This window comes from Lutra lutra, chromosome 1 (assembly GCF_902655055.1).
Source record: "Lutra lutra chromosome 1, mLutLut1.2, whole genome shotgun sequence".
Taxonomy (NCBI): domain Eukaryota; kingdom Metazoa; phylum Chordata; class Mammalia; order Carnivora; family Mustelidae; genus Lutra; species Lutra lutra.
This window is the reverse complement of record NC_062278.1, coordinates 212,345,685-212,417,773: the sequence shown is the minus strand read 5'-3', so window position 1 is coordinate 212,417,773 and position 72,089 is coordinate 212,345,685. Positions and strand designations below refer to the sequence as shown.

General features: G+C 39.5%; 1 protein-coding gene and 1 pseudogene across 1 annotated transcript; one reads left to right on the top strand and one right to left on the bottom strand.

Moving 5' to 3' along the window:
• The first annotated feature begins 20,116 nt into the window (after positions 1–20,116).
• LOC125106762 (olfactory receptor-like protein OLF4) lies at positions 20,117–21,071 on the top strand (annotated as a pseudogene).
• Positions 21,072–32,038: 10,967 nt separating this feature from the next.
• On the bottom strand, positions 32,039–32,908 carry LOC125106703 (olfactory receptor-like protein OLF4). The gene is made up of 2 exons (XM_047741200.1): positions 32,557–32,908; positions 32,039–32,271 (listed from the first exon to the last, which is right to left on the bottom strand). The coding sequence occupies exons 1-2, from the start codon at positions 32,906–32,908 to the stop codon at positions 32,039–32,041; spliced, it is 585 nt and encodes a 194-aa protein (XP_047597156.1).
• Positions 32,909–72,089: the final 39,181 nt, after the last annotated feature.

The following is a 72,089-nucleotide window of genomic DNA, read 5'->3' as shown; positions in this document are numbered from 1 at the left end:
AGAACAGCGCCCAATTACTCCCGTCACCCTGCCTCCGGCCGCACTCCGAGCTGACCGAGCCTGCGACCGGTTCAAGGTAACCCCAAGCTTAGAGCTTACTCCTTGGCTCTGTCTCTGTAGCTGGCTTCCCTGTTCTAATACCTGCAAGCTCTGCCACACTCAGACACCTCCGATCCTTCTGTGACCCTGCAGGACCTGAGGCCACACTGACCCCGTGTAGGTTTCACCCCGGTTAAGCCTCTGGAGCGATGTCCCTCAGCGGAACAGACTTTTAAAAGTCCTGATTGTGTGCTCGGTTGCTCTGCGGCTAGCCGGGAGCCGGCCCCTCCCCCGCGATCTATCTTCCCGTCACTTTGGATTCACTTCTCTGCCTGTCCTACCTTTCAGAAATCGGTTGATTTTCTGTTTCTAGAATTGCTGTTCTTCTTCTCTTCAATCTCCTGTTGGATTTGTAGGTGTTTGCAATCTTTAGATAAGCTATCTAGCTGATATCCCACTACCTGAAGTAGTCTCAGCCTGCTACTTCTCCACCATCTTGACTCCTCCTCTGCATTCTCAGGAATCTAAAATATAGTTGATGGTTTCAAATAAGGAAGTGAACCGTTGGTTCCACACCAAATTCCCTTACTCGACCATTCTCTTACATCGTACACAAAGATAAACCCAAAATGGATAAAAGACCTCAACGTGAGACAGGAATCCATCAGAATCCTTCAGGAGAATTTAGGTAGTAATCTTTTCGATATCGGCCACAGCAACTTCTTTCAAGATATGTCTCCAAAAGCAAAGGAAACAAAAGCGAAATAAACTTTTGGGACTTCATCAAAATCAAAAGCTTCTGCATAGCAAAGGAAACAGTCAAGAAAACAAAGAGGCAACCCACAGAATGGGAGAAGATATTTGCAAATGATAGTACAGACAAAAGATTGATATCCAGGATCTATAAAGAACTCCTCAAACTCAACACACACAAAACAGATAATCATATCAAAAACTGGGCACAAGATATGAACAGACACTTCTCCAATGAAGACATACAAATGGCTATCAGACACATGAAAAAATGTTCATCATCACTAGCCATCAGGGAGATTCAAATTAAAACCACATTGAGATAGCACTTTACACCAGTTAGAATGGCCAAAATGAGCAGGACAGGAAACAACATGTGTTGGAGGGGATGTGGAGAAAGGGGAACCCTCTTCCACTGTTGGTGGGAATGCAAGTTGGTGCAGCCTCTTTGGAGAACAGTGTGGAGATTCCTCAGGAAATTAAAAATAGAGCTTCTCTATGACCCTGCCATTGCACTACTGGGTATTTACCCCAAAGATACAGATGGAGTGAAAAGAAGGGCCATCTGTACCCCAATGTTTATAGCAGCAATGGCCACGGTCGCCAAACTGTGGAAAGAACCAAGATGCCCTTCAACCGTCGAATGGATAAGGAAGATGTGGTCCATATACACTATGAAGTATTATGCCTCCATCAGAAAGGTGACCACCCCACTTTTGTAGCAACATGGACGGGACTGGAAGAGATTATGCTGAGTGAAATAAGTCAAGCAGAGAGAGTCAATTATCATATGGTTTCACTTATTTGTGGAGCATCACAAATAGCATGGAGGACAAGGGGAGATGGAGAGGAGAAGGGAGTTGAGGGAAATTGGAAGGGGAGGTGAAACGTGAGAGACTATGGACTCTGAAAAACAATCTGAGAGTTTTGAAGCGGCGGGGGTTTGGAGGTTGGGGGAACCAGGTGCTGGGTATTAGAGAGGGCACAGATTGCATTGAGTTCTTGGTGTGGTGCAAAAACAATGAATACTGTTACACTGAAAAGAAATTTAAAAAAAAAAGAAAATGTGAGAAAATGTACTTCAGACCAGCATTTTCCCAACTTCAAACTGCATAGGAATCACGTAGGATTCTAACTTCAATGCATATTCCACTTTAGCAGGTGCTGGTAGGTCCAGTACAGCATTTCTAACAAACTCCTGAGAGATGTTGATGTTGCAGGTCATGGTCTGTAGAACACTCTGAGTAGCAAGGCTGTTATTTTGTGATAAAGTGTGGCTGTTTTTAGGTCTTCTTTCCGGGGTCACAAAAAGATCATGTTTGCATAATATTTTGTATGATTAGTGCATACAGTCATTGTAGGGGATGTGAGAAATTCTGTGTTTGTTTCTTTATGAAAGGACCCTTGAGCAGCACAAAAAATACTTTTGGAAAAGACTTTCTAGTAGGCAAAATAAAAGCCTCTTTAAGTTGTCTACATTATAATACCTGGAAACTTTCAATATGCTATTTCTTATAGGACAGAGGAGACTAAGGAAGCAAATAGACTAAGGCTGCTAATTAGCTGACATTAAATTAATTTGGCCAAGGTTATGCAGGTGAAACTGAAGTGATCACCATGGTCCTCTGAATATGAGTGAGGAAAGCAAAACTGTTGTGTCAGAGATAAATCTGAAGATGCCACGTCTCTGGCTTTGAGATGGAGAGAGGGCATTGAGCCAAAGGATGCTTCTTACCACTAGAAACTGCAATAGGAAAGAAGATTTTCTCCTGGAGAATGTAGGAAGAACCTTCTTCAGCGGAGAGGCCAAAGCTGAGGAAGGTTGCTCCCTCTACAAAACAACTCTACTGTTTTTGGATTCACACATGTAGTAAGGGATTTTTTTTATTATTTTTTTTATTTTCAGCATAACAGTATTCCTTGTTTTTGCACCACACCCAGTGCTCCATGCAATCCGTGCCCTCTCTAATATCCACACCTGATTCCCCCAACCTCCCACCCCCGACACTTCAAACCCCTCAGATTGTGTTTCAGAGTTCATAGAATTTCATGGTTCACCTCCCCTTCCAATTTCCCCCAACTCCCTTTTTCTCACTAACTCCACTTGTCCTTCATGCTATTTGTTATGCTCCACAAATAAGTGAAACCATATGATAATTGACTCTCTCTGCTTGACTTATTTCACTCAGCACAATCTCTTCCAGTCCCGTCCATGTTGCTACAAAAGTGGGGTGGTCATCCTTTCTGATGGAGGCATAATACTCCATAGTGTACATGGACCACATCTTACTTATCCATTCGTCCATTGGAGCGCATTTTGGTTTTTTCCACAGTTTGGCGACTGTGCTGCTATAAACATTGGGGTACAGATGGCCCTTCTTTTCACTCCATCTGTATCTTTGGGGTAAATACCCAGTAGTGCAATGGCAGGGTCATAGGGAAGCTCTATTTTTAATTTCTTAAGGAATCTCCACACTGTTCTCCAAAGTGGCTGCACCAACTTGCATTCCCACCAACAGTGGAAGAGGGTTCCCCTTTCTCCACATCCCCTCCAACACATGTTGTTTCCTGTCCTGCTCATTTTGGCCATTCTAACTGGTGTAAAGTGCTATCTCAATGTGGTTTTAATTTGAATCTCCCTGATGGCTAGTGATGATGAACATTTTTTCATGTGTCTGATAACCATTTGTATGTCTTCATTGGAGAAGTGTCTGTTCATATCTTGTGCCCAGTTTTTGATATGATTATCTGTTTTGTGTGTGTTGAGTTTGAGGAGTTCTTTATAGATCCTGGATATCAATCTTTTGTCTGTACTGTCATTTGCAAATATCTTCTCCCATTCCTTGGGTTGCCTCTTTGTTTTCTTAACTGTTTCCTTTGCTGTGCAGAAGCTTTTGATTTTGATGAAGTCCCAAAAGTTTATTTTGGCTTTTGTTTCCTTTGCCTTTGGAGACATATCTTGAAAGAAGTTGCTGTGGCTGATATCAAAGAGATTACTGCCTATATTCTCCTCTAGGATTCTGATGGGTTCCTGTCTCACATTGAGGTCTTTTATCCATTTTGAGTTTATCTTTGTGTACGGTGTAAGAGAATGGTCGAGTTTCATTCTTCTACATATAGCTGCCCAGTTTTCCCAGCACCATTTATTAAAGAGACTGTCTTTTTTCCACTGTTTAATTTTTCCTGTTTTGTCAAAGATTAACTGACCATAGAGTTGAGGGTCCATATCTGGGCTCTCTACTCTGTTCCACTGGTCTATGTGTCTGTTTTTATGCCAGTACCATGCTGTCTTGATGATCACAGCTTTGTAGGAAAGCTTAAAATCAGGTAACGTGATGCTCCCAGTTTTATTTTTGTTTTTCAACATTTCCTTAGTGATTCGGGGTCTCTTCTGGTTCCATACAAATTTTTGGATTACTTGCTCCAGCTCTTTGAAGAATACCAGTGGAATTTTGATCAGAATGGCATTAAAAGTATAGATTGCTCTAGGCAGTAGAGACATTGTAACAATGTTTATTCTTCCAATCCAAGAGCATGGAATGGTCTTCCATCTTTTTGTGTCTTCCTCAATTTCTTTCATGAGTGTTCTGTAGTTCCTCAAGTACTGATCCTTTAACTCTTTGGTTAGGTTGAATCCCAGGTATCTTATTGTTCTTGGTGCTATAGTAAATGGAATCGATTCTCTAATTTCCCTTACTGTATTTTCATTGTTAGTGTATAAGAAAGCCACTGATTTCTGTACATTGACTTTGTATCCTGCCACGTTGCTGAATTGCTGTATGAGTTCTAGTAGTTTGGGGGTGGAGTCTTTTGGGTTTTCCATATAAAGAATCATGTCATCTGTGAAGAGAGAGAGTTTGACTTCTTCATTGCCAATTTGGATACATTTTATTTCTCTTTGTTGTCTGATTGCTGTTGCTAGGACTTCTAATACTATGTTGATCAAGAGTGGTGACAGTGGGCATCCTTGTCGTGTTCCTGATCGCAACGGGAAGGCTGCAAGCTTTTTCCCATTGAGGATGATATTTGCTGTGGGTCCTTCCTAGATAGATTTGGTGAAGTTCAGGAATGTTCCCTCTATCCCTATACCTTGAAGCGTTTTAATCAGGAACGGATGCTGGATTTTGTCAAATGCTTTTTCTGCATCAATTGAGAGGACCATGTGGTTCTTCTCTCTTCTCTTATTAATTTGTTCTATCACATTGATTGATTTGCGAATGTTGAACTATCCTTGTAGCCCAGGAATGAATCCCACCTGGTCATGTTGCATAATCCTTTGAATGTGCTGTTGGATCCTGTTAGCTAGGATCTTGTTGAGAATCTTAGCATCCATATTCATCAGTGATATTGGTCTGAAATTCTCCTTTTTGGTAGGGTCTTTGCCTGGTTGGGGGTTCAGGGTAATGCTGGCTTCATAGAAAGAGCCTGGAAGTTTTCCTTCTGCTTCAATTTTTTTGAAACAGTTTCAGGAGAATAGGTGTTATTTCTTCTTTGAAAGTTTGTTATAACTCCCCCAGGGAATCCGTCAGGTCCTGGGCTCTTGTTTTTTGGGAGGTTTTTGATCACTGCTTCAATCGTGTTACTAGATATCAGTCTATTTAAGTTGTCGATTTCTTCCTGGTTCAAGTTTGGGAGTTTATAGTTTTCCAGGAATGCATCCATTTCATCTAGGTTACTTATCATTCTTCCTCTCTTGTCTGGGTACAGAGCTTCATACTCCATCATCTATCAACCAGACATGTATTTTGATTTCCATATGAAGACCTTCCTCATGGAGGCTCAATCTAGATGAGTTTTACTGCCCATTAGGAACTGAATTTGGGAGAGGAGTCAAGATGGCGGAGAAGTAGCAGGCTGAGACTATTTCGGGTAGCGGGAGATCAGCTAAATAGCTTATCTAAAGATTGCAAACACCTACAAATCCAACGGGAGATTGAAGAGAAGAAGAACAGCAATTCTAGAAACAGAAAATCAACCACTTTCTGCAAGGTAGGACTGGCGGAAAAGTGAATCTAAAGCGACGGGAAGATAGACTGCGGGGGGAGGGGCCAGCTCCCGGCGAGCGGCAGAGCAACGGAGCAAAATAAGGACTTTTAAAAGTCTGTTCCGCTGAGGGACATCACTCGAGAGGCTTAACTGGGTGAAGCCCATGCGGGGTCAGCGCGGCCTCAGGTCCCGCAGGGTCGCAGAAGGATCGGGGGTGTCTGAGTGTCGCAGAGCTTACCAGTGTTAGAACGGGGGAGCTGGCTGCAGAGACAGAGCCGAGGAGTGACTCTCAGCACGGGGTTGCCTTGAACCGGTTGCAGGCTCGGTCAGCTCAGAGCGCGGGTGGAGGCCAGGGTGACGGGAGTAATTGGGCGCTGTTCTCTGAGGGCGCACTGAGGAGTGGGGTCCCGGGCTCTCGGCTCCTCCGGGCCAGAGACCGGGAGGCCGCCATCTTCATTCCTGTCCTCTGGAACTCTACTGAAAGCAGTCAGGGAACAAAAGCTCCCGAAAGCAAACCCTGAGGGGATTACTCAGCGCAGCCCCGGGTAAGGGCAGTGCAACTCCGCCTGGGGCAAAGACGCTTGAGAATCACTACAACAGGCCCCTCCCCCAGAAGATCAACGGGAAACCCAGCCAGGACCAAGTTCACCTACCTAGGAGTACAGTTTCAATACCAAGGAGAGCGGCGGAATTCCAGAGGAGGAGAAAGTAAAGCACGGAACTCATGGCTTTCTCCCCATGATTTTTAAGCCTGGCACTTAATTTAATTTTTTTTCTTTTTCAATTTTTTTTTCTTTTTCTCTTCTTCTGCTAAATTTTTTTAACTTTTACCGTTTTCTTTTTTAACGTTTTTAAAATAGTTTATCTAATATATATATATATTTTTCCTCTTTTTATATTTTTTCTTTATCAGCTTTCTTTTTTTAAATAGTTTCTTTTTTTTTTTTCTTTTTGAAACCCTTTTTATCCCCTTTCTCCCCCCTCACAATGTGGGATCTCTTCTGATTTGGCTAAAGCATATTTTCCTGGGGTTGTTGCCACCCTTTTAGTATTTTACTTGCTCCTTCATAAACTCTTATCTGGACAAAATGACAAGGCGGAAAAATTCACAACAAAAAAAAGAACAAGAGGCAGTACCAAAGGCTAGGGACCTAATCAATACAGACATTGGTAATATGTCAGATATAGAGTTCAGAATGACAATTCTCAAGGTTCTAGCTGGGCTTGAAAAAGGCATGGAAGATATTAAAGCAACCCTCTCAGGAGATATAAAAGCCCTTTCTGGAGAAATAAAAGAACTAAAATCTAACCAAGTTGAAATCAAAAAAGCTATTAATGAGGTGCAATCAAAAATGGAGGCTCTCACTGCTAGGATAAATGAGGCAGAAGAAAGAATTAGTGATATAGAAGACCAAATGACAGAGAATAAAGAAGCTGAGCAAAAGAGGGACAAACAGTTACTGGACCACGAGGGGAGAATTCGAGAGATAAGTGACACCATAAGACGAAACAACATTAGAATAATTGGGATTCCAGAAGAAAGGAAACATAGAGAGGAGCAGAAGGTATATTGGAGAGAATTATTGGAGAGAATTTCCCCAATATGGCAAAGGGAACAAGCATCAAAATTCAAGAGGTTCAGAGAACCCCCCTCAAAATCAATAAGAATAGGTCCACACCCTGTCACCTAATAGTAAAATTTACAAGTCTTAGTGACAAAGAAAAGATCCTGAAAGCAGCCCGGGAAAAGAAGTCTGTAACATACAATGGTAAAAATATTAGATTGGCAGCAGACTTATCCACAGAGACCTGGCAGGCTGGGAAGAGCTGGCATGATATATTCAGAGTACTAAATGAGAAAAACATGCAGCCAAGAATACTATATCGAGCTAGGCTATCATTGAAAATAGAAGGAGAGATTAAAAGCTTCCAGGACAAACAAAAACTGAAAGAATTTGCAAACACCAAACCAGCTCTACAGGAAATATTGAAAGGGGTCCTCTAAGCAAAGAGAGACCCTAAAAGTAGTAGATCAGAAAGAAACAGAGACAATATACAATAACAGTCACCTTACAGGCAATACAATGGCACTAAATTCATATCTCTCAATACTTACCCTGAATGTTAATGGGCTAAATGCCCCAATCAAAAGACACAGGGTATCAGAATGGATAAAAAAACAAAACCCATCTATATGTTGCCTACAAGAAACTCATCTTAAACCGGAAGACACCTCCAGATTTAAAGTGAGGGGGTGGAAAAGAATTTACCGTGCTAATGGACATCAGAAGAAAGCAGGAGTGGCAATCCTTATATCAGATCAATTAGATTTTAAGCCAAAGACTATAATAAGAGATGAGGAAGGACACTATATCATACTCAAAGGAACTGTCCAACAAGAAGATCTAACAATTTTAAATATCTATGCCCCTAACGTGGGAGCAGCCAACTATATAAACCAATTAATAACAAAATCAAAGAAACACATCGACAAGAATACAATAATAGTAGGGGATTTTAACACTCCTCTCACTGAATTGGACAGATCATCCAAGCAAAAGATCAACAAGGAAATCAAGGCCTTAAATGACACACTGGACCAGATGGACATCACAGATATATTCAGAACATTTCATCCCAAAGCAACAGAATACACATTCTTCTCTAGTGCACATGGAACATTCTCCAGAATAGATCACATTCTTGGTCCTAAATCAAGTCTCAACTGGTATCAAAAGATTGGGATCATTCCCTGCATATTTTCAGACCACAATGCTCTAAAGCTAGAACTCAATCACAAGAGGAAATTTGGAAAGAAGCCAAATACATGGAGACTAAACAGCATCCTTCTAAAGAATGAATGGGTCAACCAAGAAATTAAAGAAGAATTGAAAAAATTTATGGAAACAAATGATAATGAAAACACAACGGTTCAGAATCTGTGGGAAACAACAAAGGCAGTCCTGAGAGGAAAATATATAGCGGTACAAGCCTTTCTCAAGAAACAAGAAAGGTCTCAGGTACACAACCTAACCCTACACCTAAAGGAGCTGGAGAAAGAACAAGAAAGAAACCCTAAACCCAGCAGGAGAAGAGAAATCATAAAGATCAGAGCTGAAATCAATGAAATAGAAACCAAAAAAACAATAGAACAAATCAACGAAACTAGGAGCTGGTTCTTTGAAAGAATTAATAAGATTGATAAACCCCTGGCCAGACTTATCAAAAAGAAAAGAGAAAGGACCCAAATAAATAAAATCATGAATGAAAGAGGAGAGATCACAACGAACACCAAAGAAATACAGACAATTATAAGAACATACTATGAGCAACTCTACGCCAACAAATTTGACAATCTGGAAGAAATGGATGCATTCCTAGAGACATATAAACTACCACAACTGAACCAGGAAGAAATAGAAAGCCTGAACAGACCCATAACCAGTAAGGAGATTGAAACAGTCATCAAAAATCTCCAAACAAACAAAAGCCCAGGGCCAGATGGCTTCCCGGGGGAATTCTACCAAACATTTAAAGAAGAACTAATTCCTATTCTCCTGAAACTGTTCCAAAAAATAGAAATAGAAGGAAAACTTCCAAACTCATTTTATGAGGCCAGCATCACCTTGATCCCAAAACCAGACAAGGATCCCAACAAAAAAGAGAACTACAGACCAATATCCTTGATGAACACAGATGCAAAAATTCTCGCCAAAATACTAGCCAATAGGATTCAAAAGTACATTAAAAGGATTATTCACCACGACCAAGTGGGATTTATTCCAGGGCTGCAAGGTTGGTTCAACATCCGCAAATCAATCAATGTGATACAACACATCAATAAAAGAAAGAACAAGAACCATATGATACTCTCCATAGATGCTGAAAAAGCATTTGACAAAGTACAGCATCCCTTCCTGATCAAAACTCTTCAAAGTGTAGGGGTAGACGGCACATACCTCAATATTATCAAAGCCATCTATGAAAAACCCACCGCAAATATCATTCTCAATGGAGAAAAACTGAAAGCTTTTCCGCTAAGGTCAGGAACACGACAGGGATGTCCGTTATCACCACTGCTATTCAACATAGTACTAGAAGTCCTAGCCTCAGCAATCAGACAACAAAAGGAAATTAAAGACATCCAAATCGGCAAAGAAGAAGTCAAACTATCACTTTTGCAGATGATATGATACTCTATGTGGAAAACCCAAAAGACTCCACTCCAAAACTGCTAGAACTTGTACAGGAATTCAGTAAAGTGTCAGGATATAAAATCAATGCACAGAAATCAGTTGCACTTCTCTACACCAACAACAAGACAGAAGAAAGAGAAATTAAGGAGTCCATCCCATTTACAATTGCACCCAAAACTATAAGATACCTAGGAATAAACCTAACCAAAGAGACTAAGAATCTATACTCAGAAAACTATAAAGTACTCATGAAAGAAATTGAGGAAGACACAAAGAAATGGAAAAATGTTCCATGCTCCTGGATTGGAAGAATAAATATTGTGAAAATGTCTATGCTACCTAAAGCAATCTACACATTTAATGCAATTCCTATCAAAGTACCATCCATTTTTTTTTTCAAAGAAATGGAACAAATAATCCTAAAATTTATATGGAACCTGAAAAGACCTCGATTAGCCAAAGGAATATTGAAGAAGAAAGCCAAAGTTGGTGGCATCACAATTCCGGACTTCAAGCTCTATTACAAAGCTGTCATCATCAAGACAGCATGGTACTGGCACAAACACAGACACATAGATCAATGGAACAGAATAGAGAGCCCAGAAATGGACCCTCAACTCTATGGTCAACTCATCTTCAACAAAGCAGGAAAGAATGTCCAATGGAAAGAAGACAGCCTCTTCAATAAATGGTGTTGGGAAAATTGGACAGCCACATGCAGAAAAATGAAATTGGATCATTTCCTTACACCACACACGAAAATAGACTCAAAATGGATGAAGGATCTCAATGTGAGAAAGGAATCCATCAAAATCCTTGAGGAGAACACAGGCAGCAACCTCTTCGACGTCAGCCGCAGCAACATCTTCCTAGGAACATCACCAAAGGCAAGGGAAGCAAGGGCAAAAATGAACTATTGGGATTTTATGAAGATCAAAAGCTTTTGCACAGCAAAGGAAACAGTGAACAAAACCAAAAGACAACTGACAGAATGGGAGAAGATATTTGCAAATGACATATCAGATAAAGGGCTAGTGTCCAAAATCTATAAAGAACTTAGCAAACTCAACACCCAAAGAACAAATAATGGGCAATCAAGAAATGGGCAGAGGACATGAACAGACATTTCTGCAAAGAAGACATCCAGGTGGCCAACAGACACATGAAAAAGTGCTCCATATCACTCGGCATCAGGGAAATACAAATCAAAACCACCATGAGATATCACCTCACACCAGTCAGAATGGCTAAAATTAACAAGTCAGGAAATGACAGATGCTGGCGAGGATGCGGAGAAAGGGGAACCCTCCTACACTGTTGGTGGGAATGCAAGCTGGTGCAACCACTCTGGAAAACAGCATGGAGGTTCCTCAAAATGTTGAAAATAGAACTACCCTATGACCCTGCAATTGCACTGCTGGGTATTTACCCTAAAGATACAAATGTAGTGATCCGAAGGGGCACGTGCACCCGAATGTTTATAGCAGCAATGTCTACAATAGCCAAACTATGGAAAGAACCTAGATGTCCATCAACAGACGAATGGATAAAGAAGATGTGGTATATATACACAATGGAATACTATGCAGCCATCAAAAGAAATGAAATCTTGCCATTTGCGACGACGTGGATGGAACTAGAGGGTATCATGCTTAGCGAAATAAGTCAATCAGAGAAAGACAACTATCATATGATCTCCCTGATATGAGGGAGAGGAGATGCAACATGGGGGGTTGAGGGGGTAGGAGAAGAGTAAATGAAACAAGATGGGATTGGGAGGGAGACAAACCATAAGTGACTCTTAATCTCACAAAACAAACTGAGGGTTGATGGGGGGTGGGGTTATGTATATTAGGGAGGGTATGTGCTATGGTGAGTGCTGTGAAGTGTGTAAACCTGGATATTCGCAGACCTGTACCCCTGCGGATAAAAATATATGTTTATAAAGCTGTAAAAAAAAAAAAGAAAAAAGGAACTGAATTTGGTCTGAGAATGAAAGTCAACAGCATTTAACTGAGGTCATCTGAGAGCCAATCCAGCTAGCCCAGAGCTGAGAGTTTACTGTGGCTGTCTGCTGGCTTGATTTAGAAAATTATTGGTTGATTCACTTATGTATTTATAATGCTAAAAATAGAAGTGAACATGGAGCTCAGAAATGCAAGTTTCAACCTTAACAAGTAAATCATAATAAGGGAAATCCAATCATGTGGGGGATGGGAAGCATAAAAGTGGAACATGAAACCACGGATCTTTGTAATTAACCAGAGTAGAAAGTCAAGTGTTAGTTGTGGAGGGATAGACAGTGAAGTGAGGACATACATGTCTTTTCACGTGTAATATATAACATAGTAAACTACATTTCCATACTGAAGAGAAAATCCAGACTAAAGAATCTCCCTGGTTCATCTATGCAAGAGCAGTACATGAAACATACATATCACAGTACCTCCTCTCTCTTGAGTGTTCAAATGAAATTTTTACATGTATTATGTGAAAAAAAGGTGTGCTGATGAACTTCCTTTACAATTCCCTCATTACCTGTGAGCCTGAATATCCTAACTTAGTTAGCCAAACACTTTCTCCATTGAAAATTGTGGGAGTCCTTGATGTTTGCATAATGGAGTCGGAGTGGTTTTATTCCTGTTTTTATTGCATTCTTTTAAGCACAGTATTGCTTTATATCACCAATTTAGCTACTTTCCATTTCATTTTTATGTATGTGTAGATGTATTTGTGCAGAATGTGCGAGAGTGTATGACTTTCATGTGATAAAGTCTGTGAGTTACTCATAATATATTCCCTCCACTGATTTCTAATTGTTTGTTTGTTTTGTTGGAATAATTGATCTGTCATCTTAATATTCTTTTTTGTTGATACCTGTGTTTCCAAAGACTGAAAGTGAATATCCTTCTGCATACTTATTGTTCACAAATCACCCTTTATATCTGTATTCCAAATAGTGTTCACGTCTCTGTATACCTTATTGTTCCTTGTGGCCTTTTATTATTGGCTCTATTTCTAAAATAGAAATTCCATCACTTGAAAGGGATTCTTCTTTATGTTTGACCAAGAAGAACCTTTACTTTCCATAAGCATGCTTGTCCCATATCTCTTTATATGAGATGAAACTAAAACTTTAGATATTGCTTCTCTCCACGTGGATGGAACTAGAGGGTATCATGCTTAGCGAAATAAGTCAATCGGAGAAAGACAACTATCATATGATCTCCCTGATATGAGGGAGAGGAGATGCAACATGGGGGGTTGAGGGGGTAGGAGAAGAGTAAATGAAACAAGATGGGATTGGGAGGGAGACAAACCATAAGTGACTCTTAATCTCACAAAACAAACTGAGGGTTGATGGGGGGAGGAGGTTGGGAGAGGGGGGTGGGGTTATGGATATTGGGGAGGGTATGTGCTATGGTGAGTGCTGTGAAGTGTGTAAACCTGGCGATTCGCAGACCTGTACCCCTGGGGATAAAAATATATGTTTATAAAAGACTTTTTCAAATTATTTTATGCCCTAGTCATTGGAAATCTAATTTAAATTTGAACCCATGTCAATTTCATTAAATTAATATTCTTTTAAATCTTTTTGCTCAGAAGTTGGTTTTGGGTCTTCCTTCAATTTCATTTCAGACAGTTGTTTTTAGACATCTGCTTAACGTAAGTGCAGCTTCACTGTTCTTCTTTCTTTCAAAAGTATTCATTTCTTTTAAAATTCTTCTATGTTATGGACACATACACATTCACACTTTAAATCTGAATGTATGAAAAGACATCTAATATATTTTAAGTACTCTTAATGTTCTAGCACAATCTTTTTTTCTAGCTCTTCTCCCCTTGCCTTCAGACTCAAGAGAATCTTATATAAAACCCTCTAGTCAACCAATGTAAACATGACTCATATTTCAATGCCAGCATGACATTTCATGGTGTGACTGTGTTATTTACACTTTTGATGATCTTTTTTTAATTTTTCTTCATTAAATTATTATTTAATGAGAAATATTATTTAATATATATGCCACAAAATACTTTTTTTCATTTTTTTAAAAAGGGTTTTATTTATTTGGGGAAGAGGGAGAAAGAGTGCTTTGAGTACAAGCAAAGGGAGCAGTAGAGGCAGATGGAGAAGCAGGCTCCTCACTGAGCAGGGAGCCCGATGCAGGGCTTGATCCCAGGACTCTGGGATCATTACCTGAACTGAAGGCAGGCACTTAATCTGAGCCACCCAGGCGTTCCCAGACTCTCTTGATTTCAAAGTAAAATGAGTGAAGATGTCAGGACAGATGGAAGGTGGAATGGATTCTTCAGAGACTCATTTCTTCACCTGGGATTCTGGGCACTTGACGTGGCTACGTTCCAGGGACTGGGTATAGTGTTGTTTTTTTTTTTTAATTTTTTATTTTTTCAGCATAACAGTATTCATTATTTTTGCACCACACCCAGTGCTCCATGCAATCCGTGCCCTCTCCAATACCCACCACCTGGTTCCCCCAACCTCCCACCCCCTGCCCCTTCAAAACCCTCAGATTGTTTTTCAGAGTCCATGGTTTTAGGTAGTTAAAATTATCTTTCTTAACCAAAAGTGATTTTGTGCCCTAGGGGCATTGAGCAATATTCAAAGTCATTTTGGGTTGTCACACTGGGAAAGGGTGTTTCATGGCCAGGGTCCCTCTAAACACCCTATAATACATAGGACACAGCACACCACAGAGAAGCATCTAGCCCTGAATACACATAGTGCAGAGACTGAGAAATCCTGAGTTAAATCATATCCATATTTTTAAAAAGTAATATTACTCAGCCATCAGAAAGGGTGAATATCCAGCTTTTGAATCAATGTTGTTGGAACTGGAAGAGATTATGCTAAGTGAAATAAGTCAAGCAGAGAAAGCCAATTATTTTATCATTTCCTTTATTTGTGGAACATAAGGAATAGCATGGAGGACATTAAGAGAAAGAAGGGAAAAAATGAAGGGGTGGGGGAATCAGAGGGAGAGATGAACCATGAAAGACTATGGACTCGGGAAACAAACTGAAGGTTTTAGAGGGGAGTGGGGTGGGGGAATGGGTTAGCCCAGTGATGGGTGTTAAGGAGGGCATGTATTGCATGGAGCACTGGGTGTTATACATGAACAATGAATCATGGAGCACTACATCAAAAACTAATGCTGTACTATGGTGACTAACATAACATAATAAAAAAATAAAAATAATTTTAAAAATTGAGGGTTTTTTATATTTCTTTTCAGCATAACAGAATTCATTGTTTATGCACCACACCCAGTGCTCCATGTCATATGTACCCTCCACAATACCCACCACCTGGCTCCCCCAACCTCCCACTCCCCACCCCTTCAAAACCCTCAGATTGTTTTTCAGAGTCCATAGTCTCTCATGGTTCACCTCCTCTTCCAATGAGTTTTTAAGTAATCTCTACACTCAACATGGGGCTTAAACTTACAACTCCAAGTTCAAGAGTCTCATGCTCTACTGAATGAGCCAGCCAGCCACCCCAAAGAATGTCTGTGTTTTTAATATTTCTAACTGTCTTCAGAGCTTCTCCAAAACATTGTAACACTTCACAATTGTGACAGCAAAGTTAGAGATTACCCGTTTGCTACTTGATTAAAAATACTAACCTAATCAATGTGACAGCTCCTTGAGTGTTTTTTCAGGTGATGAATGTGAAAGAGATTTCTGTTGATTTTTTAAAACATTACTGAGCCCCAGTAAAGATTCATATATTTGATCACCATGTTCATTTATCTATTATTATTGTATGTTCACATATGGTATGCCTATTTACAATTAGCAGCATTTCAAATAATTATTGTAAATCTGTTTCTCTATTGACTTTTATTTAGATATTGTTGGCCATAAAATAGATTGAAATTTTATTTAGTTAAATATAATATCTTTTTACCCCTGAAATTTTTGCCTAAATTATGATTTTCCCACCTGTGGATTTCATTTCATTCTAGGTGTGTATCAAAAATGGAATGGTTATTCTTATACCAAAGGTTTACTCCTTCTGGTTTTTGTAAGATTTGTGAGATAAGGAACCACTGAAATTCCTTCCATGGAGAAAGCTGTTTGTGCCAACTTCCATTCAACAAACCAATCTTTTCCAACTAAATCCAAATGCAGCTCTGTTGTGTATTAAATGTCCATATATAATGAGAACTAATTCCTTGTTCATTCAACATATACTAAAAGAGCATATGCTATGTTCCAAAAATTTCTAAGAGCTTACATGTAACACACAATTATTTCAATGTCATGGGGAGTTTTTTTTTTTTAATTTTTTATTTTTTCAGCATAACAATATTCATTATTTTTGCACCACACCCAGTGCTCCATGCAATCCGTGCCCTCTACAATATCCACCACCTGGTGCCCCCAACCTCCCACCCCCCACCCCTTCAAAATTCTCAGATCGTTTTTCAGAGTCCATAGTCTCTCATGGTTCACCTCCCCTTCCAATTTCCCTCAACTCCCTTCTCCTCTCCATCTCCCCTTGTCCTCCATGCTATTTGTTATGCTCCACAAATAAGTGAAACCATATGATAATTGACTCTCTCTGCTTGACTTATTTCACTCAGCATAATCTCTTCCAGTCTCATGGGGAGTTTTTATATTCATCCATGTTGATTTTGTAGAATTACTGCTCCTGTAGATCCTGTTTCAGTTAGTTCTCAAAACTCCCTTCAATGTTGTTGAACACAGTTGTGCAGAAACTGCTCTCCTGCTCTCTTTAGCCTGGTTTTACTTCCTTTGTCATTCTCTGGATTTCATTATGTCCCATCTTCTTCAATTTGTTTCTATATAAGTGCATATACATCCACACCCATAAAGAAAAACATGAACAACACAGGTGATGTCCCTGCTCCTTTGGTTCTTACCTCACAGTGACAGACAAGAGCACAGTGAGATAAATGTGAGTCTGATTTAATGTCCTCAGATAAGTCACACAAAGAGTATTCAGAGTAAGAGGATAGATTGCCTCCGAGTGTGTAGGATTTCACAGTCTTGCATGCTGGACAAGAGCCATTGTGTTCATGAGACTTGTCAAGAAAGTGATTGTACCCAAAAGCTAAGAATAACAAATAAAAACAAAAAGATATCAAAAAAGAAAAGTGATAAAAGGTTCACCTCATCCTCTATGGAACCAAACAAAAAAGCATGGGTCAAATAAATATGGATGAGGCACAGGAAGAAAAATGAAAAAGTCTTCAGTCTGATCTCTGGTAATAAAAATGCCCAAATTTTGTGAAATGTTGGTTTATTTTTCTCTTGTTACGTTCAGTCAATAATGTGATTCACACCATAAAGATGTCACTACTTTGTGTTGTGAACAAAACTTATTTTGCTCTTATTATTTTTGCTGATTAAAAATGGTATGTAGGGGCACCTGGGTGGCTCAGTGGGTTAAGCCTCTGCCTTCAGCTCAGGTCATGATCTCAGGGTCCTGGGATTGAGCCCAACATTGGGCTCTTTGCTCAGTGGGGAGTCTGCTTCCCCCTCCCTCTTTCTGCATGCCTCTCTGCCTACTTGTGATCTCTCTCTCTGTCATATAAATTTAAAAAAATCTTTTTTTAAAAAATGGTATGTAAGCAAGACTGGGTGCTGCTAGCACCAAGGAAGCTTTCCTTCCTTGTAGTCCATCAGAAAAACCGAGCTTATTAGATCATTTTACTCGGTATGTCCATCTCATTTCTCCTTCCCTCTGTCTGTCTCTCCCTATCTATTTATTGAACACAATTTTTTGCTGCTTTTTTTTAAAAATTTTTTATTTAAATTCAGTGTAATTAAAATATAGTGTATTATTAGTTTCAGAGGTAGAATTTAGTGATTCATCAGTCGCATATAATGCCCAGTATTCATTCCATCAAGTGCCCCCAATGACCATCACCCAATTAACCCATCGCCCCCCACTGACCTCCCCTCCAGCAACCGTCAGTTTCTGTCCTATTATAAAGGCTCTTATGGTTTCCCTCCATCTCTGTTTGTATCTTTTTATTTTATTTTTTCCTTCCCTTCCCCTATATTTATCCATTCTGTTTCTTAAATTCCACTTATGAATGAAATCATATAGTATTTGTCTTTCTCTGACATATTTTGTTTAGCATAATACATGCTACCTCCCTCCAGGTCTTTGCAAATGGCAAGACTTTAATGGCCAAGTAATATTACATTGTGTATATATACTACACCTTTATACCTTTAGCCCACCCAGGTGCCCCTACTACATCTTTATCCATTCATCTGTGGATGGACTTCTGGGCTCTTTCATATGTTACCTATTGTGGACATGACTTCTATAAGCATTTAGGCACATGTGCCTAAATCACTGTTTGTATCCATTGCATAAATACCAAGCAGTGCAATTGCCACATGGTATGGTGGCTCTATTTTGAATTTTTTCAGAATCCTCCATACTGTTTTCCAGAATGTCTGCACCAGTCTGCATTTCCACAGACAGTGTGAGAGGGTTCCTTTTTCTCTGCATCTGGGCTAACATCTGTAGTCTATCAAGTTGTTAATTTTAGCCTTTGTGAACAGTGTGAGGTGGTATCTCACTGTGGTTTTGATTTGTATTTGCATGATGATGAATGATATAAACATTTTTTCATGTATCTTGTAGCTGTTTACAGTTGTACCAAAAACCATAAGTTATCTAGGAAGAAACCTAACCAAAGAGGTAAAATATCTGTGGTCTGAAAATTGTAGAATACTTGTGAAAGAAATTGAAGAAGGCACAAAGAATTGGAAAACATTCCATACTCATGGATTGGAAGAACAAATATTATTAAAATGTCTATGCTACCCAAAGCAATATACACATTCGGATTAATCCTTATCAAAATACCACCAGCATTTTTCACAGAGATGGAACAAATTATCTTAAGTGTATATGGAACCAGAAAATACTGTAAATATTGAACACATTTTTTTATGTTTCTTTGCATACAGGTCAGAAAATGGCCATTACCAATTGGAGCCCCAAGATGATTTATCCCAGGGAAGCTCTGAATAGGAATTTCTGGATACTATTTCTACACTCTTTATGGGAAAGGTAATATGATGCATATGCATTCATACCCTAAACACTGTGTTGGAGTGGGTGGGGAAAGATAAGAAGGACTTAGAAGTAACACACACAAGGAGGACCTGGTGTGCTCTGTTGTATGTAAGTGACACCATTTGTGTGTGTGTGTGTGTGTGTGTGTGTGTGTGTGTGTGCACGTGCATGTGGACATCTTGATGAGTGAGAGCAGTCCTCAGAGCAGGGTTACACAGGCTCCTCTATTGCAAGATGCCAATTATAAAACATAGGCCAAATTCAATAACAGAAGATACTAAGGAGGGGTGTTCAATGGACAGGAGGTTGATGCAACCAGATCATAAAAAGGAAGAGGTACACAGTGTGGACAAGGAAGTCCCTGTGTCTTGAATATTGAGCAGGTATGAGGCCACATGATTCTACAAAATTCACTGCCACCACCTTTCATCACTGTTGTCCATTCCCCTCAACACACAGGCTTACTTTTGTGCCTTGATTTTCTGACAGAAGCACTTCCTCAGGGCCTTTGCACCAGCTGTTTCCTCTATCAGGAAGACCTCTCTCTTCCACCCACTCTTCCATGAAGTCTCATTTCAAATGTAACCTTCTTACCCAACCTTGACTGAACACCCAACATAACACCTGACACATTCTCTCCCTTAACCTGCTTTTGTTCTGTTCATATCATCTCTCCCCACCTCGTGATTATTTAATCTTTACATATCCATCTACCCTATTGCCATCATTGAATTGTAGGGACTTTTGCTTTTCAACACCCACTACTTTATGACTAGAATTTCCAAAACATGGTTGACATTGTATATATTTTTCAAAAGCATGATATATTTTCTTACTGAAACTGTAAAATGCCCGACCTTCTGGGGAAACATTGGATGTTGTGATGAAAATTCCTAATCAGAGAGAACTAAGGATCCTCTTAAGGGGCCCAAATCCATTCACAAAATACTGCGATTACTTTATTGACTGGAAAATATAAATTGTTGCATTTCCACAATGTGAGCAAATTAATTCTGTTACTTCCCTCTGTGCTGGTAGTCACCTCTAACACATGGACCTAGGAAACAATACAGGAATTTCAGAGTTCCAGCTTCTGGGATTTTCAGAGAAACCAGAACTGCAGCCCCTCATATTTGGGCTCTTCCTCTCCATGTATCTGATCACTGTGTTTGGAAACCTGCTCATCATCCTGGCTGTCAGCTCTGACTCCCACCTACACACCCCCATGTACTCCTTCCTTGCAAACCTGTCTTTTGTAGACATCTGTTTCACCTCCACCACTGTCCCAAGATGCTGTGGAACATCCAGACTCAGAACAAAGTCATAACCTATGCAGGCTGCATCACACAGATGTATTTTTTCATACTATTTACAGGATTAGACATGTTCCTCCTGACTGTGATGGCTTATGACTGCTTTGTGGCCATCTGTCACCCACTGCACTACACAGTCATCATGAACCCCTGGCTTTGTGGACTGCTGGTTCTGGTACGTTGGATCCTGAGTGTCTTTCATTCTTTACTACACACTTCCATGGTGTTGTGGTAGAGGTGGAAATCCCCCACTTTTTCTGTGAACTCAACCAGATGATCCAACTTGCATGTTCTGACAGCTTTCTCTATAATACGGTGATGTATTTTGCAGCCATGCTGGTGGCTGTTGGTCCCTTCATTGGTATCCTTTACTCTTACTCTAAGATTGTTTCCTCCATATGTGGGATCTCATCAACTCAGGGCAAGTATAAATCATTTTCCACCTGTACATCTCACCTTTCAGTTGTCTCCTTATTTTATTGTACGAGCCTAGGAGTGTACCTTAGCTCTGCTGCTACCAAGAGCTCCCACTCAAATACAGTAGCCTCGGTTATGTACACGGTGGTTACACCCATGCTGAACCCATTCATCTACAGCCTGAGGAATAAAGACATAAAGGAAGCTCTGATGAGATTCTCTAGGATGACAGCTCTAAAAGGGATAATTGTCCCGGCACTGAAGAAGTGCCCATGATTGCAGAGCCGAAAGCCTGATCCAAATGTTGAGATACATTGATCAGATTGTGGAAGTGGAACATGCCTCTTCTATTTTTTTTTCTGGGAATTTCTATTTTTTTAACCTCTCTGCTTAATTTACATAACTCAGTTTATTAAGCTTTGTGATAACTCTGATATCCAAGAGATTTTCCCTTTGTCATTACCTTGCTCTCTCAATGTCATTCCTAATCTCAAATGCAAAATATTTGGACATTCTCACTTATTCAAAGGACTCCATGAATCTGTTAAGAATTATTTCTTCTCGGGCCTTCTGGGTGGCTCAGGGGGTTAAAGCCTCTGCCTTCAGCTCGGGTCATGGTCCCAGGGTTCTGGGATTGAGCCCCGCATTGGACTTTCTACTCAGTGGGGAGCCTACTCCCCCCAACACCTCTCTGCCTACTTGTGATCTCTGTCAAGTAAATAAATTCAATCTTTGAAAAAAAAATTCTTCTCAAACAAAATACATCAGAGTAAGTATAGTTTCTTTAGTTTGACTGAATAATACTCCTATGGAAAATCTACTCTTGGCCACCAGGGCTATTTATGTAAATTTATAATAGAGGAAAATCTAAGACCACTGTGCTTCCCTCTCATGAACATCATTCCTTTGCATATTGTTATCTTTACTGTTCTGCCTGAGAATGGATACTTAGATATACTGGTGATTGTAGCTGTTCATGGAAATTTTTCTACGCATTAGTATCCTGTTGTTACACAGCTTATGTTCATCATGCCTACCATAGTCTTTAGCAAAAAAACAAATGATAGTAAAATACATTCTCCAAGTGGAATCTATACAGAAAGACAGATATGGATAAAATAGAATGATAATATATGGCTTTATAATCAACCTTGGCTTTAAGTGTGATAAAGCAAAATATTAAAACATACATTTGATATAGGCACTTCATCTATTCATTGAATTATGGAATATCAGAATCCATTTTAAAGAATGTTCATTAAGATGAAAAAGTGGTAGGCATGTTTGGGGTTTTATTAAATTATTTTCTGGATTCTGATCCTTCCATTTCTCTAAATGAAGTATTTCCCACTATTCAAAATTTTGCCATAACCTCTAAAGTGTCAGTGGGTAAAGAGTATCATTATCATACATTATATATCATCCTCATAACCACGGATGACTTACCAGCAAGCTTGGATTCCTGTCCATGATGTGACACAGAGTCACAAGTTTTGTGCACACAGACATGTCCTTCCAACTTTTCCATGTTACCTCAAAGGGGTCTCAATGGAGTCATTTTTATTTTTTATTTATTTTTTAAAGTTTTTTATATAAAAACTCTATTGTGTTAACATGTTATTGTTAACTTTCTTTTATTTATTTATTTATTTTTAAAGATATTATTTACTTATTTGACAGAGAGAGACACAGTGAGAGAGGGAATGCAAGCAGGGGGAGCAGGAGAGGGAGAGATAGGCTTCCTGAAGAGAAGGGAGCCTGATGTGGGGCTTGACCCCAGGACCCTGGGATCATGACCTGAGGCGAAGGCAGACGTTTAACCAGTGAGCCACCCAGGCGCCCCTATCATGCTGGCTTCTGTGGTATAAGTTATATAGGACATGCCCTCACTATGTGACTTGCAATTTGTAATTTGTAATTACAAATTTAATTTAATTTGTAATTACATTTGTAATTACAAATGTAGTCTTAGAGTCTTCAGGACTGAGTCTCTAAAGATTTTTTTTTATCTGAGAGAGAGAGAGAGAGAGATGGAGCACAAGCAGAGGGAGTGGTAGGCAGGGAGAGGGAGAAGCAGACTCCATGATGAGTAGGGAGCCTGATGCAGGACTGGATCCCAGGCTTCTGGGATCCTGACCTCAGCTGAAGGCAGCCATTTAAGGTACTGAGCCACCCAGGCATCCTGGAGTCATTTTTATAATACATGAGATAAACTTGAAGAACAGAGTTCTTGAGAGCTAATTTCAAGTATCAGAAAAAATGCTTAGAATAAAAAGAATCAGATCATTACAAATGCTATGTGTTCTCCCTGAATTGACTATTATAACACTTAGCTATTGCTACATACAAAGCACCTTAAAACAAAATGGCTTAGTATAGCAGTTCCTGGATAACTCAGTTGGTTAAGCATATGCCTTTGGCTCAGATCATGATCCAGGGGTCCTGGGATTGAGCTCCCTACTCAGCAGGGAGTCTTTTTCTCCCTCTGCTTCTTTCAATACCCCCTGCCACCATGCTCTCTCTCTAGGTTATGTGCTCTCTCTCTCTCTTTCTCATGTAAATAAATGAAATCTAAAAAAGAGATGGCTAATATAACGTCTTTATTATCGAAGGGGATTGTAAGGTAGGCAGTTTTTCTGATCTGTGCAGGGCTTCTCATGAGTCTGAAGTCAGTTTTGACTCTCTACATTGTGTTTCTAAGGGTCATCAGAGGCATGTGGCTATAGTGCTCTTCCATCTTGAACCAATTTATGCCGTTTTATTCCTTTCAAATATGTAGGTAATCTTTAGATATAAAATATATGAGTTTATGAAATGTGAATGGCCTTAATTTATTTCCACTATATTAACATGCAGATGTGAACCTTTGCTTTTCCACAGTTGGAAGAGACCTCTCCCACCTGGACAGGGGTGGCTCCGCTACCTGTGCTCCAGATCTGCCCTGAGTCATAAGCACTACTAGAATTTTTAAAATTCTCATTAATTTACTGGAGCATTATTACCTGTGATAAACTGTACATATTTACAGTATACAACTTTGGGAATTGAAAGAATCACTGAAAAATTATGGGTACATTCTGCATCATTCCATTTCCATAGAACTCAAGAAGGTGCACAGCAAGCTCTAACGACTTTATTTTTTAAAATGTTTTATTTATTTTCAGAGTAAAAGTATTCATTGTTTTTTTATTTCTTTGTTTATTTTTTAAATTAAATTTAATTTAAAATTTTTTTAATTTATTTTCAGCATAACAGTACTCATTGTTTTTCCACCTCACCCAGTGCTCCATGCAATCCGTGCCCTCTCCAATACCCACCACCTGGTTCCCCCAACCTCCCACCCCCGCCCCTTCAAAACCCTCAGATTGTTTTTCAGTCTCTAATACCCACCACCTGGTTTCCCCAACCTCCCAGCCCCCGCCTATCAAAACCCTCAGGTTGGTTTTCAGAGTCCATAGTCTCTCATTGTTCACCTCCCCTTCCAATTTCCCTCAACTCCCTTCTCTCCATCTCCCCTTGTCCTCCATGTTATTTGTTATGCTCCACAAATAAGTGAAACCATATGATAATTGACTCTCTTTGCTTGACTTATTTCACTAGCATAATCTCTTCCACTCCCGTTCATGTTGCTACAAAAGTTGGGGATTCATCCTTTCTGATGGAGGCATAATACTCCATAGTGTATATGGACCACATCTTCCTTATCCATTCGTCCATTGAAGGGCATCTTGGTTCTTTCCACAGTTTGGCAACCGTGGCCATTGCTGCTATAAACATTGGGGTACAGATGGCCCTTCTTTTCACTCCATCTGTATCTTTGGGGTAAATACCCAGTAGTGCAATGGCAGGGTCATAGGGAAGCTCTATTTTTAATTTCTTGAGGAATCTCCACACTGTTCTCCAAAGAGGCTGCACCAACTTGCATTCCCACCAACAGTGTAAGAGGGTTCCCCTTTCTCCACATCCCCTCCAACACAGGCTGTTTCCTGTCTTGCTAACTTTGGCCATTCTAACTGGTGTAAGGTGGTATCTCAATGTGGTTTTAATTTGAATCTCCCTGATAGCTAATGATGATGAACATTTTTTCATGTGAGTGATAGCCATTTGTATGTCTTCATTGGAGAAGTGTATCCACTTCATTATGCAATTGTTAGGGTGTAATCCCTCCACCTTTGCTTTCCTCTGAAGGCAATATTGAATCATAAACATAACTTCAAGAGATGTTGTAAGGCAAGAAGAAATATGAAATACTTTGTTGGGTCCAAAGAAGTTTAAGATTAAGGATTGTGTGTATTTAAATGCATGTATATTCATGTACATATTTATTTCAAGAAAACATACTCACATGCATGCATGTACATACACAAGGCTCATAACCCTCATTATAACTCATTATACCTGTCTATTGTGTTGAAAGAAAGCTTGAGAGAAACTTGGATGGTAAATAAATGAAAAGAATGAGCACTTGCTTTCACATGGACTGTTAGGAAAATGTAGAAATTTATATACCAAAATTTAGAGAACAGGTGGCCTGAATTTTCACAGTGGATCACTTTTCTTACCTAATTGCCCAGAGGCCTCAAAGACAGAACCACACTGACATTATGCAATGAGCACTCCTCTGTACCAGCTAATTGGGCTGAGTATCTCCAAAGTGACTTTAGATTTAAATCTCATAACGTTTCACTATAAGGACTCATTCTCTGTCAAAAAGCCATGTCTCCATCCTGGCAGACGACCCATAAAATAAGTTTTGTGTTGATCTGACTGCAGTAAACTCTGCAATGAAAAAAAAAAGATTTTTCTTGTCCTTAAGTTAGGGTTTCAGCACAAAATGCCCTTACCCAAAGAAGTTAAGTGAATGATTTGAGAGGCTTAAATTCAGCTTCTTCAAAAAAATTTTATTGGAGAAATGTCTTTGTCCCTTTTTATTGCTGCTATCATCAATTACCACACTGAGGGTTTAATAGAAACAAATTTGTACTCTTCTAGTCCTGGAGGTCAGTGCCAAAAATGAATCTCTTTGGGCTAAAATCAAGATGTCTCAGCAGGACACAGAGAGCAGGAATTTCTTCCTCATTATGTGATTCTGAGGCACTAGGTATTCTCCACAAAAATGAATATCCTTCCAAACTCTTCTTGGTATGAGAAAAAGATCTTCATTACGTCCACCCTTTTTTGTGTGTGTTCAGTTAGCCAACATATAGAACATCATCAGTATTTGATGTGGTGTCCAATGATTCATTACTTGCATATAACACCCAGTGCTCATCACAATACAGACCATTTAAGATTTACTTATTTATCTGATAGAGAGAGAGCAAGAAAAAGGAATGGGGCAGAAGGAGATTGAGAGAGAATCTCGAGCAGACTCCTAGCTGAGCATGCAGCCCAAAGTTGGGGTTCACCCCTGGAGCTGAAACCAAGAGTTGAAATCACAATTGAATGAGCCACCCAGATGCCCTTAGAGTCACTTTTTAATAATTATCCAAAATTAACTTAAATAACTGAATGATTACAAATGTTGCTGAATAGCAAGACATCCTAAAAACAAATGGCTTGCTATAATGTCTATACTATCAAGTGGAATTGTATGGTGATGGATTGTTCTAATCTCTGTTGCTTTCCTCAAGAGTCTTGACCCAACTGCGTGTCAGCTGGGGGAGATCTGCTGATCTCTTCTGGGCATCCTAATATACCTGAGGATTGGCTAGCTTGTTGTGGCTAAGCTAGGATGGCCTTGGCTTGTACAGCTTAGCTCTACTCCACCTGTCCTCACTTCCTCTAGCAGCCCACCTAGCTTAGTTCACTTTTTCAAGACAGAGTTCCAAAAAAGAGCAGTAGAAACACACCAAGGCTCTCAGGTAGACTGTCACTCCTACCATATTCTGCTAGCCACAGCAAATAAAAAATCCTAACCCAGCCCAAATATAAGGTGGAGGAAAAGTCTTCACCACCTGAGGGAATGTGTTGGTCACATTGCCAAAGACATGGCTATAGAGAAAGATGAGGATCTAGGGCCATCTGTGCAAACAGTCTATCCCTGGTGTGAATTACAATCTGAAAGTTTTCATTTCCACTTTCCCTTTCAGCAGTGGAATGATCTCAGAGAAGACAATGAGACTGAATTATGTGTATACTGGGCAGTTATGGAAATTCTCCTTCACAGGGTCAGGCTTTCCCCCAAAGGGAAATATTTACCCCTTGCCTAATGATCACCATTTCTACTCTAAGATCAAAGAAATAAAAGTTTTTCATTCAAGATTCCTCAGAGAGCAGGGACCTTGTATGTAACTCACTGATTAATGGAGCTAAGAACTGTTGCATCACTGATGCTATCTTCATGGCATCCTTATGTAGATACTGTTTTCCTATTGACTGACCTTCCCATTGACATATTCATAATGGTTTTCATCCTGGTACTGTGTTTTATTTATTTTTTTATGGGGAGTGCTCTATTGGAAGGAGGTGACATTTAAAATGCAAATAGAAGACAGAGACATAATAATATTTTCCCCATTTACCCAGTTTTATTGAAATACAGTTGACATACAAAAATTGTGAAAGTTTAAGCATACAACTTGGTGATCACTACATATAGTTAGTAAATACATCCATCACTTCACAAAGTTATCATTTACTTTTGTTGTAGAAACATTTACTAGGTACGCTGTTATCAACATTCAAGTATACAACATAATAGAATTAACTGTATTGACCATGTTGTACATAAGTTCCCTGAACTCATTCATCTTATAACTAACTGAATGTTTGTAGGCTTTCACCAGCATCTTCTCATTTTTCCAAACCCCAGGCAAACATCAACCTACTCTTTGTTTCTTTTTTTTTTAAGATCTTATTTATTTATAGAGGGAGAGAGTGAGCACAAACAGGGGAGTATCAGGCAGAGGAAGAAACAGGCTCTCTGCTGACCAAGGAGCATGATGGGAGACTCAATCCCAGGCCCCAGAATCATGACCTGAGCCAAAGGCAGACAATTAACCAACTGACCCACTCAGGCATCCCCTACTCTCTGTTTCTATGAGTTCAGATTTTTGAATTTTATTTATAAGAAACATCACAAAGTAATTGTCTTTCTCTGACTGATTATTTCACTTAGTGTAATTCCCTTGGGTTCTTCCATGTTTTAGCTAAAGAAAGGCTGTCTTCCTTTTTTTTTTAATTTGTTGAATTCCCTTGTACTGATATGCCATCATTATTAATTCCTCTGTTGATGGATAATGGGCTATTTCCATGTCTTGGCTATTGTGAATAATGTTACAATGGATGTAGGGGCACAGATATCTGATATATTGACAAATATGTGGGAATTAAATCACTCCCACCAATCAATAAATGCCGTACACCCCATTAATAGAATGAAATAAAAAAATCCTATGATCATCTCAATACATGCAGAAAAAAAGCTTTTGACAAAATACAACATCCTTTCATGATTGAAACAAAACAGAACAACAACAACAAAAAAAAAACAACAAACAAAACCTTCAACAAACTGGGTATAGGAAGAACATACATCAACATAAAAGAAGACCATATATGACAATCGCACAATAACATTATACTCAATGTTGAAAGGTTAGAAAACACTTTTCTTTGGGATCAGGAGCAAGACAAAGGTGTCTATTTTCACCCTTTTTTTAAGTATGACAATTTTCAATGTCATTGATTTAGTTTTAATTAGGGCAAGCATCAAAACTTTGTCCTTAGATTTATGAGTGTTTAATCAATCATCTCTTTTGTATACATCTATTAGATTCAACGTGTTGTTCAATTCTTTAATTGAAGTTCTGTCTATTCTGTTATTAAGAGATGTTTATTAAATTCTCCCACTGTGGTTAGAGATGCCTCTGTTTTTCCTGGGAGTTTTTCCAGATTAGTTTTTATATTTATAAACTGTGTTATTAAATGTATGCAAATTTGTACTTATTATGTATAACTGATAGACAGAAACTTTGGCTCTGTAAAAATATACTCTTTCTCTCTAGGATGGAACTGGAGGGGATTATGCTAAGTGAAATAATTCAAGCAGAGAAAGACATTTATCATATGGTTTCAATCATATGTGGAACATAAACAATAGCACAGAGGATCATAGGGGAAGGGAGGGAAATCTGAAGGGGGAGAAATCAGAGAGGAAGATGAACCATGAGACACTATGGACCCTGGGAAACAGACTGAGCGTTTCAAAGGGGAGAGGGTGAAGGGAGGGCATTACAGGGTGATGGGTACTAAGGGAGGGCATGTGTTATGATGGGCACTGGGTGTTATACACAACTGATAAATCACTGATCACTACATCAAAAACTAATGATGTACTAAATAAATAAATAAACAAACAATGAGATACCATTACACAACTATGAGAATGGCTAAAAGCCAAAACACTGAAAACAATAAATGATGCCAAGGATGTAAGTCAATGGAAACTCACTGCTGGTGGGAAGGCAAAACACTACAGTCACATGAAGATGGTTCAGCAGTTTCTTGCAAAGTTAAGCTTAGCCTTACTGTATGATCCAACAATCATGCTTCTAGGTATTTGACCAAATTTATTGCAAATTTATGCTCCCACAAAAGTTATGCAGTTCCCAACAGGTGCTAAGTTGTTTGGACACAAGCAATTAACAAAGAATTTGTTTTGCTTTTAGGGGCACCTGGGTGGCTCAGTCCTTAAGTGTCTGACTTTGGATCACATCATGATCCCAGAGTCCTAAGATTGAGCCTCACTTCAGGTTCCCTGCTCAGCAGAAAGCCTGCTTCTCCCTTTCCCACTCCCATTGCTTGTGTTCCCTCTCTCACTGTCTCTCTTTGTGTGTCAAATAAATAAATAAAAGTCTTCTTAAAAAATTTTTTTGCTTTCCTTATGGTTTAGGATGACTATGAGAAAATTACTGAGACCCTGAAGTCACCATTAACTTCTGTGTGAACTCTTAACAAAAAACTACAATACTTATCACAAGAAAGCAAGAATAGCTATATTATTAACAGACATAATAAAAATTAAAGCATCCTCACCACTCTTATTCAACAATATCCTAGCTAGCAATCAGATCAGATAAAGAAATAAAAAGCATCAAAATCAGAAAAAAGAAAGAAGTAAAATTGCACATTTATTTACAGATAATAGGAACTATGTATATAAAATTCTATAGACTCAACCATTTTTCATTTTAATTTTGTTCATTTTTTTAAAAGAAAATTTATTTTTATTCCATTCCCATTTTAATTTTTCTTAATTTTTTAATATGTTCAGTTAGCCACTGTATAGTTCATCTTTAGTTTTTGATGTAGGGCATACTCACAATCATGAGTCCAAGTCATGTGTAGAATAATTAAATTACTGTATTATACTTACTAGATTGTTCTCTTTGTTGGCTTTATGTTCTACACCAATAAAAGTTTATTAAATTGAAAATTGTACATTTTGTAGACCTTTTTGCTGAGATGCCCACAATTCAACACTTATCTCTGTATCCATGTATTTGGCAATGTGACTGTGAAGCTCCTTCCACTGAGAGGTGGAGTCTGTTTCTCCAACTTTGAATCTGGACTGAACTTAGGGATTTTTTGCCTTGACTAATAGTATATGCTGAAAATGACAATGTGCTTCAAGGGGTCATTGTGTGTTTTTGCTGCTCCCTTGTAACTCTGCCTCTGCCATGTACACAAGTCCAGACTACCTTTCTGTGAGAGGTAAAAACATGTAAAACAGAGCTCAGAAACTGTAACCATGGTCAACCTAGACCAGCCTACCACCAGCAAGACACCAAATGTGAGAACGCAGCTAGGATGATTGGAGCATTTCCAGCTAAGCCACAGCTGACCACAGTCTCAAGAGGAGACCAGTGGAGACCAAAAGATTTCCCCATAATAGGCCCCCATGCGATTTTAAAAGAAACATGATCTTATATCTTTTACATTTAGCCTGGCTTGTCATACAGCAATTGCTGACTGATTCAATAATCAATGTAAACAGAACTGAGAATATTAAGAATAATCTACTGCTTCTTAGTTTTGATATTTTTCTGATATATGAAAGCACTATTCATAATGGCCTGGTTATTCACATTTATTTCAAATAACTGTACTAAAAATTGACCACCATTGAGACTCCCATTCAGGTAACTGGGAGAGTTCGGAAAGACCTCTATCTTTTTACAGGAATAAATTGTGGGACCCTCAGTCACAAATTTCCATTCTCAGGGCATTACTGGGCAGTAATTCCAGCTCTTGTCTGGAATTGATCTATGATCCTCTGATCACAGGATGAAAGAGAGTTTAGAACAAAAAAATGGTAAAGAAATTAATGACAGAATGGATGCACCAATTGTTCACTCACTCACACTATGATATTGATGACAACATTTTTAAAGGGGGAGAGTTTAGGGCAATGGAAGGAGTAACATTTGTATGCAGGGCTTGAATTTTTCAAGTAGAAACAGGAAATCATCCAATTAAATAACCCATATTCTGCCACTAAATTCTAAAGTACAATTAATAAAACCCTTTAAACATGGACACCGCAATGAATAGATGTTCATGATCAAAAACACATTATCCACAAAAAAAAATATGGTGTGATAGAAAATTTAACATCGTATTTCAGGTATTCTCTGACACCAAGACCGTATTAAGTAAATTGGTTTGTGCAAATTTGTCTTTCCATAGATTACACTTGGAGGGCGTTTTCCATAAGCAATTTATGCCTTACTATTCTCTGGCAGAGATACTGTGGGTGCTTAGCTGGTAGGATCAGGAACAGGTTCTTAAGGAGGATCATAAAGTCCCATGACTATCTATGAAACAAAATAGTATGTTAAAGCTTGTATTACCAAGAAGGGCATTTAAGGTATTAACATATAAAGGAATGACAGAGTGAAAAACTGTGATCTCAGAATTTCCTCTACAAAAAAAATTATAAAAATGGCCTCAGTTGCCAATGTCATTTAGTTCATAAAACTAGGACCATTCATTACTATATGAGGCAAATGGGAATCTCCAAATAGTTTCTGATTCAAGGTTGGGACAAACTTTGGAAATTAAGGAAACAAAACAAAATTGTTAGCTCTCAGAAGCAGTAGAAAATTTAACAAAGACACTTATTTAAATTCCATAAAGCAGTTGATCTTTAGAAAAACTGAAACTCCAGGATATAAAAGAGAGATTAAGTTCCTCTTTCATGATCTGATTAAAGAATCACAATTTCTGGGTATTAGGCTCTAAGCCTGCAAGCACAGGTACTTGTTGATAAATGGCCCCTTTATGACTGCTCTGAAAAATACATTTAGAGCCTCCTTTATATCTTTGTTCCTCAACCTATAGATGAAGGGATTCAGCATAGGTGTGACCACCGTGTACATCACCGAGGCTACTGCACTTGAGTGGGAGCTCTGGGTAGCAGCAGAGCTAAGGTACACTCCTAGGCTAGTACAATAAAATAAGGAGACAACCGAGAGATGTGACGCACATGTGGAAAATGCTTTATGCTTGCCCTGAGATGATAAAATCCCACATATGGAGGAAACTATCTTAGAATAAGAGTAAAGGACCCCAGCTACGGGAACACCAGCCAGGAGGACAGCTGCAGAATACATCACCATGTTATTGAGAAAGGTGTCAGAATGTGCAAGTTGGATCATCTTATTGAGTTCACAGAAAAAGTGGGGGATTTCCACCTCTGTAAAGAAGGATAGCCGCAACACCATTAAGGTTTGTAACAAAGAATGCAGGACACTCATGATCCAGGATACCAGAACCAGCAGTCCACAGAGCTGAGGGCTCATTGTTGCCGTGTAGTGTAGGGGGTGGCAGATGGCCACAAAGCAAACATAAACCATCACAGTCAAGAGGAAGTTGTCCAAAGTTGCAAAAAATATAAAAAAGAACATCTGCATGATGCAGCTGCCATAAGGTACGACTTTTTTCTGTGTTTCTATATTCACCAACATCTTAGGAATGGTGGTGGAGGTGAAACAGATGTCTACGAAGGACAGGTTGGCAAGGAAGAAGTACATGGGCATATAGAGGTGGGAGTCTGAGCTGACAGCCAAGATGATGAGCAGATTCCCAAGTATAGCAACCAGGTACATGGACAGGAACAGCCCAAAGAGGAAGGGTTGCAATTCTGGTCCCTCTAAAAATCCCAGAAGAAATCCCAAAATTTGTGTATCATTCTCCAGTTCCATGTCACTGATGTGGCTACAAAAATAAGAAAGAAAGAGGACAAGACAATCATGCATTACTAAACTGGAAGATATATTATTGTTTATATTCAGCACTCAGGAAATTGATGGTTATATGTGTGTATAGAACATGATAAAAACACTAAGAACTGTGAAAAACAATCTCAGGTTTCTGGAGGGGCGGGAGTTGGGAGGTTGGGTAAGCCTGGTGATGGGTATTATGGAGGGCACATATTGCATGGAGCACTGGGTGTGATGTATAAACAATGAATTCTGGAACACTGAAAAGAAATTTTAAAAAAAGAACTAGGAATAGGAATAGAAGAAACTATCGCAACATAAAACCATTTAAAGAAAACCCACAGCAAGCATGATACTCAATGGGGATACAGTCAACATATTTCCTTTATGATCAGAAACAAGGAAAGGATGCCCACATTCCTGATGTCTGCTCAACATAACACTGGAAGTTCTAGCCAGAACAATTAAATAAAAAGAAATAAAAGACATCCAACCTGGAAAGGAAGAAACACATTTATATATGCAGGTGGTTTGATCTTATATGTAGAAAATCATAAAGATCCCACAGAACACTAACAGAACTAATAAATTAATTCAGCCAAGTACTGGATATAAAGCAACCCTTGAACAAATCATTGTATTTCTACATACAAACAGTGAAGAGTCTGAGAAGGAAATGAAATAATTCCATTTGTGTGACATCCAAAAGAGTATCACCTGACACCAGTCAAATGGTTCATATAAGAAGACAAGAAATTGGGGAGGAGTCAAGATGGCAGAGAAGTAGCAGGCTGAGACTACTTCAGGTAGCAGGAGATCAGCTGGATAGCTTATAAAGATTGCAAACACCTACAAATCCAATGGGAGATCGAAGAGAAGAAGAACAGCAATTCTAGAAACAGAAAATCAACCACTTTCTGAAAGGTAGGACTGGCGGAGAAGTGAATCCAAAGCGACGGGAAGATAGACCTCGGGGGGAGGGCCCGGCTCCGGCAAGCGGCGGAGCAACGGAGCACAAAATCGGGACTTTTAAAAGTCTGTTCCACTGAGGGACATTGCTCCAGAGGCTTACCGGGGTGAAGCCCATGCGGGGTCAGTGTGGCCCCAAGTCCCCCAGGCTCTCAGAAGGATCGGGGGTGTCTGAGTGTGGCAGAGCTTGCAGGTATTAGAACAGGGAAGCTGGCTACAAAGACAGAGCTGAGGAGTGAGCTCTAAGCTCGGGGTTACCTTGAACCGGTCGCAGGCTCGGTCAGCTCGGAGCGCGGCCAGAGGCAGGGTGATGGGAGTAATTGGGCGCTGTTCTCTGAGGGCGCACTGAGGAGTGGGGCCCCGGACTCTCGGCTCCTCCGGACCAGAGACTGGGAGGCCTCCATCTTCGTTGCCATCTTCCGGAACTCTACGGAAAGCACTCAGGGAACAAAAGCTCCCGCAAGAAAACCCGAGCAGATAACTCAGCCCGGCCCCTGGTAATGGCGATATAACTCCGCCTGGGGCAAAGACACTTGAGAATCACTACAACAGGCCCCTCCCCCAGATGATCAACAAGAAACCCAGCCAGGAACAAGTTCACCTACAGTGCAGTTTCAATACCAAGGAGAGCTGTGGAATTCCAGAGGAGGAGAAAGCAAAGCACGGACTCATAGCTTTCTCCCCATGCTTCTTTAGCCTTGCAGTTAATTTAATTTTTTTTCTTTTACATTTTTTGTTCTCTTCTTCTGCTAATTTTTTTTAATTTTACACATTTTTAATGTCTTTTAACTAGTTTATCTAATATATATATATATTTTTACCTTTTTAAATTTTTCTTTATTGGTTTTCTTTTTTTAATTGTTTCTTTTTTTCATTTTTTTTTTCTTTCTTTCTGAACCTTTTTATCCCCTTTCTCCCCTCTCACGATTTGGGATCTCTTCTGATTTGGCTAAAGCATATTTTCCTGGGGTTGATGCCACCCTTTTAGTATTTTACTTCCTCCTTCATATACTCTTATCTGGACAAAATGACAAGGCGGAAAAATTCACCACAAAAAAAAAAAAAGAACAAGAGGAAGTAACAAAGGCTAGGGACCTAATCAATACAGACATTGGTAATATGTCAGATCTAGAGTTCAGAATGATGATTCTCAAGGTTCTAGCCGGGCTCAAAAAAGGCATGGAAGATATTAGAGAAACCCTCTCAGGAGATATAAAAGCCCTTTCTGGAGAAATAAAAGAATTAAAATCAAACCAAGTTGAAATCAAAAAAGCTAATAATGAGGTGCAATCAAAAATGGAGGCTCTCACTGCTAGGATAAATGAGGCAGAAGAAAGAATTAGCGATATAGAAGACCAAATGACAGAGAATAAAGAAGCTGAGCAAAAGAGGGACAAACAGCTACTGGACCACGGGGGAAGAATTCGAGTGATAAGTGACACCATAAGATGAAACAACATTAGAATAATTGGGATTCCAGAAGAAGAAGAAAGAGAGAGGGGAGCAGAAGGTATATTGGAGAGAATTATTGGAGAGAATTTCCCCAATATGGCAAAGGGAACAAGCATCAAACTCCAGGAGGTTCAGAGAACCCCCCTCAAAATCAATAAGAATACATCCACACCCCGTCACCTAATAGTAAAATTTACAAGTCTCAGTGACAAAGAGAAAATCCTGAAAGCAGCCCGGGAAAAGAAGTCTGTAACGTACAATGGTAAAAATATTAGATTGGCAGCAGACTTATCCACAGAGACCTGGCAGGCCAGAAAGAGCTGGCATGATATATTCAGAGCACTAAACGAGAAAAACATGCAGCCAAGAATACCATATCCAGATAAGCTATCATTGAAAATAGAAGGAGAGATTAAAAGCTTCCAGGACAAACAAAAACTGAAAGAATTTGCAAACACCAAATCAGCTCTACAGGAAATATTGAAAGGGGTCCTCTAAGCAAAGAGAGACCCTAAAAGTAGTAGATCAGAAAGAAACAGAGACAATATACAATAACAGTCACCTTACAGGCAATACAATGGCACTAAATTCATATCTCTCAATACTTACCCTGAATGTTAATGGGCTAAATGCCCCAATCAAAAGACACAGGGTATCAGAATGGATAAAAAAACAAAACCCATCTATATGTTGCCTACAAGAAACTCATTTTAAACCCGAAGACACCTCCAGGTTTAAAGTGAGGGGGTGGAAAAGAATTTACCGTGCCAATGGACATCAGAAGAAAGCAGGAGTGGCAATCCTTATATCAGATCAATTAGATTTTAAGCCAAAGACTATAATAAGAGATGAGGAAGGACACTATATCACACTCAAAGGATCTGTCCAACAAGAAGATCAAACAGTTTTAAATATCTATGCCCCTAACGTGGGAGCAGCCAAATATATAAGCCAATTAATAACAAAATCAAAGAAACACATCAACAATAATACAATAATAGTAGGGGACTTTAACACTCCCCTCACTGAAATGGACAGATCATCCAAGCAAAAGATCAACAAGGAAATCAAGGCCTTAAATGACACACTGGACCAGATGGACATCACAGATATATTCAGAACATTTCATCCCAAAGCAAAAGAATACACATTCTTCTCTAGTGCACATGGAACATTCTCCAGAAGAGATCACATTCTTGGTCCTAAATCAGGTCTCAACCGGTATCAAAAGATTGGGATCATTCCCTGCATATTTTCAGACCACAACGCTCTGAAGCTAGAACTCAATCACAAGAGGAAATTTGGAAAGAACCCAAATATATGGAGACTAAACAGCATCCTTCTAAAGAATGAATGGGTCAACCAGGAAATTAATGAAGAATTGAAAAAATTCATGGAAACAAATGATAATGAAAACACAACGGTTCATAATCTGTGGGACACAAAGGCAGTCCTGAGAGGAAAATATATAGCAGTACAAGCCTTTCTCAAGAAACAAGAAAGGTCTCAGGTACACAACCTAACCCTACACCTAAAGGAGCTGGAGAAAGAACAAGAAAGAAACCCTAAACCCATCAGGAGAAGAGAAATCATAAAGATCAGAGAAGAAATCAATGAAATAGAAATCAAAAAAAAAGTAGAACAAATCAGCGAAATTAGGAGCTGGTTCTTTGAAAGAATTAATAAGTTGATAAATCCATGGCCAGACTTATCAAAAAGAAAAGAGAAAGGACCCAAATAAATAAAATCATGAATGAAAGAAGAGAGATCACAACTAACACCAAAGAAATACAGACAATTATAAGAACATACTATGAGCAACTCTACGCCAACAAATTTGACAATCTGGAAGAAATGGATGCATTCCTAGAGACATATAAACTACCACAACTGAACCAGGAAGAAATACAAAGCCTGAACAGACCCATAACCAGTAAGGAGATTGAAACAGTCATCAAAAATCTCCAAACAAACACAAGCCCAGGGCCAGATGGCTTCCCGGGGGAATTCTACCAAACATTTAAAGAAGAACTCATTCCTCTCTCCTGAAACTGTTCCAAAAAATAGAAATGGAAGGAAAACTTCCAAACTCATTTTATGAGGCCAGCATCACCTTGATCCCAAAACCAGACAAGGATCCCATCAAAAAAGAGAACTACAGACTAATATCCTTGATGAACACAGATGCAAAAATTCTCACCAAAATACTAGCCAATAGGATTCAACAGTACATTAAAAGGATTATTCACCATGACCAAGTGGGATTTATTCCAGGGATGCAACGTTGGTTCAACATCCGCAAATCAATGTGATACAACACATTAATAAAAGAAAGAACAAGAACCATATGATACTCTCCATAGATGCTGAAAAAGCATTTGACAGAGTACAATATCCCTTCCTGATCAAAACTCTTCAAAGTGTAGGGATAGACGGCACATACCTCAATATTATCAGAGCCATCTATGAAAAACCCACCGCAAATATCATTCTCAATGGAGAAAAACTGAAAGCTTTTCCGCTAAGGTCAGGAACACGGCAGGGATGTCCGTTATCACCACTGCTATTCAACATAGTACTAGAAGTCCTAGCCTCAGCAATCAGACAACAAAAGGAAATTAAAGGCATCCAAATCAGCAAAGAAGAAGTCAAACTATCACTCTTTGCAGATGATATGATACTATATGTGGAAAACCCAAAAGACTCCACTCCAAAACTGCTAGAACTTGTACAGGAATTCAGTAAAGTGTCAGGATATAAAATCAATGCACAGAAATCAGTTGCATTTCTCTACACCAACAGCAAGACAGAAGAAAGAGAAATTAAGGAGTCCATCCCATTTACAATTGCACCCAAAACTATAAGATACCTAGGAATAAACCTAACCAAAGAGACTAACAATCTATACCCAGAAAACTATAAAGTACTCATGAAAGAAATTGAGGAAGACACAAAGAAATGGAAAAATGTTCCATGCTCCTGGATTGGAAGAATAAATATTGTGAAAATGTCTATGCTACCTAAAGCAATCTACACATTTAATGCAATTCCTATCAAAGTACCATCCATTTTTTTTCAAAGAAATGGAACAAATAATCTTAAAATTTATATGGAACGAGAAAAGACCTCGAATAGCCAAAGGAATATTGAAAAAGAAAGCCAAAGTCGGTGGCATCACAATTCCGGACTTCAAGCTCTATTACAAAGCTGTCATCATCAAGACAGCATGGTACTGGCACAAAAACAGACACATAGATCAATGGAACAGAATAGAGAGCCCAGAAATAGACCCTCAATTCTATGGTCAACTAATCTTCGACAAAGCAGGAAAGAATGTCCAATGGAAAAAAGACAGCCTCTTCCATAAATGGTGTTGGGAAAATTGGACAGCCACATGCAGAAAAATGAAATTGGATCATTTCCTTACACCACACACGAAAATAGACTCAAAATGGATGAAGGATCTCAATGTGAGAAAGGAATCCATCAAAATCCTTGAGGAGAACACAGGCAACAACCTCTTCGACCTCAGCCGCAGCAACATCTTCCTAGGAACATCGCCAAAAGCAAGGGAAGCAAGGGCAAAAATGAACTATTGCAATTAGAACTTTTAAACAGGTAGCAAAGTGGTGTTCTTTAATTTTCATCACAGAAATATGAGGTCCTATAACATTTGGGTAATAATCTGAAAACAGCTGCAAGTATTAAAAATATAAACAAGCATTATTTACTTCAGGGTTTCTCAATCTCAGCACTATTGCTATCCAGGCCCAGATTAGTCTTTGTGCTGGGGTTTGTCCTGGACAATGTAGGATGTCTAGAGAACAACCACGTCTAATGATACCACCCTTACCTGACAGCCTAAGATGTCCCTGAACATTGTTCAATGTCTCCAGAAGGACAAAATTGCCCCCAGTGGAGATCCAGCATTTTAACTCAGTCTCAAAATATTTTTGTACGATTGATAAAATAGCAATTTAATGAGAAAGAATATGAAAAATCTTCAAAAGTGTAAATGACCCAGCCACACCTTGAAATACTATGCAATCACTGAAATAATGAATTATCACTATACAAGATGGTGAAGGCAAGTCTGTAAGGTACTATTGAGGGAGACAAGCTATTAAAAAAACTGTACTAAAGCCTAAAGACAATTTATAACGTGCATAAGTTCTATTCATGAATTTGTATAAAAGTGTATGGATAGGAACATATGGGTAGCTCAATCAGGTAAGAGTGTATCTTGGGCTCAGATCAGGATCCTGGGGTGCTGAGATCTAGCCCCCTGTCTGGCTCCCTGCTCGGTGGGAGCCTGCTTCTTCCTCTCCCTCTCCCTCTGCCCCTCCACTCTGCTTGTGCTTTCTCACACATTCTCTTTCTCTCTCTGTCTCTCTCAAATAAACACATAAAATCTTTTCTTAAGGATATGAATATTTGTGTGTGCATAATATAGAAACACAACATTTTGGGGGGAGAAAGAGAGAGTACAGAAGCTAAGTGGAAGCAGGATAGAGGGACAGGCAGAGAGACAAACTCAAGAAGACTCCACAATCAGCCCAGAGCAAAACTCAGGGCTCCATCATCATGGCCTGAGCTAAAATAAGCTCAATGTCACATGCTCAATTGACTGAGCTACCCAGCACCCCTAGAAATGTAAGTTTAAAAGAAACTAAAAGTTTATGGAACAAAGAATAACAGTAGAATAACAGTAGATTAGCCATGAAGCTATCCCAAACAACAGTCTGAAACACAACAAGCTAAAACTAACTTTCTAGACAGGAATAAAATAGTATTAATTTAATGACATCAACATGGGTCACTAATTCAAGAGTAAAGTACAAAAGACCTGGAAACAGGGGCACCTGGCTGGTTCAGTCAGTAAAGAGTACAGCTCCTGATTTTGGGTTTGTCAGTTTGACACCCACATTGGGTGTACCAATTACTTTTTAAAAGTTAGAACAGTGGGTAGGAAGCATTATCTAAAGTGATGCTTTCATTTCATATAGAGATATATATTACTTCATATTTATTTAAGAAAGTGAGTTTTGGTCAAATGATAAAAAAGAATACCTTAAAAACATTGGCTGCCAATGACATGACTGAGAAATAGGTCTAATCACAAAAGGCCAAAAGGTATAATAAGGAATAACAGAAATGTAAACACAGGATGAAAATATGTATAAAAGGTGATTTATTACTTTAGATGTTGTGGAACTTTCTACACTTAAACAAGCAAGAGAGGGAGGAAGATATGATCAAATGATGGGTTTGAGCACACAAAATGTATTAACTTTCCTACTACCCTCAGATACATCTACACGTACATAAAGGAACTGAAGGTCAGATAACAAAGTTGAAGGAAAAACTTCAATTCCTAAGCTTGAAAAAAATGCAATCAAAAACAGGAATATGAACACTTGAAACCCACAAAACAAAAGAGAAAACAAACGTCTAAGAAACACACAAATATACTCATCTCACCAAGAAGGAAATAATTGCAATGTAAAGCTTTTCTCCTATACCCCTTTCACATATTAATTTAAAAAATTTATTGGAATGCCCAGCAAGAAAAAGGTCGCTGTGAAATGTATGTTTTATGATCCATTGGTCTGGGTCTCTCTCATCAATATGGGAACATACTCAAATTTTCCCTGGCTTAAAAGAATAAAAGAATGCTTTCGTTTGACTGCCTAGCTATTGTAGCTAATACCCTATCACTTTATTCCTCTTAATTGCAAAGATTCTTGGACTGATGTTCTACTCACTGAAACCACTTTCTGTCACCCATCACCACTCTTCCATCAATACTACTTAATTCTCAGCAATCTCTCCTGCATGGCTGATTTCAGTGTTTACTTTTCTTTTTAGGATCATAACTAAATCTAATCATTATCTAATCAAGCAACACAACAACCTTAGCGATGTCGTGGTGCTGGGCTAGGCTGAGCTGGCTCTCAGGCAGTTTCAGGTAAATGTTCTCACCCTTTTATTCTCTCTGGCCCTTTCTTGCAATGTGTGCTGGGCTCTCAGACTTACCTTTGTGGGGGTCTTTATGTAGAAGTCCTGATTCCTCCCTAGACAGTTGATGATGGACACTGAAGTCTGTTCTCAAACAATACAGCAGGCATCTCCTATCCAAAAGAAATGACCATGCCCCAGCAGCACAAGGTTGCACCTGTTGAAAGACAACAGCAAAAGAGATATTTACAGCTCCCTATCTGCTCCTTAAGTGTATTTCCCTCCTGTTTCTCCAAACTTTGAGCACATCATCCCCCATGGGACATTGTTCTGGACAGATAGGACTTTTTTCCAGTAGTTTTTCTAGTCCCAAGAGACCAAATTACAAGTCAGGAGAATCCAGTTATTATTCTTCCCTGAACTCACCTGCTTCCCATAGAAGTAACCTTCTATCACCTTATCCCAACCCTGATTTAAAGATTTCTCCAAATCTAAGAATGAAGAGCTGTTCATTACTAGGATCCTTGGGTCTCCAAAATATTGATTTGTGATGGAACACGGAACTGGTATCTCCAAAAAATGGCTATTCCCTCTTCAGTAAGGTGAAGAACTGTATTCCTCTGACATAAAACCATGAGTACTAGGTCCTTGGCTTCCATTACAGTTTTGCCAAAACAGTTAAAAATTAATGCTTTAAGATAAATTAAAAGATATTGTTTCTTCTTTTTTATAACTTATATAATATTTTGGTAATTAAAAATATATATTTAGGTTTAGAGCTTGAGGTTAACTAGAAAAAAAAAAGTTCTGGAGATGGATGGTGATGTCAGCTCACAACAGTGTGAATGTATTTAATCCCACTGAGCTGTGCACTTAAAAATGGTTGAGGGGCACCATGGTGGCTTAGTTGCTCCAGCCTCTGACTCAGGATCTCAACTCAGGTTTTGATCTTAGGTTCCTGAGCTCAAGCCCTGTGTTGGGCTCCCCACTGGACATAGGGCCTACTTAAAAATAAAACAAACTGAGGGTTTTGGATAGGAGGGGATTGGAGGGTGGGGTGAGCCTTGTGGTGGGTATTAAAGAGGGCACATATTGCATAGAGCACTGGGTGTGGTTCATAAACAATAAATTTTGGAACACTGAAAAAAATATTTTTTAAAAAAATAAAATAAAAATAAATGGTTAAGAGGTGGGTAAAATAGGTCATTGGGATTGAGCAGCACACTTGATTTGATGAGCACAGGGTGATGTATGGAAATGTTAAATTACTAAATTGTACACTTGAAACTACTATTCTGCTATATATTAATGAAATGGAATTTTTTTATTTAAATTCAGTTAGCCAACATATAGTGTTGATTTTTGGTGTAATGTTCAGTGATTCATACTTGTAGTGTTCAGTATATCAAACTTGTGTATATCAGTGTTCAGTGTTAGTGTTCAGTGATTCATACTTATGTATATCACCCAGTGCTCATCACATCACAGGCCCTGGAAACTTATAAAACTTATAAACTACCAAGACTGAGACAGGAAGAAATAGACAATCTGAACAGACCAATAAATAGCAAGGAAATTGAAGCTGTAATCAGAACCTTCCCCCAAAACAGGAGTCCGGGGTCAAATGGCATCCCAAGGGAATTCTACCAAAATTTTAAAGAAGAAATCATACCTATTCTACTGGAGCTGTTTCAAAAAATAGAAATGGAGGGACAACTACCAAACTCATTCTATGAGTCCAGCATTACCCTGGTCCCAAAACCACACAAAGACCCCATCAAAAAGGAGAATTGCCGACCAATACTCATGATGAACATGGTCCCAAAATACTCAAGTTCCCAGTTAATTCTCCTCTTAATTAATACCATATTCCACCATTGCTTGACCAATATGCATTTTAACCAACAGTACAAAGAGTTCCAATTTCTCAAATCCTCACTGTTTTATCTGAATTTAAGTGGCAACCCTGTTCAAGCTGCCACCTTAATTCTCCCTTGCAATATACAATATCATGTGCATAGGTACAAGGGATTAGGATGTGCACATATTTGGGAGGCCCTTATTCTGCTTTCTAAAATGGTTTTTCTTTTCATTCTCTGATTAACTTAGTTCACTTAGCATAATGACCTCCAGTTCCATCTATGTCCATGTAAATGGTAGGTATTCATCTTTTCTGATGACTGGGTAATATTCCATTGTATATATGAAACACATCTTCCTTATCCATTCATCTGTTGAAGGACATCTCAGCTCCTTCCACAGTTTAGCTATGGTGGACATTGCTGCTATGAACACTGGGGTCCAGGTGTCCTTTCTTTTCACTACATCTGTATCTTTGGGGTAAATAACTACTTGTGCAATTGCTAGATCATAGGGTAGCTCTATTTTTAACTTCCTGAGGAAACTCCATACTGTTTTCCAGAGTGGCTTTACCAGCTTGTTATCCCACCAACAGTGTGGGAAAAGGGTTCCCATTTCTCCACATCCTCGCCAACACTTGTTGCCTCCTGTCTTGTTAATTTTTGCCATTCTAACTGGTGTAAGGTGGTATCTCATTGTGGTTTTGATTTATATTTCCCTGATAAGAAGTGATGGGGAGCATTTTTTCATGTGTCTATTGACCACATGTATGTGTTCTTTGGAGAAATGTCTGTTCATGTCTTCTGCCCATTTCTTGACTGGACCATTTGTTTTTTGGATGTTGAGTTTGAGAAGTTCTTTACAGATCTTGAATACCTTGACTTTCTCTGCTATGACATTGCAAATATCTTCTCCCATTCAATAGGTTTCCTTTTAGTTTTGTTGATTGTTTTCTTTGCTGTGCAGAAGTTTTTTATCTTGATGAAGTTCCAAAAGTTCATTTTCCTTTTGCTTCCCTTGCCTTTCAGAGACATATCTTGAAAGAAGTTGCTGTGGCTGAGGTAGAAGAGGTTACTGTGTATGTTCTCCTCTAGGAGTTTGATGGATTCCTATCTCACATATGATCCTTCAACCATTTTGAGTTTAATTAACTCACTTTATTAAGCTTCTGGTCTGTCTGATACACACAGAGTTTCCCCTTTGTCAATTACATGCCTTCCTATGATTCAAAAACACTGGATCACAAATTCCTAGAAAATTCTGTATCTTACCTGGGGCAATTAGGATTCTTAAAACTAATTTCATTTCAAATGAAACTATTTCATTTGAATTGAATTATGACATAACAAGTAAATTTTTTTTTTACCGCCTAGATTTCCCAGGAGAATAATCTTGAGCTGTATTCCTCATATTTAAGAAACTATGTGTGGCCACCAAGCCCTTCACATAACTTTGTTGTAGAGGACTATATAAAACCTCAATTTTCACCTAGAGTCTGTCAGTTCTTTTACATCAATACCCTCACTCCTCCTCCTGATAATATGTACTCTAACCTCCTTCCCTTTAAGTCTCAGGCTACAGACAAGGATGCTCAGGCTAGGAAAGCCTAGTTACTCCCCTGTACTCCTGTGCATGTGGACATTCCCACAGAGACTTCCCTGACCAAAGCCTCTGCTATAGCTGAACCAGCCCTTAGGTTCTTACTGTGATTGCAAGACACACCTCAGCAACACCCATCTGGGAAGTCTAACAAAACCAGGTATATTTTTCACAGGTCCTGGAGGGAAGAGGGGATGCCCAAAGGCCATTCAGGGAGGTCTCAGAAGGAAAGAGAAGCATTGAGAGGGAGGGAAAGAGATTACCGCTGAAGGATCTGCACTTATCCAGGTCCATGGCCAGAATGGTAGGGGACTATATGATCAGGATTTATTGGTAAATTTTATATGAGTAGAATTTAGCTGCTGAAGGGGAAAGCAGAGTCACTCATGTGTCAGTATGGAAGTTACCCAAGGCTTTATGAAGAGGTATTTCATAACTGGGGAAGCCTGAGTGTTTCTCTGATAATTGTGTCCCATACCTGACTGTGTTTACTCCACATGGTTGTCTCTGAAATAACCAGAAACTTAATATGAGGCACTTACTCTACAGACATGATACTGTGTCCTAATGAGTCTCCTGTTTTTACTTGGTGATTCAGCTTAGTGTCCAGAAAATCTACCATAGCCCCTGCAAACACTGATTAGCAAACATATATCTCCCAATGGAGACTACATGGAAAAGACAAATTTGAATAAATAGATGATCCTGTTATGTTCTTAATGTCATGGTGATCATAACTATGATGAAACAAAATTTCAAAATACTCATTTTGTTACTACTCAAATATTTCTTTTTTTCTTTTTTGCATTTTTTTATATCACAGTTCATGCTGTGCATCTATTTATTGAAACATGGAACATCAGTGTCTACAAAGAGTTTATTCATTGACATGAAGGATTGCTTAGTGTCTTGTATGTTTAATCACCAAATGATCTTCCTGTTTCTACATGAACATTTCCACTGCTCCCTGCTAATACAATTCTCTCTATGGTTACATGAGATAACTCCCTTTTCCATTTGCCACAAATGCTAAGGGATCTTAGTATCATCTATTTCATGCTTCCTTCCTGCTCAGAAATCTCTTCCACCTATGTGATCAGAGGATGCTTCACAGGACAGCTGGATGTCCTGCCCATCATGTAGTTCAGGGTCACCAGTTCTTCTGTACAAAAGTTAAATGTGTATGTCATTCAAACTCTTCCAGTCACCCTGAAGGAAGCCCACATACAGTCACTTGTTCATAAAGTCACTGGAAATAAACTTCAGTAATAGGATGATCACAACCACTTTCCTCATTTGTCAGATCATGGACCACAAATAAAGAGCAGCACATGCTCTAGTTGTCTCATGTGTGTTCACTTGGATTATTGTGTCAGTCAGCACTTGCTTTGTAACAGGCTGTCCTTTTCAAAGGGAAGAGCAACTGACAGAAGCTCATGGAACACAATAGTCAAGAGAGAATTCTTGAGCCATTTCACAATAGAAGAAGATGCTTTTATTATAGCATAAGAACAAGACCCATGGACAGAAAGAGCTGCACTGGGATTGTGAGGAGAGACTGATTACTTCCTTTTAAATTTGTGGAGGAAAGGGTGATAGAGATAACATAAGTTTCTAAGGAATTTCTGTATGCTGAATGTGAGGTTAACAGGACCTCAGAGATCTTACTATTGAAAGCTAAGGTTGTTTTAGTCTCTAATGAAATACCAATATTAAGGTAGCCATGAGTTGCTGAGGTGATGTCACACTCTGAATGTCTAAATGATTCCTCAGGGGCTGAAGATTGTAAGGAAATGGACTCTTAGCTATATTTCTCTTGTACTTGTTCTCATCATCAGTAATATCTTTACAGTCAAGTGACGTTATACTCTGGGAAGCATTTCTGATCTTTACTGAGATGCTCATGAATCTGTGGTCAGTAGTGTATCTCTACATTGCATTACTAAAGCTCACCCAAGATGTGGTGTGGCCGGAGTGCTCTTCTGTCTCAGACAATCCATGGACTTATTACTACATTTCTATATGTAGGTTATTCTTCTATTTACAATTTAAATATACTTAAGTGAATTATTTGAATTTCACCCCACTGTTCCCACTTCAGTAATTAAAACTTGCTTTCCTTCCTTGTTAGAAGAGCTATCTTACAAAAATTCAGTAGAAAGTTAGGTACCTGTGCTCTAGATCATACCCTTATCCATGTGCCATATATATTTTTTGACTTATCCAACTATGGAATATAATTACATACAGCAAACTGCATATTTAAAGTGTAGAAGTTGATGAATTGAAGGATCTATACCCAAATGAGGAGCACATAGTCCAAGTTTCCATTTATGTATAATTAAGACTTTTACATAAACTTTAACTGCTTTGTTAAGTAATCCTTAAAAATTTCAAGCCAAAAATGGCAAGGAAGTAGGAGGAGGCACCGTTTCAACCTGTACCCTAAAGTGAGCTGATTACCTACCAAAGAACTCCGATCACCCATGAAATCAGCCTGAGATCAGAATTATACATGTCTGGATCTCTACAGGGGCAGAAGACACCAGTGGAGAGTGGTAAAGCAGAGTGGGAACCTCAAACTGATATCGGAAGATAAACAAAAGGGGGAGGGAGCCACCAGTGGTGACTGATTGGAAAGTAATACCCCAACAAGAGAGTGCCTTGCATCTGGGGACCAGCATTAACTTGGAGACTGGTTGAAAGCACTCAAAGAGAGCAAAGGATCATGGGGGGGGGGGTAATTATGGGAATCAGTGTGGCTAGGGACAGGGGCTTAAGTCCTGGGACCCAGGACAGCCTCCCCTGGTGCTGAGCCAGAGAGAGTGTGGCAGAGAAACCAGGTCTTGGTCTCTGAGCCACCAGCACAACCCGAGAATGCGAGAATGCATGGGGTCCAGCTCCTGTGAGGGGCTGGGAGCCTCGCCAGATGGCAGAATGTGAAGCCCTGGTAACAAAGCCAGAGAAGCACACGCCCCTCACCCTCCCCTGAGAGAGGTGCGCAAAGGAGCTTTTAGACCCGCGCCATTGTTTCAGAGCCTGAGATGCGCAGAAGCCCCAAACTCTCCCCTGAGAGAAGTGCAAGAAGGCCCAGCCTGGCGCTCTTAGACCCGCGCCATTCCACCAGAGCCTGAGATGCCTGTGAGACCCTCACCCTCCCCTGAGAGACCAGGCACTCTCAGCCTGGGCCACTGGGAAAATCTCAGTGTGCGATCACTGCTTGGAACCTCTCTGGCAATCTGGAGCTGCCAGACAGCTGCCACTGCCTTGGTTTTGGGTACAGGCAAAAGATCCTGCATCCCCAGGGACTGCGACTAGGAATCTGCTCTGCCAGCAGCCAAGGGGGAATTTATTTGGGCTCTGCAGCCAGAATGAGGCTTCTCTCTGAGAGGGAGGTCAGGGTGCAGTTTGCTTTCCTCTAAACCTACAAAAACCATCAAAAGCGGTCAAGGCGAGACAGAAAAAAAGTGAACAAACATAAAAAACTCCAGACAACAAAAGCCTGAAAAAAAACAGTTTCCTCAGAGCCCACCCCCTTGAGGGGGGCAGGAAGACTTAACTCAAGGAACATCATTGACAAAACCCACGTGGCAGGCCCCTCCCCCAGAAAACCAACCAGGAAAGAAAAAAATAAATAAATAAAAAATAAAAGATGACAAGAGAACAACTACCACTACTGCATAGGACAACTTTTATTTTTAACTCGTTCCTACTATTCCGGTTCATTTTTTTTTTATATAGATAATTTTTTAAGCTATTTACCATCACAGTGAGATGTCCAGTACATCAAATTCCATAATAACCTTCTAACATGAACTTTTTGATACATGCACCTATGTTTTTCTTTTGCATTTCTATTTTTTAAATTTCTTTTTTTTTTTAGTTTAGTTTAGTCTAGTTTATTCCTTTTTATTTTTATTTTCTAATGTTCATATAGAGTTAAACTTCAAGGTAATCCCCTTTCCCCAATCAATGCTACTCCTATAGGTAAACCAATTTTTAATCCCCTTTATCTTAGGAAAGTTGAGTCTGGTAACAAATATATCAAGATACATCCAGGAAGATTCAAAACAACCTTCCTCAGCCACACTGAGAATTTATTACCATTCTCCCATCTTTTTCTTCCTCCAGTGTTTCTGTATTTTTGTGTTTGTCCTGATAGTATATAAATCTTATACTTTGGGTTGTTTTTGACGAGGTTCTTCCTTTATTTGCATATATATATATATATATATGTAATTTTTATATCTCTTGTCATATACTTTTATAAGTCTTTTTGTTTGTCTGTTTTTGTTTGTATACTTCATCAATCTTACCTTGGGGCCCATTTGGGATGAACCTTCTCTTTTATCTTCCCTTTTTTTCCTGTCTCTCTCTCTCTCTCTCTTTTCTCTTTCTTTTCTTTTTTCTCTCGTTTGGGTGGGGAATCCTGATTGCTCAGAAACATTCCAGGGTGCACCTTGAATGCACCACAGTTGAAAAATCCAGCTACATCCGTTCAGTCATCTCTCACCAAAATGACTAGGAGGAGGAATGCTTAAAAGAAGAAAAATACAGAGTATGGGCCTTCTGCAATAGACCTAACAGCTATCAACATAGACAATATGTTGGAAAGAGAATTCAGGCTAACAATTATCCAGGCAATAGCTAGGTTGGAGAAAGCCATCGATGACCAAAAGAATTGATTATGGCAGAACTGAAAGCAACCAGGGATGATGGTCACAATGTTAGGGCAGAGCTGAAAGCCACCAGAGATGAGGTTCACAATGCTCTCAAAGAGTTCCAATCTAATCTAAATTCTGTAAAAGCTAGGGTAACTGAGAAAGAAGATAGAAATAGTGATCTGGAGGACAAACAGATAGAGAGAAAGGATCAGGAGGAAGCCTGGAACGAACAGCTTAAAAGCCATGAAAACAGAATCGGGGAAATAAATGATGCCATGAAACGTTCCAACATCAGAATTATTGGAATCCCTGAAGGGAAGGAGAAAGAAAGAAGTCTAGAAGATATAGTGGAACAAGTTCTTCTGGATAAATTTCCCAATCTCCCAAATGGAACCAGCGTTCATGTACTAGAGGCTGAATGGTCTTCACCCAAGATTATAGATTCCAAAAAATCATCAAAGCACCTCATAGTCAAATTGAGGAATCATAATTGTAGATATAATCTCTTGAAAGCCGCTAGGACAAAGAGGCTCCTTACTTACAGAGGAAAGCCCATCAGAATAACGTCAGACCTGTCCACAGAGACCTGGCAAGCCAGAAAGGGCTGGCAAGATATATTCAGGGCACTAAATGAGAAGAACATGCAGCCAAGAATACTTTATCCAGCAAGACTGGCATTCAAAATGGATGGAGAGATAAAGAGTTTCCAAGACCGGCAAGGCTTAAAAGATTATGCAAACACCAAGCTGACACTGCAGGAAATATTAAGGGGGGTTCTATAAAGGAGGAAAAATCCTAAGAATAGCATTGAACAGAAATATAGAGACAATCTACAGAAAGATAGATTTCAAAGGTAACACGATGTCAGTAAAAACGTATCTATCAATAATGACTCTCAATGTGAATGGCGTAAAAGCACCCATCAAACAACACAAGGTTGCAGATTGGATAAAACGACAGGACCTGGAGGGGGAGGACAAGATGGCGAGGAAGTAGGAGGAGGCGCCTTTTCAATCTGTACCCTAAAGTGAACTGATTACCTACCAAAGAACTCCGATCACCCATGACATCAGCCTGAGATCAGAATTACATACATCTGGATCTCTACAGGGGCAGAAGATGCCAGTGGGCAGGTAAAGCAGAGTGGGAAAGGCTGACTGATATCAGAAGATAAATAAAAGGGGGAGGGAGCCACCAGAGGTAACCAGTTGGAAAGTAATACCCCTAATACCAGTGAGAGTGCCCTGCGTCTGGGGACCAGCATTAACTTGGAGACCAGTTGAAAGCACTCCAAAAGAGGAAAAGATGGCAGGGGGAAAATTGTGGGAATCGGGGTGGCTAGGGACAGGGGCTTAAGTCCCCGGTCCCAGGACAGCCTTCCCCTGGCAATGAGCCAGAGAGAGTGCGGTGGATAAACCAGGTCTTGGTCCCTGAGCCGCCAGCGCGCCAGAGATTGCATGGGTTCTGGCCCCTGTGAGGGGATGGGAGCCACGCCCGATGACAGAACGCACGAGCCCTGCTACAGAGCCTGAGATGCGCGCACCCCTCATCCTCCCCTGAGAGAGGTACAAAGGCCCAGCTGGCGCTCTTTGACACACGCCATTGTTTCAGAGCCTAAAACACGTGCCCCAAACTCTCCCCTGAGAGAGGTGTGCGAAGGCCCAACTTGGTGCTTTCAGACCTGCGCCCCATTCTCAGAGCCTGAGATGCACGCGCGACCCACAGCCTCCCCTGAAAGAGGTGCACGCAAGCCGGGCACTCTTAGACACAGAAAGACCAGGCACTCCCAGCCTGGGCCATATCAGTGTGCATCTCAGTGTGCAATCTCAAGGCTGAGCTGAAAGCGACCAGACAGGATGTTCACGATGTTAGGGCAGAGCTAAAAGCTACCAGGGCTGAGGTTCACAATGTTCTCAATGTGTTCCAATCTAATCTAAATTCTCTCAAAGCTAGGGTAACTGAGACAGAAGGTAGAATTAGTGATCTGGAGGACAAACAGATAGAGAAAAAGGATCAAGAGGAAGCCTGGAACAAACAGCTTAGAAAACATGAAAATAGAATCAGGGAAATAAATGATGACATGAAACATTCCAACATCAGAATTATTGGAATCCCTGAAGGGGAGGAGAAAGAAAGAAGTCTAGAATATATAGTGGAACATGTTCTTCATGAAAATTTTCCCAATCTCGTGAATGGACCAGCGTTCATGTACTAGAGGCCGAATGGTCTCCACACAAGATTATAGATTCCAGAAAAACATCAAGGCACCTGATAGTCAAATTGAGGAATCATAATTGTAGGTATAATCTCTTGAAAGCCGCTAGGACAAAGAGGCTCCTTACTTACAGAGGAAAGCCCATCAGAATAACGTCAGACCTATCCACAGAGACGTGGCAAGCCAGAAAGGGCTGGCAAGATACATTCAGGGCACTAAATGAGAAGAACATGCAGCCAAGAACACTTTATCCATCAAGACTGACATTCAAAATGGATGGAGAGATAAAGAGTTTGCAAGACTGGCAAGGCTTAAAAGATTATGCAACCACCAAGCCCACACTGCAGCAAATATTAAGGGGTGTTCTATAAAAGAGGAAAAATCCCAAGAATAGCATTGAACAGATATATAGAGACAATATACAGAAAGAAAGACGTCAAAGGTAACATGATGTCAATAAAAACATATCTATCAATAATCACTCTCAATGTGAATGGCCTAAAAGCTCCCATAAAATGGAACAGGGTTGCAGATTGGATAAAACGACAGGACCCATCCATATGTTGTCTACAGGAGACCCATTTTTTTTATTTTTTTTTTAATTTTTTCAGCATAACAGTATTCATTATTTTTGCACCACACCCAGTGCTCCATGCAATCCGTGCACTCTACAATACCCACCACCTGGTGCCCCCAACCTCCCACCTCCCACCCCTTCAAAATTCTCAGATCGTTTTTCAGAGTCCATAGTAGGAGACGCATTTTGAACCTAAAGATACACCCAGACTGAAAGTGAATGGATGGAGAAGCACCTTTCATGCCAATGGACCTCAAAAGAAGGCTGGGGTAGAGATGCTCATATCAGATAAATTAGATTTTAAACTAAAGACTGTAGTCAGAGATACAGAAGGACACTACATAATTCTTTTTTATTTTATTTTATTTATTTATTTATTTTTTTAAACATATAATATATTTTTATCCCCAGGGGTACAGGTCTGCGTATCGCCAGGTTTACACATTTCACAGCACTCACCATAGCACATACCCTCCCCAATGTCCATAACACCACCCCCCCCTCTCCCAGCCCCACTCCCCCCAGCAACCCTCAGTTTGTTTTCTGAGATTGAGAGTCACTTATGCTTACTCTCCCTCCCAATCCCATCTTGTTTCATTTACACTTCTCCTACCCCCTTAACCCCCCATGTTGCATCTTCTCTCCATCATATCAGGGAGATCATATGATAGTTGTCTTTCTCCGATTGACTTATTTAGCTAAGCATGATACCCTCTAGTTCCATCCACGTTGTCGCAAATGGCAAGATTTCATTTCTTTTGATGGCTGCATAGTATTCCATTGTGTATATATACCACATCTTCTTTATCCATTCGTCTGTTGATGGACATCTAGGTTCTTTCCATAGTTTGGCTATTGTAGACATTGCTGCTATAAACATTCGGGTGCACGTGCCCCTTCGGATCACTACGTTTGTATCTTTAGGGTAAATACCCAGCAGTGCAATTGCTGGGTCATAGGGTAGTTCTATTTTCAACATTTTGAGGAACCTCCATGCTGTTTTCCAGAGTGGTTGCACCAGCTTGCATTCCCACCAACAGTGTAGGAGGGTTCCCCTTTCTCCGCATCCTCGCCAGCATCTGTCATTCCCTGACTTGTTCATTTTAGCCATTCTGACTGGTGTGAGGTGATACCTCATTGTGGTTTTGATTTGTATTTCCCTGATGCCGAGTGATGTGGAGCACTTTTTCATGTGTCTGTTGGCTATCTGGATGTCTTCTTTGCAGAAATGTCTGTTCATGTCCTCTGCCCATTTCTTGATTGGATTATTTGTTCTTTGGGTGTTGAGTTTGCTAAGTTCTTTATAGGTTTTGGACACTAGCCCTTTATCTGATATGTCATTTGCAAATATCTTCTCCCATTCTGTCAGTTGTCTTTTGGTTTTGTTAACTGTTTCCTTTGATGTGAAAAAGCTTTTGATCTTGATGAAATCCCAATAGTTCATTTTTGCCCTTGCTTCCCTTGCCTTTGGTGATGTTCCTAGGAAGATGTTGTTGCGGCTGACGTCGAAGAGGTTGCTGCCTGTGTTCTCCTCAAGGATTTGGATGGATTCCTTTCTCACATTGAGATCCTTCATCCATTTTGAGTCTATTTTCGTGTGTGGTGTAAGGAAATGATCCAATTTCATTTTTCTGCATGTGGCTGTCCAATTTTCCCAACACCATTTATTGAAGAGGCTGTCTTTTTTCCATTGGACATTCTTTCCTGCTTTGTCGAAGATGAGTTGACCATAGAGACGAGGGTCTATTTCTGGGCTCTCTATTCTGTTCCATTGATCTATGTGTCTGTTTTTGTGCCAGTACCATGCTTGATGATGACAGCTTTGTAATAGAGCTTGAAGTCCGGAATTGTGATGCCACCAACTTTGGCTTTCTTTTTCAATATTCCTTTGGCTATTCGAGGTCTTTTCTAGTTCCATATAAATTTTAGGATTATTTGTTCCATTTCTTTGAAAAAAATGGATGGTACTTTGATAGGAATTGCATTAAATGTGTAGATTGCTTTAGGTAGCATAGACATTTTCACAATATTTATTCTTCCAATCCAGGAGCATGGAACATTTTTCCATTTCTTTGTGTCTTCCTCAATTTCATTCATGAGTACTTTATAGTTTTCTAAGTATAGATTCTTAGTCTCGTTGGTTAGGTTTATTCTTAGGTATCTTATAGTTTTGGGTGCAATTGTAAATGGGATGGACTCAATTTTTCTTTCTTCTGTCTTGCTGTTGGTGTAGAGAAATGCAACTGATTTCTGTGCATTGATTTTATATCCTGACACTTTACTGAATTCCTGTACAAGTTCCAGCAGTTTTGGAGTGGAGTCTTTTGGGTTTTCCACATATAGTATCATATCATCTGCGAAGAGTGATAGTTTGATTTCTTCCTTGCTGATTTGGATGCCTTTAATTTCCTTTTGTTGTCTGATTGCTGAGGCTAGGACTTCTAGTACTATGTTGAATAGCAGTGGTGATAACGGACATCCCTGCCGTGTTCCTGACCTTAGCGGAAAAGCTTTCAGTTTTTCTCCATTGAGAATGATATTTGCGGTGGGTTTTTCATAGATGGCTTTGATAATATTGAGGTATGTGCCATCTAACCCTACACTTTGAAGAGTTTTGATCAGGAAGGGATGCTGTACTTTGTCAAATGCTTTTTCAGCATCTATGGAGAGTATCATATGGTTCTTGTTCTTTCTTTTATTGATGTGTTGTATCACATTGATTGATTTGCGGATGTTGAACCAACCTTGCAGCCCTGGAATAAATCCCACTTGGTCGTGGTGAATAATCCTTTTAATGTACTTTTGAATCCTATTGGCTAGTATTTTGGCGAGAATTTTTGCATCTGTGTTCATCAAGGATATTGGTCTGTAGTTCTCTTTTTTGTTGGGATCCTTGTCTGGTTTTGGGATCAAGGTGATGCTGGCCTCCTAAAATGAGTTTGAAAGTTTTCCTTCCATTTCTATTTTTTGGAACAGTTTCAGGAGAATAGGAATGAGTTCTTCTTTAAATGGATGGTAGAATTCCCCCGGGAAGCCGTCTGGCCCTGGGCTTTTGTTTGTTTGGAGATTTTTGATGACTGTTTCAATCTCCTTACTGGTTATGGGTCTGCTCAGGCTTTCTATTTCTTCCTGGTTCAGTTGTGGTAGTTTATATGTCTCTAGGAATGCATCCATTTCTTCCAGATTGTCAAATTTGTTGGCATAGAGTTGCTCATAGTATGTTCTTATAATTGTATTTCTTTGGTGTTAGTTGTGATCTCTCCTCTTTCATTCATGATTTTATTTATTTGGGTCCTTTCTCTTCTCCTTTTGATAAGTCTGGCCAGGGGTTTATCAATCTTATTAATTCTTTCAAAGAAGCAGCTCCTAGTTTCGTTTATTTGTTCTATTGTTTTTTTTTTTTTTTGGTTTCTATTTCATTGATTTCTGCTCTGATCTTTATGATTTCTCTTCTCCTGCTGGGTTTAGGGTTTCTTTCTTGTTCTTTCTCCAGCTCCTTTAGGTGTAGGGTTAGGTTGTGTACCTGAGACCTTTCTTGTTTCTTGAGAAAGGCTTGTACCGCTATATGTTTTCCTCACAGGACTGCCTTTGTTGTGTCCCACAGGTTTTGAACCGTTGTGTTTTCATTATCATTTGTTTCCATGAATTTTTTCAATTCTTTAATTTCCTGGTTGACCCATTCATTCTTTAGAAGGATGCTGTTTAGTCTCCATGTATTTGAGTTCTTTCCAAATTTCCTCTTGTGATTGAGTTCTAACTTCAAAGCGCTTAGTCTGAAAATATGCAGGGAATGATCCCAATCTTTTGACACCAGTGGACACTACATAATTCTTAAAGGGACTATCCACCAAGATGATCTAACAATTGTAAATATCTATGCCCCTAATATGGGAGCAGCCAATTACATAAGAAAACTGTCAATCAAAATAAAGAGTCATATTCATATGAATACATTAATAATAGGAGATCTTACATGACTCTCTCAGAAATAGAGAGATCATCAAAACAGAAAATCAATAAAGAAACAAGAGCATTGAATGACACATTGGACCAGATGGACCTCATAGATATATGCAGAATATTCCACCCTAAAACAACAGAATATTCATTCTTCTCAAGTGCACATGGAAACTTCTCAAGAATAGACCACATACTGGGTCACAAATCAGGACTCAACCCATACCAAAAGACTGAGATTATTCCCTGCATATTCTCAGGTCACAATGCTTTGAAACTGGAGCTCAATCACAAGGAAAAGTTCCGAAGGAACTCAAACACCTGGAACTAAAGACCACCTTGCTTAAGAATGCTTGGATCAACCAGGAGATCAAAGAAGAAATGAAACAATTCATGGGAAACAATGAGAATGAAGACACTTCAGTCCAAAACCTATGGGATACAGCAAAGGCGGTCCTAAGGGGGAAATACATAGCCATGCAAGCCTCCCTCAAAAGAATTGAAAAATCCAGAACACAGCAGCTGTATCTACACCTTAAAGAAATGGAGAATCAACAACATATCAAATCAACTCCACACATATGAAGGGAAATCATCAAGATTAGAACAGAGATTGGAGGAGTCAAGATGGCGGAGAAGTAGCAGGCTGAGACTACTTCAGGTAGCGGGAGATCAGCTAAATAGCTTATCTAAAGATTGCAAACACCTATAAATCCAACAGGAGATTGAAGAGAAGAAGAACAGCAATTCCAGAAACAGAAAATCAACCACTTTCTGCAAGGTAGGACTGGCGGAGAAGTGAATCCAAAGTGACGGGAAGATAGACCGGGGGGGGGGGGGAGGGTGCCGGCTCCCGGCGAGCGGCGGAGCAACGGAGCACAAAATCAGGATTTTTAAAAGTCTGTTCCGCTGAGGGACATCGCTCCAGAAGCTTAACTGGGGTGAAGCCCAGGCGGGGTCAGCGCAGCCTCAGGTCCCACAGGGTGACAGAAGGATCGGGGGTGTCTGAGTGTCGCAGAGCTTACCGGTATTAGAACAGGGAAGCCGGCTACAGAGACAGAGCTGAGGAGTGAGCTCTAAACTCGGGGTTGCCTTGAACCGGTCGCAGGCTCGGTCAGCTCAGAGCGCGGCTGGAGGCCAGGGTGCGGGAGTAATTGGGCGCTGTTCTCTGAGGGCGCACTGAGGAGTGGGGCCCCGGGCTCTCGGCTCCTCTGGGCCGGAGACTGGGAGGCCGCCATCTTCACTCCCGTCCTCGGAACTCTACAGAGAGCGCTCAGGGAACAAAAGCTCCCGAAAGCAAACCGAGCAAACCCAAGCGGATTACTCAGCCCGGCCCCAGGTAAAAGCGGTGCAACTCCGCCTGGGGCAAAGACGCTTGAGAATCACTACAACAGGCCCCTCCCCCAGAAGATCAAAGAGAAACCCAGCCAGGACCAAGTTCACCTACCAAGGAGTACAGTTTGAATACCAAGGAGAGCGGCGGAATTCCAGAGGAGAAGAAAGCAAAGCATGGAACTCATGGCTTTCTCCCCATGATTCTTTAGCATTGCAGTTAATTTAATTTTTTTTCTCTCTTTTTCAATTTTTTTTTCAATTCTCCTGCTAAATTTTTTTAACTTTTACCGTTTTCTTTTTTTAACGTTTTTTAAATAGTTTATCTAATATAGTTTTTAAATAGTTTATCTAATATATATATATATAAATATAAATAATATATATATATATTTCCTTTTTATATTTTTTATCGGCTTTCTTTTTTTTAATAGTTTCTTTTTCTCTCTCTCTCTTTTTTTTTCTTCTGAACCCCTTTTTATCCCCTTTCTCCCCCCTCACGATTTGGGATTTCTTCTGATTTGGCTAAGTATATTTTCCTGGGGTTGTTGCCACCCTTTTAGTATTTTACTTCCTCCTTCATATACTCTTATCTGGACAAAATGACAAGGCGGAAAAATTCACAACAAAAAAAAGAATAAGAAGCAGTACCAAAGGCTAGGGACCTAATCAATACAGACATTGGTAATATGTCAGATATAGAGTTCAGAATGATGATTCTCAAGGTTCTAGCTGGGCTTGAAAAAGGCATGGAAGATATTAAAGCAACCCTCTCAGGAGATATAAAAGCCCTTGCTGGAGAAATAAAAGAACTAAAATCAAACCAAGTTGAAATAAAAAAAGGTATTAATGAGGTGCAATCAAAAATGGAGGCTCTCACTGCTAGGATAAATGAGGCAGAAGAAAGAATTAGCGATATAGAAGACCAAATGACAGAGAATAAAGAAGCTGAGCAAAAGAGGGACAAACAGCTACTGGACCATGAGAGGAGAATTCGAGAGATAAGTGACACCATAAGATGAAACAACATTAGAATAATTGGGATTCCAGAAGAAGAGGAAACGGAGAGGGGAGCAGAAGGTATATTGGAGAGAATTATTGGAGAGAATTTCCCCAATATGGCAAAGGGAACAAGCATCAAGATCCAGGAGGTTCAGAGAACCCCCCTAAAAAATCAATAAGAATAGGTCCACACCCCGTCACCTAATAGTAAAGTTTACAAGTCTTAGTGACAAAGAAAAGATCCTGAAAGCAGCCCGGGAAAAGAAGTCTGTAACGTACAATGGTAAAAACATTAGATTGGCAGCAGACTTATCCACAGAGACCTGGCAGGCCAGAAGGAGCTGGCATGATATATTCAGAGTACTAAATGAGAAAAACATGCAGCCAAGAATACTATATCCAGCTAGGCTATCATTGAAAATAGAAGGAGAGATTAAAAGCTTCCAGGACAAACAAAAACTGAAAGAATTTGCAAACACCAAACCAGCTCTACAGGAAATATTGAAAGGGGTCCTCTAAGCAAAGAGAGACCCTAAAAGTAGTAGATCAGAAAGAAACAGAGACAATATACAATAACAGTCACCTTACAGGCAATACAATGGCACTAAATTCATATTTCTCAATACTTACCCTGAATGTTAATGGGCTAAATGCCCCCAATCAAAAGACACAGGGTATCAGAATGGATAAAAAAACAAAACCCATCTATATGTTGCCTACAAGAAATTCATCTTAAACCCGAAGACAACTCCAGGTTTAAAGTGAGGGGGTGGAAAAGAATTTACCATGCTAATGGACATCAGAAGAAAGCAGGAGTGGCAATCCTTATATCAGATCAATTAGATTTTAAGCCAAAGACTATAATAAGAGATGAGGAAGGACACTATATCATACTCAAAGGAACTGTCCAACAAGAAGATCTAACAATTTTAAATATCTATGCCCCTAACGTGGGAGCAGCCAACTATATAAACCAATTAATAACAAAATCAAAGAAACACATCGACAAGAATACAATAATAGTAGGGGATTTTAACACTCCCCTCACTGAAATGGACAGATCCTCCAAGCAAAAGATCAACAAGGAAATCAAGGCCTTAAATGACACACTGGACCAGATGGACATCACAGATATATTCAGAACATTTCATCCCAAAGCAACAGAATACACATTCTTCTCTAGTGCACATGGAACATTCTCCAGAATAGATCACATTCTTGGTCCTAAATCAAGTCTCAACCGGTATCAAAAGATTGGGATCATTCCCTGCATATTTTCAGACCACAATGCTCTAAAGCTAGAACTCAATCACAAGAGGAAATTTGGAAAGAACCCAAATACATGGAGACTAAACAGCATCCTTCTAAAGAATGAATGGGTCAACCAGGAAATTAAAGAAGAATTGAAAAAATTTATGGAAACAAATGATAATGAAAACACAACGGTTCAGAATCTGTGGGAAACAACAAAGGCAGTCCTGAGAGGAAAATATATAGCGGTACAAGCCTTTCTCAAGAAACAAGAACGGTCTCAGGTACACAACCCAACCCTACACCTAAAGGAGCTGGAGAAAGAACAAGAAAGAAACCCTAAACCCAGCAGGAGAAGAGAAATCATAAAGATCAGAGCAGAAATCAATGAAATAGAAACCAAAAAAACCATAGAACAAATCAACGAAACTAGGAGCTGCTTCTTTGAAAGAATTAATAAGATTGATAAACCCCTGGCCAGACTTATTAAAAAGAAAAGAGAAAGGACCCAAATAAATAAAATCATGAATGAAAGAGGAGAGATCACAACTAACACCAAAGAAATACAGACAATTATAAGAACATACTATGAGCAACTCTATGCCAACAAATTTGACAATCTGGAAGAAATGGATGCATTCCTAGAGACATATAAACTACCACAACTGAACCAGGAAGAAATGGAAAGCCTGAACAGACCCATAACCAGTAAGGAGATTGAAACAATCATCAAAAATCTCCAAACAAACAAAAGCCCAGGGCCAGATGTCTTCCCGGGGGAATTCTACCAAACATTTAAGAAGAACTAATTCCTATTCTCCTGAAACTGTTCCAAAAAATAGAAATAGAAGGAAAACTTCCAAACTCATTTTATGAGGCCAGCATCACCTTGATCCCAAAACCAGACAAAGATCCCATCAAAAAAGAGAACTACAGACCAATATCCTTGATGAACAAAGATGCAAAAATTCTTACAAAATACTTGCCAATAGGATTCAACAGTACATTAAGAGGATTATTCACCACGACCAAGTGGGATTTATTCCAGGGCTGCAAGGTTGGTTCAACATCTGTAATCAATCAATCTGATACAACACATTAATAAAAGAAAGAACAAGAATCATATGATACTCTCCATAGATCCTGAAAAAAGCATTTGACAAAGTACAGCATCCCTTCCTGATCAAAACTCTTCAAAGTGTAGGGTTAGACGGCACATACCTCAATATTATCAAAGCCATCTATGAAAAACCCACCGCAAATATCATTCTCAATGGAGAAAAACTGAAAGCTTTTCCGCTAAGGTCAGGAACACGACAGGGATGTCCGTTATCACCACTGCTATTCAACATAGTACTAGAAGTCCTAGCCTCAGCAATCAGACAACAAAAGGAAATTAAAGGCATCCAAATCGGCAAAGAAGAAGTCAAACTATCACTCTTTGCAGATGATATGATACTCTATGTGGAAAACCCAAAAGACTCCACTCCAAAACTGCTAGAACTTGTACAGGAATTCAGTAAAGTGTCAGGATATAAAATCAATGCACAGAAATCAGTTGCATTTCTCTACACCAACAGCAAGACAGAAGAAAGAGAAATTAAGGAGTCCATCCCATTTACAATTGCACCCAAAACTATAAGATACCTAGGAATAAACCTAACCAAAGAGACTAAGAATCTATAGACAGAAAAGTATAAAGTACTCATGAAAGAAATTGAGGAAAACACAAAGAAATGGAAAAATGTTCCATGCTCCTGGATTGGAAGAATAAATATTGTGAAAATGTCTATGCTACCTAAAGCAATCTACACATTTAATGCAATTCCTATCAAAGTACCATCCATTTTTTTTTTCAAAGAAATGGAACAAATAATCCTAAAATTCATATGGAACCAGAAAAGACCTCGATTAGCCAAAGGAATATTGAAAAAGAAAGCCAAAGTTGGTGGCATCACAATTCCGGACTTCAAGCTCTATTACAAAGCTGTCATCATCAAGACAGCATGGTACTGGCACAAAAACAGACACATAGATCAATGGAACAGAATAGAGAGCCCAGAAATGGACCCTCAACTCTATGGTCAACTCATCTTCGACAAAGCAGGAAAGAATGTCCAATGGAAAAAAGACAGCCTCTTCAATAAATGGTGTTGGGAAAATTGGACAGCCACATGCAGAAAAATGAAATTGGATCATTTCCTTACACCACACACGAAAATAGACTCAAAATGGATGAAGGATCTCAATGTGAGAAAGGAATCCATCCAAATCCTCGAGGAGAACACAGGCAGCAACCTCTTCGACCTCAGCCGCAGGAACATCTTCCTAGGGACATCACCAAAGGCAAGGGAAGCAAGGGCAAAAATGAACTATTGGGATTTCATCAAGATCAAAAGCTTTTGCACAGCAAAGGAAACAGTGAACAAAACCAAAAGACAACTGACAGAATGGGAGAAGATATTTGCAAATGACATATCAGATAAAGGGCTAGTGTCCAAAATCTATAAAGAACTTAGCAAACTCAACACCCAAAGAACAAATAATCCAATCAAGAAATGGGCAGAGGACATGAACAGACATTTCTGCAAATAAGACATCCAGATGGCCAACAGACACAAGAAAAAGTGCTCCATATCACTCGGCATTAGGGAAATACAAATCAAAACCACAATGGGATATCACCTCACACCAGTCAGAATGGCTAAAATGAACAAGTCAGGGAATGACAGATGCTGGCGAGGATGCGGAGAAAGGGGAACCCTCCTACACTGTTGGTGGGAATGCAAGCTGGTGCAACCACTCTGGAAAACAGCATGGAGGTTCCTCAAAATGTTGAAAATAGAACTACCCTATGACCCTGCAATTGCACTGCTGGGTATTTACCCTAAAGATACAAACGTAGTGATCCGAAGGGGCACGTGCACCCGAATGTTTATAGCAGCAATGTCTACAATAGCCAAACTATGGAAAGAACCTAGATGTCCATCAACAGACGAATGGATAAAGAAGATGTGGTATATATACACAATGGAATACTATGCAGCCATCAAAAGAAATGAAATCTTGCCATTTGCGACAACGTGGATGGAACTAGAGGATATCATGCTTAGCGAAATAAGTCAATCGGAGAAAGACAACTATCATATGAGCTCCCTGATATGAGGGAGAGGAGATGCAACATGGGGGGTTAAGGGGGTAGGAGAAAAATAAATGAAACAAGATGGGATTGGGAGGGAGACAAACCATAAGTGACTCTTAATCTCACAAAACAAACTGAGGGTTGAAGGGGGGAGGGGGGTTGGGAGCAGGGGGGTGGGGTTATGGACATTGGGGAGGGTATGTGCTATGGTGAGTGCTGTGAAGTGTGTAAACCTGGCGATTCACAGACCTGTACCCCTGGGGATAAAAATATATGTTTATAAAAAAATAAAATTAAAAACCAAAATGGCAAAAAAAAAAAAAATTAGAACAGAGATCAATGAAGTAGAAACCAGAGATATAGTAGGACGTATTAATGAAACTAGAACCTGGTTTTTTGAAAGAATCAATAAGATCGATAAACCATTGGCCACACTAATCCAAAAGAAAAGAGAGAAAGCCCAAATTCATAAAATGATGAATGAAAAGGAAGAGATCACAACAAACACTAAGGAAGTAAAAACAATCATCAGAAGTTATTATCAACAGTTTTATGCCATAAGCTAAGCAACCTAGATGAAATGGATGCATTCCTGGAAAACTATAAACTCCCAAAAAAGAACCAGGAAGATATTGACAACTTAAATAGACCTATATCTAGTAATGAGTTTGAAGCAGTGATAAAAAAAAACCTCCCAAAAAACAAGAGCCCAGGACCTGACGGATTCCCTGGGGAATTCTACCAAACTTTCAAAGAAGAAATAACACCTATTCTCCTGAAGCTGTTTCAAAAAATTGAAGCAGAAGGAAAACTTCGAGACGCTTTTTATGAAGCCAGCATTACCCTGATCCCCAAACTAGGAAAAGACCCGACCAAAAAGGAGAATTTCAGACCAATATCACTGATGAATATGGATGCTAAGATTCTCAACAAGATCCTAGCAAACAGGATCCAACAGCACATTCAAAAGATTATCCACCATGACCAGGTGGGATTCATCCCTGGGCTACAAGGATGGTTCAACATTCTCAAATCAATCAATGTGATAGAACAAATTAAGAGAAGAGAGAAGAACCACATGGTCCTCTCAATTGATGCAGAAAGAGCATTTGACAAAATCCAGCATCCATTCCTGATTAAAACGCTTCAAAGTCTAGGGATAGAGGGAAATTTCCTGAACTTCATGAAATCTATGAAAAACCCACAGCAAATATCATCCTCAATGGGAAAAAGCTTGCAGCCTTCCCGTTGAGATCAGGAACACGACAAGGATGCCCACTGTCACCACTCTTGTTCAACATAGTATTAGAAGTCCTAGCAACAGCAATCAGACAACAAAGAGAATAAAATGTATCCAAATTGGCAAGGAAGAAGTCAAACTCTGTCTCTTCACAGATGACATGATTCTTTTTATGGAATACCCAAAAGACTCCACCCCCAAACTACTAGAACTCATACAGCAATTCAGTAACGTGGCAGGATACAAAGTCAATGTACAGAAATCAGTGGCTTTCTTATACACTAACAACAAAAATACCGAAAGTGAAATTAGAGAATCTATTCCATTTACTATAGCACCAAGAACCATAAGATACCTGGGAATAAACCTAACCAAAGAGGTAAAGGAACTACTCGAGGAACTACAGAACACTCATGAAAGAAATTGAAGAAGACACAAAAAGATGGAAGACCATTCCATGCTCTTGGATCAGAAGAATAAACATTGTTAAAATGTCTATACTGCCTAGAGCAATCTATACTTTTAATGCCATTCCAATCAAAATTCCACCGGTATTCTTCAAAGAGCTGGAACAAATAATCCAGAAATTTGTATGGAATCAGAAGAGACCCCGAATCGCTAAGGAAATGTTGAAAAACAAAAATAAAACTGGGGGCATCACGTTATCTGATTTCAAGCTTTACTACAAAGCTGTGATCACCAAGACAGCATGGTATTGGCATAAAAACAGACACATAGACCAGTGGAACAGAGTAGAGAGCCCAGATATGGACCCTCAACTCTATGGTCAGTTAATCTTCGACAAAACAGGAAAAAATATACAGTGGAAAAAAGACAGTCTCTTCAATAAATGGTGCTGGGAAAACTGGACAGCTATATGTAGAAGAATGAAATTCGACCATTCTCTTACACTGTACACAAAGATAAACTCAAAATGGATAAAAGACCTCAACGTGAGACAGGAATCCATCAGAATGCTAGAGGAGAACATAGGCAGTAATCTCTTCGATATCAGCCACAGCAACTTCTTTCAAGATATGTCTCCAAAGGCAAAGGAAACAAAAGCCAAAATAAACTTTTGGGACTTCATCAAAATCAAAAGCTTCTGCACAGCAGAGGAAACAGTCAAGATAACAAAGAGGCAACCCACGGAATGGGAGAAGATATTTGCAAATGACAGTACAGACAAAAAATTGATATCCAGGATCTATAAAGAACTCCTCAAACTCAACCCTCACAAAACAGATAATCATATCAAAAATTGGGCAGAAGATATTAACAGACACTTCTCCAATGAAGACATACAAATGGCTATCAGACACATGAAAAAATGTTCATCATCACTAGCCATCAGGGAGATTCAAATTAAAACCACATTGAGATATCAACTTACACCAATTAGAATGGCCAAAATTAGCAAGACAGGAAACAACATGTGTTGGAAGGTTGTGGAGAAAGGGGAACCCTCTTACACTGTTGGTGGGAATGCAAGTTGGTGCAGCCTCTTTGGAGAACAGTGTGGAGATTCTTTAAGAAATTAAAAATAGAACTTCCCTATGACCCTGCAATTGTACTACTGGGTATTTACACCAAAGATCAGATGTAGTGATTAGAAGGACCATCTGTACCCCAATGTTTATAGCAGCAATGGCCACGGTTACCAAGCTGTGGAAAGAACCAAGATGCCCTTCAGTGGATGAATGGGTAAGGACGCTGTGGTCCATATACACTATGGAGTATTATGCCTCCAACAGAAAGGATGAATACCCAACATTTGTAGCAACATGGACGGGACTGGAAGAGATTATGCTGAGTGAAATAAATCAAGCAGAGAGAGTCAATTATCATACAGTTTCACTTATTTGTGGAGCATAACAAATAGCATGGAGGACATGGGGAGTTAGGAGAAGGCAGTTGGGGGAAATTGGAAGGGGAGGTGAACAATGAGAGACTATGGACTCTGAAAAACAATCTGAAGGGTTTGAAGAGGTGGGGTGTGGGAGGTTGGGGAAACCAGGTGGTGGGTGTTAGGAGAGCATGGACTACATGGAGCACTGGGTGTGGTACAAAAACAATGAATACTGTTATGCTGAAAATAAATTTAAAAAAAATGATTAAAAAATAAAGAATCAAGAGCATTGAATGACACATTGAACCAGATGGACCTCATAGATATATACAGAACATTCCACCCTAAAACAACAGAATACTCATTCTTTTCAAGTGCACACGGAAATTTCTCAAGAATAGAACACATACTGGGTCACAAATCAGGACTCAACCGATACCAAAAGACTGAGATTATTCCCTGCACATTGTCAGATCACAATGCTTTGAAAATGGAGCTCAATCACAAGAGTTTGGAAGAAACTCAAACACCTGGAAGCTAAAGACCACCTTGCTTAAGAATGCTTGGATCAACTAGGATATCAAAGAAGAACTGAAACAATTCATGGAAACCAATGAGAATGAAGACACTTCAGCCCAAAACCTATGGGATACTGCAAAGGCGGTCCTAAGGGGGAAATACATAGCCATCCAAGCCTCCCTCAAAAAAAATTGAAAAATCCAGAACACACCAGCTGTCTCTATGCCTTAAAGAACTCAAGAATCAACAACAAATTAAACCAACTCCACACATAAGAAGGTAAATAATCAAGATTAGAGCTAAGATCAATGAGGTAGAAACCAGAGATACAGTGGAATATATCAATGAAACTAGAAGCTTTTTTTAAAGGTTTTTTTAAAGAATCAATAAGATCAATAAACCATTGGCCACACTGATCCAAAAGAAAATAGAGAAAGCCCAAATTAATAAAATTATGAATGTAAAGGGAGAGAGCACAACAAACACCAAGGAAGTAGAAACAATTATCAGAAGTTCTTATCTGCAGTTAGATGCCAATAAGCTAAGCAACCTAGATGAAATGGATGCATTCCTGGAAAGCTATAAACTCCCAATATTGAACCAGGAAGAAATTGACAATCTGAATAGACATCAATATCTAGTAATGAGATTGAAGCAGTGATAAAAATCCTCCCAAAAAACAAGAGCCCAGGATGTGATGGATTCCCTGGGGAATTCTACAAACTTTCAAAAAAGAAATAACATCTATTCCTCTGAAGCTGTTTCATAAAATTGGAGCAGAAGGAAAACTTCCAGACTCTTTCTATGAAGCCAGCATTACCCTGATCCCCAAACCAGGCAAAGACCCTACCAAAACGGAGAATTTCAGACCAATATCACTGATGAATATGGATGCTAAGATTCTCAACAAGATCCTAGCAAACAGGATCCAACAGCACATTCAAAAGATTATCCACCATGACCAGGTGGGACTCATCCCTGGGCTACAAGGATGGTTCAACATTCTCAAATCAATCAATGTGATAGAACAAATTAATAAGAGAAGAGAGAAGAACCACATGGTCCTCTCAATTGATGCAGAAAGAGCATTTGACAAAATCCAGCATCCGTTCCTGATTAAAATGCTTCAAAGTATAGGGATAGAGGGAACATTCCTGAACTTCATAAAATCTATCTATGAAAGACCCAACAATCTGAAGATTTTGAAGGGGTGGGGGTTGGGATGTTGGGGGAACCAGGTGGTGGGTATTAGACAGGGCATGGATTGCATGGAGCACTGACTGTGGTGCAAAAGCAATGAATACTGTTACACTGAAAAGAAATAAAAAATTTAAAAAAAAAGATTATTCACAACAGCTTTACTCATAATATTCCAAACTTTAAACTGCGCAAATGATCATCAGCAAGGAGATGGATAAACAAAATTGTGCTATATTCATGTGATTTAATACTTCTCCACTCTAGAGAACAGACTGCTGGTGGCCGCCACAAATGTGGATCATTGTAAAAACCCTTGTGCTGAGTGCATAAAGCCAGACACTGAAGAGTGCCTGCCCTGTGCTTCCATTCCTAACTATCTCTGGAACAGGTGAAGTTGGACTCCACCATAGAAAGGGTTTTTCAGGGCTTCACCCTCCAAGGGACCCTCTAGAGGGACACAGATATCACATGGATACGAATCTACCTCTAGATTGATTTTAGTTATGCTAGTCTTTGTTACAATGTACCAGCCGCCTGTCAAAAACTCATTGAGTTGTATATTTGAAATCTGAATATTTTTTTGTATAGAAGTTATATTTCAATAAAGTTGAGGTTACATTAAAAAAAATTCAAGCCCCTGAGCCTCTGTCCTTATTTCTTTTTTTTTTTTCCTTATTTCTGAAGGCAATGTGGAATGCCAAACATGGCTTCATATGAACATTGTAAGAAAAGAATGAAATGTGTGGAAATTAATTTTTTACTCCAAATATAACAGCCAAGTGTAGTGATTGTGGAAAGAATGAATTCTGAATCAACATGAAATAGAAGGATGCAGAAATACAGACACAAAATTATAAATTACAGTGATGACCTTAATTTGAACCACAAATTTCTTTCCTATGTCACTGTCTCAAAGACCTTGTAGTCAGGCCACATGCTCATTTCAGCCTGCAGGCATTTATTGAACCAGCATATGGGGCAGAATATCTCCAAATAGTTTTAGTTTTTTATCTACTTACTGTGGGTTCTGTATTGCAATTTGCCCTTATCCAAGGGAAGCTACAAGTGAATTGAAGACTTCAAATCACTATTCTCAAACAATTTTATTGACTATGTCCATGTGAGATTCCTCCTGCTTCTGTAAAATATCCCCACAGTAGTTACTCAAAACAAATACATAGGTGCTCTTACAGTTCTGGAGTAAAAAGCTTGGAAAGGAGTCTCATCAGGCTAATAGCAAGATGTATGCAGGGCTGAGTTCATTCTAGAGGAGAATCTGTTCCCTTTCCAATTCCAGTTGCTCTTGCTGGCCACCTGCATTCCTGGGCTCTAGCTCTTCCTTTTCCTTCAGAGCCAGCAGGGCAGCATTTTCAATCTCTCCCTAACACAAAATCTTCTATACCCTTCCTGAACATTCAGAGGACTGTTGTGGTGACCTTGGACCCACCTGGACAATCATAGCTAATCTCTTTATCTTAATGGCAGACTGATTAGCAACCTTGTTCAATCTGCTACCTTGACTCTTCTGTGTTATAACATAATACATGAAAGGCACTGGACATCAGGATGTGGACATATCTGGGAGGGCCTTATCCTGTATACTACAAAGTGTTTTTCATATGTGTATTACTTTGGTCACTTACAAAAGCAATAAACATGGACTTTACACAGCCTGAAGAATGAGTGAATATAGGGTCTGTCAAATTTCATGCAACGACCATATATGGTGCAGAAGACTTAAAACTTCCTACACCTATCTTTAACACAGGATCACAGCCTTGCTAATGAATAGTTATCTGTATTCCAGGATCCACACATACAGAATCTCTGAGCACTCTGGAACTATGATAAGATCCTGAATATTTAGTGGGATCTGTGTGGATTCACAGGCACACTGAAGTTGGAGAGATGCTAGTCTGGATGGGTTTCTCAGGTTTAATGGTTGACATTTGTGGTAGGATAATAATATTTTGGGGTGCTTTCCTTTGGATTGTGAGTGTTCAGCAGCATCCCTTCAGACATTGCCAGACATGCCCAGGGATAAATTCATTTCTGGTTGAGAAACTGCCCCAGAGCTTGAAAGCTAGAAGCATCCTGCAGAATGACACTCAAGGCCCACAGCATACCCATATATTCAATGTGGACAGATCACTAGACAGCATCAAGCACCATTTTGGCAACATAGATTGGAGATCATAAGTGTACTTCCTCAGGGATGATATTTTTATAAAAATTATTATGGACATTAGGGAGGGTATGTGCTATGATGAGTGCTGTGAAATGTGTAAGCCTGATTATTCATGGACCTGTACACCTGGGGCAAATAATACATTGTATGTTAATAAAAATAATTAAATTTAAAATATTAAATTGAACAATGCCTATAAGATGCAAGCTCACATTATAGTACATAAAATGATCTAAACATGTCTGTTATAATTACAACAATTTTATGACAAAGGACTGAGTGATAGCCCTTTACTTGTGTAAAGTAAGAAATTCCTAATTGTAACAGCAAATGTATCTTGAAGCCAATGTGTCTACTGGCCAAAGTTTATTATCAGAAGAGCCCTCTCCTCTGCCTTATTGAAAATAATAACAGACTGTGTCTGGAGATAGCAGGGCTGGGTCTTTACCACATATTAGTGCTTTGAAGATAAAGAGACCTAAACCAGGTGGCCACTGGGTCATAGACTTGGAGAAAATTTTAACTTGAAGCTGAGGTGAGATGCTAGAAGATTTATATATCAGGAAGGGGGCAAGTTCAGGGAAAGACACTATAAAAGAAAAGAAAAACTGATTTCACATGATCTCTATCCTAGTCTTTTGGGAACTGAGGTTCATTGGAAAAATAACCTTTCTGTCCAGAGGACTTTCCCACTTGGGAATCATGTGCTTAGAGTTTGGAGTCATGAGAAGGAAGTGTCCCTAATGAGCAGACACAGGAAGTTGTAAATACCTTCTCGTCTCCAGTCCCTCAGTCCCGGCAACTTTGGACAGGAAGGACCATGCTTCTTGTCTACTTGTTCCAAGTCCTTATTCTGGCTGGAGGCCAATGTTTCACTCCTTCCTGCTGCCTCAGCTGAGGACAGAGCTTGAGTCCCTATCATCTGTCATCCAGGGAGGAATTCAGACTTCCACAAGGACACCTTCCTGTCACACATCAGCCAGGTGAGTCCAACATCCCAGTGGTCCATGGATGACAGGGTCAGAGAGAATGGAAGCCAAGAACATTGACCCATCACCATGGAGAGCCAATTCGACTTAGCCCAGAACAACGGATCACTGTATTTGTCTGTTTGTTTGATTAAGTAATTAATGTATTATTAGTGCGAATGTCAATTTCACAGAGTGACTGCTGCTCACACTTTTGAAGGTCTTTCATATTCTTTATTATTAAACCGCTAATATAGCAATGCTAGAAAAAGTATGCTGAGACTGTTACACTAAATGTGTGGTTCTAATTGGGTTTGATTTTGTCCCCTAGGGGTCATTGATCCCTGCCTGGAGCGAGCTTTGCCTGTCACACTGGAGAAGGGTTTGTGGAGGACAGGAATATCTAAACATACTACAATGCAAAGGACAAACCCCACCCCTGGGCATACTCTGAGCAGAATGTCCATATGCAGAGACAGAGAAATCCTGAGGTAAAGAATATCACTATTTGGATCACAGCTATCTTCAGGTTCTGCCTTCAACCTTGTAACACTTACTTCCTGCCAGCAAATTCACAGTAACCGCTTGGCTACCAGTTTAAAAGTTTTAACCACAGTGGTACCTGGGTGGCTCAGATGGTTAAGCATCTGCCTTCAACCCAGGTAATGATCTCTAGGTCCTGGGATCCAGCACCACAGAGGGTTTTAAGCTCAGAGGACCGTCTTCTTCTCCCTTTTTCTCTGCCTGTCCACAGGCTTATTCTCTCTGTGTCTCTTAGATGAATAAATGAGATCTTTAGAATAAAATTAGTTTCAACCACAAACAATGCAATAGCTCTGTAATTATTTTCCCCGCAGGCTGCTGGTGATAGAGATGTTTCTTGTTTTCTTAAAGTGTCCTTCAGGTTCAGCAAACTTCATATATTTGATAGCTATTCTGATTGGCCTTTATCACTAGATGCCCATAAGTTATTCTGTCACTCTGTTTTTATTGTTTTAAATAAAAATTTTTTAATCATTTTTTATTTATTTTCAGCATAACAGTATTCCTTGTTTTTGCACCACACCCAGTACTCCATGCAATCCGTGCCCTCTACAATACCAACCACCTGGATCCCCCAACCTC

What these genes read in the sequence shown, in the direction of transcription:
- LOC125106703 (XM_047741200.1), bottom strand. Translation starts at nt 32,908, where the DNA reads ATGTACCTGGTTGCTATACTTGGGAATCTGCTCATCATCTTGGCTGTC. An exon ending in GGTTCTGGTATCCTGGATCA is followed by an intron (nt 32,272 to 32,556) that starts TGAGTGTCCTGC and finishes CGTCACATCTCT; the next exon opens with CGGTTGTCTCCTTATTTTAT.